General features: G+C 37.5%; 1 protein-coding gene across 4 annotated transcripts; it reads left to right on the top strand.

The window, feature by feature from the left end:
* Window positions 1-11,080: 11,080 nt before the first annotated feature.
* On the top strand, window positions 11,081-63,358 carry RNF2 (ring finger protein 2). Of its 4 annotated transcripts, XM_058539880.1 has the most exons (8): window positions 11,081-11,283; window positions 14,043-14,101; window positions 49,956-50,044; window positions 54,128-54,288; window positions 55,391-55,606; window positions 59,711-59,983; window positions 61,044-61,215; window positions 61,513-63,358. In XM_058539880.1, the coding sequence occupies exons 3-8, from the start codon at window positions 49,958-49,960 to the stop codon at window positions 61,612-61,614; spliced, it is 1,011 nt and encodes a 336-aa protein (XP_058395863.1). In that variant the 5' UTR covers window positions 11,081-11,283; window positions 14,043-14,101; window positions 49,956-49,957; the 3' UTR covers window positions 61,615-63,358. The 4 variants fall into 4 exon arrangements, with proteins under 4 accessions (XP_058395863.1, XP_058395861.1, XP_058395865.1 ...); XM_058539878.1 differs by lacking the exon at window positions 14,043-14,101; XM_058539882.1 differs by lacking the exons at window positions 11,081-11,283; window positions 14,043-14,101 and adding an exon at window positions 22,463-22,628.
* Window positions 63,359-66,937: the final 3,579 nt, after the last annotated feature.

The raw sequence follows: 66,937 nt of genomic DNA, 5'->3' as shown, positions 1-66,937 counted from the left end.
ATTGTCTTGGGTTATTCTCTTGTGATAGAAGCTGTCTAATGTGACTAATTACTTTAAAAAATTATCTTATTACATAAATGTATTGTAAAAATAAACTGAAAACTAAATCACAAGTACTTTTGAGAAAGACATCTTTGCTCAATTAATAATTTTCAAGATAATTTTCCCTCAAAAACAGAGGAATGGCTGCAAAGTTATTCCATATTGTGTATTTTTTGTTCCAAGGCTGTTTCCAAACTAAAGTATTTATTATGAGAAATATTTTCTCTACTAATAATTTTAAAGTTTTTTAAAAAATAAAACGATTATTTAACTATAGATAGATAACTCAGGTTAGGCTAATGTGGAAAAAAATCTTTTTTTCTTAGATGTACATCCTTAAAATGAAATCACTTTCAATACTTAAATGTGACTTGAAAGAATAGATTTTTTTAAAGCTTCAGTAAAAAAAAGCAGATGGCAGATGAAGATGTGTTATTGAATTCTAGCTATTAAAATGTGATGTCTAAGGGCCGGCCTGGTGGCGCAAGCGGTTAAGTGTGCACACTCCACTGCAGCGGCCCAGGGTTCACCGGTTCGAATCCTGGGCGCGCACTGATGCACTGCTTGTTGAGCCAGGCTGTGGCGGCATCCCATGTAAAGTAGATGAAGATGGGCACAGATGTTAGCTCAGGGCCAGTCTTCCTCAGAAAAAAGAGGTCGATTGGCATCAGATATTAGCTCAGGGCTGATCTTCCTCACACACAAAAAATTAAAAATTAAAAAAAAAATGTGATGTCTAAATCTCAGAAGAGTATGGAGCAAATGGGGATGTGTAAATGTTAATATTTACATATCAGAGCTGTATTTTTCAAGAATGTTTTGCTTTAGATTAAGTAAAAGTTACTCAGAAAATCTTAGGTCTTTCTCAAAATGAAAATAATTGCATTTCAAAAGCCAGAAGTTTCAACAACTTCCAGATTAAGAAATGAAGTCCCAGTTGATTTGAAAAGATGACTGGAGAACTTTTACTCTATTATATAACTGGCATAAAAGGAAACTTCTGAACCACCTACAAGTTCTGATTCTCTACTTTCAAGCTGAGGTCACATTCCTTTCCCCTGTCTGTCATGGGATGGCCTCCTCCATTAAGCATACATCTGGTTTAAATTCCTGCCATATGTGATAAATCAATGCATAACAGATAATAAATTTGGAAGTCTATATTCCTATAGGCTTTGGCTTCTATTCTCTTAGTCTTTGCAAGTCTGATGATTTTTCCATCTTTGCTTATCTATGTTATAGTCATAAGCAAAGACCCAAAATACAGAATGTACTTTAGAACTAAGAGCTTTTCTCCAAAGGCAATCAGTAGGAAACTTGAAATGACCAATCCTTCCTGCTGCTGTGTCTTTATGAGCTTTGAAAAGCTGAACCCACCATTTCACAGCTTCTTGTGCTATTGTCCTTTTTATCCAATTATGTTTAGTAATTGGAGATTATTACAAAAGTACAATGGATATTCACTATTTGGATTATTCATACATTTATTTTTTTATTTTAGTACAACTATTCAAAAACCCTAGCACTATTTTTATTAGCTAAAGCAAGGCTACCAATTGTGAGAAGGCAGTTTAGAATAGTGGTTAAGGATATGGATTTGTCCACTCTATCTCTTGAGATGACTTAGGCAAGTATTGAACTTCTTTAAATCTCTATTTTCTAATCCATAAAATGATAATAATGGTGGTAACTTCCTCATAGTATTGTTGTAAAGATTAAACAAAATGATACTTGTAAAATACTTAGCACGGTACCTGACACATACAGAGTTGATGAGGTTGTTGGCTATTAGCATAGTTGTCAATTTACCTACAACTCTTCTAATTCCCAGGATTAAAGGTAAAATTGCCAAGACTGGAGCCCTATGAGAGATGCTGTTCCATAGTGTGTAATTAATAATGAGCCTCAAGGGAGAGTTATTCCTATTGCCTTTCTCTTATCAACCTCACCACATTTGGTATGTGTCTGTCTCCCCTACTAGATGCTTTCTCCCCTACTAGATGCTGAGTTCTTTGAGAATAGGGTCAATGTCTTATGTCTCTTTGAATTACTGAGTCTGATTAATTGTAGACTCTTGCTAAGGGAATGTATAAATGAACATGTATGCAAATACACTTAAAACATTAATTTTACATTTGAGTTATTTATGTAGTTTTAAGTAATTATAAAGAATAATTTATTTTAATTCCCTCAGGTCTAGTAAAGCAATATAGATATTAAAGCCACAAATAAAAGAACAGTTAACAATCATATATTGTTCTCTTTTACGTTTCAAAGAGGAGGTCCAGTTTATGCATTTTATGTTTAAGATAACTATTAGACATCCAAGTGGAGGGGCTGAATAGAGTGTTGAACATAAGTTTGGAGAGGTCCTTAAGTTTCCAGAAACTTATAGAAGACCATACGTTTGGAGAAAATTAGGAGTTGTCAACATATGGGTAGTACTTAGAGCCATGTGACTGAATAGGATCACACAGGGAGAGGACATAAATTAAGAGGAAAAAAGGTCCTAAGACTAAACCCTGGGTCATTCCAAAACTTAAAAGTTTCGGGTGATGATGAGAAGCCACAAAAGAGACTAAGCTGGAGAGGGTCAGAGAAACTAGGAGAACCAAGAGAAAGCCAATCATCTTATGTTCAGCTCTCATTGTCCCTGGCTCTTTTAATCTCACTCTCTGATTCCTTCCATCTGTCTCAGGAGATTTTCCAATTTGTGCTATTTGGATCCACACCTCTAGTTATCCTAACTGACCCTCTGCTTCTCATGACCCTCACTCAATAATTCTCTGTTTTGCCTGTGTCTTCAGATTCGGCCCACTTCCAACTTTAGGACCTAGAGTTGAGGTCAGGGGTGTCCCTTTGCCAGCCTTAGCTCACATCAGCCATGTTGTACCTCGCCCTTATTCTTCATCTCTCTTGTCATCCTCTCCACTAGAGGAGAAAGAGACAGTTACTCTTGATGTTCTTGGCTTCAGACCACTCATTCAGCTTTCAAGTGGCTGCCTTGCACTGCCTTAAACTTGTCCTGACCCCTGCTGCCCTGGACTTCCTCCTCGCCTGTGTCATTGTATTCTTGCTCCAGCTCTGGGCATTTGTCCACTTTGGACAAACAACCTGTCCTTTTCAGCCAGTCCCTGAGTCCCTCTATCTCTGCACAACCCCACCACTCCTCTACCCAGACTCGAGTAGCTAGTGCTCTCACTGTGACCCCTCAGGTCATTTGAGCCACAATTGCAAGGAGGTCAAGTCTCCTGAACCCAGCCTAATATATTGCCTCAGCTTTTTACCATATGGTAATCTCAAAGAGTCTGGAAAATAAAAATTCCCTGGGATAGTGGTGTGTAAGATGAAAAATTCCAATATTTGATTCTCAACCTACAATTTGTGCTTACTTCCAGCAATCACATGCGAAATCAGTAGGAATTCCTTGAGGGAGTACTAAGGAGTCTAATTAGCAAACAACACCTGAAATTTCCCTTAGAGACTGTGGGATATAAATTAGTAGGAGGAGAATAGTATCCCAACGTAACTATAAAGGTCCTAGAACTCTCTTATAGGATTGCTATTTGAGGAATCCATAATCGTTGGTTGGTCCTTGTTTAGCCTAAATTCTTACTAGGTAGGGTTAGGAATGATTAGGGAAATGGAGATTGAAGTCTAGTAATAAGCCATTTGAATCCCTGAGTTTCAAGGCCACTACAAAACTAAATCTATAGAAACTGAGTAAAGAATTTCCAAGTTCTAGCTTTTCTATTTATTTTGGCTGATGATGCCTGACCTAGAACACCTGTTTTCTTTACATCAGTCCTTCAGTTAATAACAGGTAGATATATGCTGAAATTTTCACTCATTTTTATTAGATAAGTTTACTTTTTATATGTAATTGTACCTTTACTGCTTTTACGATAAAACACAATGTTTTATTCCATTGTGAAACATTCAAACAATACAGAAATTAAGAAATAATTTAGAAACTGAAAGTTCTCAGTCCTCCTTTCCTTAAATATAATCCCTCAATAGTTTAGTGTATATTCTTTTGAATGTTTTTGTATTACAGAAATGGAATATATGGCACATATTGCTGAGAAAGTTGATTTTTTACTTGATAATATATCTTTGACATCTTTCTACATCAGTACTGGTAGCTCTATCTCATTCTTTTTAACAGCTATATGATGTAGTACTGTATAAATATACCAACATTTAGTTAGCCAAAAAGTGGATTATATTCAGGTTTTTACAAACAGAAATTGCCCTCTTAAGAGGTTGTGTCATTTTTCATGCACAACAACGTGTGTGATATCTGTGTTCATAAACATGGACCAACAATGAGTACTACAATTGCATGAACATGGTAGGTAGAAAATTATATCTACTCAAATTCGCATTTTCTAAATGTTATTGTACTGATTAAACTAGATACTATTGTAAAATATATAAAGCCAGTATTTTTAGTGACTGCTTTTAAAAAATTGTAATTATTATCATTACTTGGCATACCAAATGTCTCTCAGGAGTAAGGCATATATATATACATACATACAGAAATATATATATATTTAATACATGTATATTACATTGTGTCAAGTGCTGCCCATATCAAGATGAGTCATAACTTGTGTTGAAAAATGAATAAGGACGTGGTGTCCTCATGCAACTTTCACTCTAGTGGGAGGGGGGATGTACTTGCACACTACTAATCTAAGCAAGTGAATGCGGGAGAGAGACAGATGCTAAATGTGGTTTGAGAACTAGTCAAATTTCAACTTCCAATTGGAATATTAGGATTAATGTATAGCATTTTTAATTTTTACTCTTGGTATGAAATGGTAGTGTGTTTTGACAGGACTCTTTAAAATCAACATCTAAATACATTTCTACTTGAAAGTCTACCAACAACAAACTTTCCTGTTGGTCATTATTTTTCTTTGGGTAGCTGCAACAATATCCCATGACATTCCTAACTCGGGTTTGCCTGACCCAAGATCATTCCTGGAGTATTCAATACCCAAGACAATAACCTCATTGCTTCTCTGTTCTTTTCCACTAAAGACCTCTATATTTTCTGCATTTGTTGATAGAGACAGTTCTTTTTCTATACCATAAATGGTATGGTGTCTACGGGTTATGTTTGTGACATCTTTTTGTAATGCATTTTGCATTCACTATGAGTCAAGCCCCAAGCTAAAGGCTGAGATGAGAATATGGCCAAGCCTAATTCAAGAGCCAAGTCAGGAAATGAATAGGTTGGCAAATAGCTAAGAACTGGATCATGTGGAAGAAGGGACAGCTGTGTTGAGGTCAGGCCCATAATAGTCTTTCAAATTTTAGGAAAGGGTCAAATCAGGGCAGCTAATGTGATGGGGTCCAAGAGTGAAGACTGGAGGCTAAGAATGTGTAAATGGCAAGAAGTGAAGGAACTGGAAATCCACTAACTATGAAAATCAATACTGTTCTAGAACAAGAACTAATTAGATCAGAGGAAGAGTGAGTGTTGGAGAGGGACACAATAAGGTGAGTTAGGCTACCCATATATCCCTAACAGGATACTATGATAAGAAGGTTCAGTTGCAGCTACCTTTATCCCATCTTACTCTATATGTAGCAGACTTCATTACTCTTAAGGAACCACAGTCAATTCTGATCTTACAAGCATGATCTATGAAATATGTTTATTTAAAAAATGATAAAAATTTTCTACAGACTAAAATCCTTATAAAATAACTCTTCCTGGATATAATACATAAAACCTCAGTATTCTTGGTTGACCAGAATGGTTTTCAGATTTATCTGAATTATAACCTACTTGAGTATGTTATTCAATGTATATCTAAATGGTTTGCTTTTGTGGAGTATAAAATGCTAATGACTCAGCAGATGGATACTGCAGGGGTTTCCTGATCTTGATGTAGTCTAAAATAAAATAAAAATTTGCTTTGTATGGGTGGGATTTGGCAGTTCTTTTAAATTCTTTACCAAAAAACATTTCCAAGAAATGTGTTAGATAAGGGATGTCTTTACCCTCCACTCTCTTACCCCACAAAAACTATTCTAGCACCACCCTTGTTTTAAGTGGGAAAAACTAAAATGTCCACAAAGGCAGTTTGAGTGAGTTCTAACTTGATTTAAATATTGTGCACTCTTCATCTGTATTTTCCCACGGGGATCTTCCAAACTTCTTTTCCAGAGAAATTTCCATTTTAGTTCTGAATTTTGATCTTAATTATCTATTCCATGTTAGTTTCCAGGATGATTCTTGGTGTTCCTAGATCATTGCCAAGGCACAAATCTCATCTCTTGCAGTAAACATTTTGAAAGGAAAAAAACTTACAAAGTTTGTTTGAATGGAATAAACTTTCTTCATATTAGAAAACTAAAGTCAGTAATTATGAAATCTTACTTTATATTTGAAGTTGTATATCACAATAATATCTCCCATTTATGCACTCCATTATTAAGTACAAAGAAACAGTTGGCTATTTGTGCTACATCAGAATGAAAACTTTTATTCATTCTTTTGACTTTTCAAACACATGCCAGTTCATTATTTCAATAAAATGCACTAACAGATGTTAGGCAGAATGTGGCCACATCTGGGACATATAAAATACCATTCCAAGTCTCCATACGAGGGAAATAGAAATATTGTTTAGTTCTCCCCAAAAGTCTAACTAGCCCATCTTATTTAATCTGTTTAACTCCTTTAAGTTGGACAGTTAAGAGTAGCAACAATTATTTTGGTTGTCTTGGGAATATAAAAAGGAACAATGAACTAAAACACCAAAGGAAGTATCACAAAAAAAATGCACTATGCTGAAACACAAATAAAACTTCACTAAAGCTTGTGGCTAGAGCTATATTTTTTCAGCTGAAGAGGCTGTAAATCTTGAGTTGCCTGCATCCTGAAGCCACCTTGAATTACAGCTCTCTTTAGGCCTTTCTACAACATCCCCACTTAATTTGACCCTTTCAATGAAAGCACAACACATCTAAAAGATGGCAAAAAAAGATTTGGTAGAAGATATATTTTGACAATAGTATATATATAGTGATTAAATCTCAAGCTATTCCAGTCTTCTAACCTACCTTTTAGTTTTAAAGATTTTATTTATTTATTTATTTTCCCCCCAAAGCTCCAGTAGATAGTTGTATGTCATAGCTGCACATCCTTCTAGTTGCTGTATGTGGGACCCGGCCTCAGCATGGCCGGAGAAGCGGTGCGTCGGTGTGTGCCCGGGATCCGAACCCGGGCCACCAGCAGCGGAGCGTGCGCACTTAACCACTAAGCCACAGGGCCGGCCCTACCTTTTAGTTTTAATTATGTTTTGTTTTCTTAAAGCAAGTTTTCTAAGAAAACAAAAAACCTCCTGGTTTTCTGTCAATGGATCAGGTTCATATACTATTATATTTAGCATCATCTCTAGCTTCTTGAAAATAGAGCACACTGAGGATTGGAGTAGATACTAGTACTGGCAGGAAGCTCTGGAGACATCTGTCTCATGCACTGCTCACCCATTAGAAAGAAGAAAAATGCTGGAGTTGTGTATACAGCACAGAGTGGGAAGGCATGTGTGGTATAATGGAAAGTATCCTGGACTTGGAGTCAGATGACCTAGGTTTGAGCCTCAGCTCTGCCACTTACAAGCTCAACGTTTGGGAGAGTTAGTTAATCACACATTTCCCTTGTCTGTAAAGTAGGAATAATACCTTGGAGGATTGTTCTGAAGATTCAATGAAATAATGGATATAAAAGTGCTCTATAAACTGTGATACACACATAGCTCATTATTAACAGGCTATTGGTGGCCTACAATCTTCACCTCAGATGAGTAGATAACAACTAGATATTTGAAGCATAGCTGAAAGGAAATCTATGTGGTGGGTATAGGATAGGCAGGTGTGAATTTCCATTTAAGACACCACCCAAATAGAGAAAGCCTCTGGGGGGACTAAATGCAATCTTGATAGAAATTTCTGCTCTTAAGTGATAAAAGTGAGGCAAATCAAGCTCATAGGTACTATTCTATTTCATATACACACTGGGATCAAAGTTTCCCAGTCTTTCATTCTCTTAACATGTATTTATTGAGTGTCTACTATATGTGCCAAGCATTGTGCTAGTTTCTAGGTATACACTAGTGGACAAGATTTCTGCTCTTAAGGAACTTATGTTCTACTCACAGTATTATTTTTATTCCAAGTGCTTGGCAAAGTATTGACACACAGAAGATGTTCAATAAAAGTTGGTTGAGCTGAACTAATTTTGTAGCAGAACCACACCAGAAAGCTAGTAAAGAGGTGATTTTTGTGATCAGAGATGCCTACTCAATTTACTGTATGATTAACAGGGGACTACTTCTGAAGTTTTGAGGGAAAAGAATCTTTTTAACTAGAGTTCGTCTAGTCATCCACCTACAATACGATACTTGTATTATGTAGTGTTAATTTGGTGTTTTCTTACCTAAAATATGATTATCACTTCCAATTAGAAAGTCTTAACATGGGGGCAGAGTGTTAGTAAAAACGTTTTTCAGGGTGGTATCCTTTATGTCAAGTCAAAAAATTAGCAAAAAGAATGTAGGCTGGATATGTCAAATCACTATCGATAGACTGTGGACTTGATATTGATTTAATCTACAGTTAAAACAAAGAGGTAGAAAATGGAAAGTCCATTCTATTTACATGACAGTCAGCTCCTAACAAGCACTGATAGTTTATTTTTGAAAGCATAACTTTCTTGAAGCCACTCAAGAAAGCCAGTGTTATAGAATAAAACTTCTTGGAGTTTTTTCACAATATCTAGGAGCTGACTGGTTGGGTCAGGGTGGTTGTCATTAGTATTGTTCACCAATACCCCCACTTCTCCTCCTGAACTCGGTTCAAGGACTCAGTTCAAGGACTCAGTCCCCTTGTAGATAGAGAAGGCTATGTAACTAGTTTGGGCCGATGAAATGTGATCAGTGATGTGTTTCCTTTCCAATCTAAGGCTGTGAAAAGTTCATGGTCACTGTCTTCCTCTGTCACACAGACTTAGTTGTTGTGTTCTAGGTCATACAGTTACAAGATGGTGGACCCTCCGTCAATCTGGTTCCTAGAATGACTGGAACAGAGTGAGTCTGATTCACATAAAGCATGAAGCATAAGCAAGCAATAAACTTTTGTTGTGGTAAGGCATGGAGATTTTGGAGATGTTTGTTACAATACCACAACATAGCACTAGTGTTATAGTATATAAACTTTCCTGATTAATATAGTCAGGGAAGGCCCATAGTACTCTCAGTGCCAAGTTTCTGAGTAAGAAATAAAATAGATAATACGAGTTCCATTAATTTGTCAGTACTGTCTTTCATATTAAGGATGCTAGCCTGAGGTCTAGTTTTTTAATCACATTTAATCCAGATATCCCATAAGTTTTCCATTTTTCCACTAATTCTCCTGTGAATCTTTTTTAAGTACTATATTTAACTTTCATCCATAAAGTTCCTGTGCTTTCTACAAATGATCACTTTTCTCAAAATCAATTGAATTTCTTAATCTAACCACACATCATTATTTTCATAAGCATTTTAACTAGAGCAAAAGGTTCTGAATTAATTGAACTACACATGCAGTTGTCATGAATAAAGTGCTTCTGCAACTGCACTGTCTAGACAGTGGACCCTTACAGGAAGAGAGAAGTAGAAGCATTCCCGATTATCTTGATTTTTTTTTTTCACATTGGAGGAACGACTTGTAGAGTCTTGAGAACTGTCATTTCTTATTTAAAGCTATAGACAGTAGGTGAAAGTTTTCAAGTCACTGAAAAAGAATAATGCTTTGTTCTTGTTTAATGGATTGTTAGGTAGGACACATACGTCGTCTTTAATATTTTAACGCCTGTCCTCCTCCTTTCTTCCTATCCAAAGCTCTCTGTCCATCCTACTCATAGCCTAACTCCACAGGAAATCATCTCTGAACACACCAGCTGGAACTGATCCTTTCCTTTTCCAAAATCCTATGTAATTTCATACCATTTATTTGGCATTGCTTGTAGAGAGTTTTAGAGAGTTCAAAACCTGGATAGGACCTAAGAATCATTCAACACAATCCTCTCATTTTGCAAATGAGGAAAATAAAGTCCAGAAGAGTTATGTAATTTACTTAGGTCACATAGAGACACTTTGGAGGCTATAAACCTAGTTTGTCCAGTTCCCAGCACAGTCCATTCCTCTACGCCACAGGTGCCTTCACATTTAGTGTCTGGTATTGTGCCTATCTTTTCAAGACAACATGGCATCTCACCACTAGTACATCTTGAGGTCAGGGAACTCTCATTTCTTTGTTACTTCTTCAGTTTACAGCTTAATTTATACGCATTTTATATAATTTTTTGTAGATTAATTGGTTGTATTTTAGGCAATGATTACATCTATTTAATCTATTACTTCTTATACTCTCAAGTTCAGCAGATAATACTGGAAGGGGCCAAGGAGGTAGGAATTAAACAGCAGCAAGGTAAATACTAAGAGCTCATGAGAACAATCAGAATGCTTACAGTCGTCCAAGAATATACTTTTAGAATTGAAGGTCATTTTCCCTGGAACAATTACATCTTGTAGGGTCACTCTGCAGGGATGGAAAGAGTGTGTGTGTTGAAGGAGAGTGGCAGGCTGCCGAAGTTCAAGTGAAGTTCTAGAGGTGAACGCCTCATGAGGCTTTCTACCGGGTGGGATGGGTGTGAGAACAGGAGACAGTCACACACTGCTCGGAGCCCACACCCCAGCTGCCGGCCAGGGAGGCGTAACGCGGTGCCGAGGCAGGGGAGAAAATGCCAAAAGAGAGCTCACCGAGAACGAGGGGCCACAGGCGTCACCCCGGCGGCGCCCGGGGTCTGCGTCGGCCTCGCGGAGGGCGCCGGGGGCGGGGCCGGGCGGCCCGGGGCGGGGCGGCGGCTCGGGCCCTCCCGGCCAGCACGCGGCGGCGCCCCCTCCCCTCGCGCCGCGGGCCTCCCCGCGCCGTGCACGTCCCCGTCCCGCGCCTCCGCCCCCTCGCTCGCTCCTTCCCGCCCTCCCCGCAGCGCCGGCCGAGCCGGCTTCCCCTCGGTCTCTCATGAATGTTGAGCGGCCCCTGTTGTATTTCCCGAGCTCCATTGCGGAAGCCGAGGCTCGCCATATTGTGCGGCGGCGCCGGCGGCCGCGGCGGCTTGTACCCGAGTCTCGCTCCGGCCGCGGCCAGAGGAGCCCCGGGCTGGGGCAGGAGCCGGTGAGAGGGGCGGGCAGTGAGCCGCAGGGCGCAGGAGCGGCGGGCCGGGACGCGCGGCGGCTCGGCTGCGGGCGGCTGACGGCAGCCCGGGCACCGGGGTGGGGGTGTGTGTGTCCGCGGGGGGTGTGAAGGGAGATGGCGTCGCCACCCCCGGCCGCTGTCGGGGCGGGGATGGCGGGGGGAGGTGGCTACTCATTGTTCCCGTTCCTTCGGGGGTCTTGGCGGGGCTGGTGAGTCGGGCTTGTGGAGCAGCCAGTGGGCGAAGCTCAGGGGTTCCTCCTTCGCCGCGAACCCTCGCTGTCCGCGCCTCAGCGCGGTGGCTGCGGCTCCCTCACCTCCCGGGGCTGGGGCCCCAGCCTCTCCGCGGCCCCTCTCCGGAGGCGAACGATGTGGAATGCGGGGTTTTCCTTTGGGCTCCCCCCCCTCCGCACCGTGGGGGTGGGGTAGGGGCGCTTTGTGCAAATAGTCCCCTTTGCCCTCGGGGTGCTGGAGTCGGGGTTCGCGGGTGGTGGCGCTACTCGGCGTCGGGGTGCCTTGTAGGCTGCGGGGAGACCCCTCCTGGTTAAAGCATTCCTGGAGTGCCGCCTGCCTGCCCGGGAGTATCTGTTGCTGCTTTCTAAAACCGCGAGGTCGCCCCGGAGGAGTCGTGGGGGGAGGGGGTGTCTTGGTCTGTTTCTGATGGAAGCTTCGCGTTTTGAACTCTGTCGTTTACGGTAAGATCTTTGGTGCCCGCTGTCGCCGGGGAACCCTCGTCCTCGTTGTCAGGATCGTTTCTCTCCTACAGAAATAGCCTTGCTCCCAGAGATACTGTTAGTAAAAATTTGGTCTGTGAAACTTCGAGGTTCCTTCCGATTATTTGCCCGCTTAGAGCAATTGTACGCTTATCTCCTTGAAGCCTTTTTCGGTAGCTACTGCATGGCTGTCACAAGTTTTAGAGAATGTGTGCCTTTCCGTGGTAAAATGGTTTGAAAATGTCAGGTTTCCTTGAGGTATGCAAAGAAATGTGTTTGCTGTGAAAAGGATAGGTTTGCATTCAGTATTTTGGTGATATGCTTTATTTCTTTTAAAAGTTAAAAAAAAATTGAGACATGGTTTCAGTGTTTTAAATTGAGAATTACGTTTAAAACGTATGAGTGATTTGTATTAAATCTGCTTTCAGTAGTTCCAAGATGATCAGCTGGAATAATTAGTGTAATTGGTAGATAATCTACTTTCCCCACTTGCATTAGGGTATAGTTGTTGAATATTTTAATAACTTAGATTGGTATTAGATCTTGGTTCCTAAAGTGAATATTTGATCCTTTGATTTATAAAGAATGTAAATGGCAGCAATATGATTCTTGGCTGTTCCTTTTTCCCCCTGAAATTTCTACTTGTCACAATCAACAGGTATCTTTTAAAATCTTGATTGTGCATTTAATGTACTTGTTAGTGAAGTAATGGGTAGTTATATAAGACTCCATTTTCCAGGGAAAGCACAGCAAATGTGGCCCCTCACTTTTTCTAAGGATTTGAGTTATTTCCTTCAGGTACCCTTGTGGAATGCACATTTGAGGTTAATTATAGTAGGTGTGAGAGTGAAATGGAGAATTTATGGAGGAAAACTGCCTGAGTAGGCTAGTCCGTTGGAGTATTTGAAAAATATGCTGATGGGTCCTCAAATGTGCTGCATAGAAAAATTTCACATTAGAACCACTAACATAATGTAGACAATGTAGACATTCAAAATACTGAGAATTTTGAGTTTTTCTCTGCCGTGTGGGGCTCTCAGACAGTTTAGCTCCTGGGTTTGTGTGGATAGAAATATAGAGCAGGTCAGCAAACATCTTTGGAATTTCATTTGTCTATTACTGACTTTCAGTGTGTGGTGTCAGGTCTCTCTCTTTAATCTGATTTATTCATGATTTGTATTTATATTATGCAGTCTTTGGAGTAAAGGTGATATATGTCTAATGAATAATATATAACCAGATGTTTCAGTGACAGTTTCATTTCTATACGTTAGCGAAGAAGCGTAATTCCTTCCAGCAAGAAAAGTGAGTTAACATTAAAATGCACTTTATTAAGATTACAGCAGCATTTCTGGTATGACTTAAAGCACCTCATAATTTTGTAGCAACTCATTTATTAAATCTGGAGAAACCGAACAATGCATCATAGTTCACAGTTTTTAAAAAAGGAAAAATACTGTGAGATTATGTACATTCTACACTCATACAGATCTACACTTGATTTTTAGTGTTTATTACACATGTGGAAGACAGACGTTGTCATCAGACACCAGTTATTTAATTTCCTGGGTTTTTTTCCATTTCTCTGAAATCTTAGTTATCATGGTAGCTTACTGAATGTTTATTTGCATTTAACTGAGTAGATCCCCATATAATTTGGGTACAAAGGTACAAAAACATTTACCCCGTCCATTCCCTGCAGGCCCAGATATCCTGTCTATTCCCCTCTAGCCTTTCACCTTTTCTACCTAATGTTTCAGATGGGTCCTCTGGTGTCTCTTGTTGTAAGGAGTACAGTTTGGTTGATTTTACATGGATATATTGACTGTGGTAATGGAACTCTTGGCACTTAAGTAGATGCTGGTGTTAGTATGTCCACAGGCAGAAGCTAGATGATGAGTCCCTGACTATAGATGCTAAGGGGTAGGTGGTCCATTATCCAATTTTATACTCTGTGGAGGAACTCCAGTGGAATTGGCCATTGACTTTCAAGTTTCAAATTCTTTTCCCTTCTCTTTTGTCTTACAGATGTTAGGCAGCTGACGTGGACTAGTGTGTCTGGGCCTACTGATACCTCTTGTTGGATGGTCAGCAGCTATATACCTTACTAAAAATTCCAAGAAAGATTTCTATTGCTTGAATTTGCTTTCTCCCATTTCGTTTAGAGAATGGATTAACAACATGTTTGCTGTTTCTATATATCTGCCATTTTGTCGTAATTTTAAAAAATCAGTTTATTAAGTACAATAATGAAAAATTATCTTTGAAATTAACCTCAGATTAAATTGATGAGGGCATCTTATTAAGTAAAGTAACAGACCATATGAAAAATATCAAAGCATTTTGGTCATTTGTTTTCAACAGATGTGTTGATTATGGACACTTCTGCAAGGGGGATTTCTTTGTGTTTCTATGCTGTAGAGTGGAGTTGTATTTTATGAAGAGCTTAGATTCTAAAGTCAATGTGTAAAATGAAAATCACATGTAGTAAAAAAAAAATAATGCTTGAAAATCCCTTAGGAAGGGAGAACAACATACCAATAAGTTCAGCTTAGCTTTAATGTTGGAACAGATCGCTGTTTCTTTTGTTGAACGCTAGATAAAGTAGTTAACTTGCATTTAGGGGCCATGTTGAACAACAGCAAAAAAAAAAGTCTTTAAATGTAAGAAGCACATTCAGCATGGCATAATGTTCACACTAGGAGAGGCTTGAGGGAACTGAGACCACTGAGGAACAGCAGATCAGCTCTACCATCTCAGATTTTTCTCTAGGATATGTGCTCTAGTAAGAGGAGATGGCTGTGTGTGCTTGGAAGAGCCTGCGCTATTTAAGTATTTCTCTTTGCCTCTCTTTTTTTTCTCTCCAAGCTGCATAGTTTAAATCACAAAAGCTAAATGATTTTTATGCTGTAACTTAACAGACACAAATTTAAAGGGTTTTGAGTTATTATTTATAAAATAGATTTTATCAATAGGAATAACTCCAGACTTTCTTTACTTTCCTCTTCAGTGAAGCAGCAGGTTATCTCAGAGGAGAGCAGTTGGAATTACTGTGTTTAACAATGTGTTGGTGTCCAGTAGAGAAAACAGAAATTTCAATAGGGACTGCAACAGGGGAGATTTAATATAAGGAGTTGGTTTAGATGGGTGTAAGAGCAAAAAGAGAACATCACAGTATCAACCTAAGAGCTCAGAGAAAAGGTTCCATTGGCCTGGTTCTGAACCTTTGAGGAGGTCAGTGTTGTTCAGCTGCTGATAAGGCTGGTTCTGGGAGTACCGAAAGAAACTGGAGGCTAAACTAATTGCTGCTGCCAGGAACTAGAAGAAAGTCCCGTCATCCTTCTTCTTGCTTTCCAATCTCCATTTACTACCTACATTGGCAAAGCCTAACTGGAAGCCTCCTGGCAGAAGAGTCAGTGAAGGGCCGGCCCGGTGGCTTAGCGGTTAAGTGTGCGCACTCCGCTACTGGCGGCCCGGGTTTGGATCCCGGGCGCGCACCAACGCACCGCTTCTCTGGCCATGCTGAGGCTGCGTCCCACATACGGCAACTAGAAGGATGTGCAACTGTGACATACATACAACTATCCACTGGGGCTTTGGGGAAAAAAAAGGAGGAGGATTGGCAATAGATGTTAGCTCAGAGCAGGTCTTCCTCAGCAAAAAGAGGAGGATTAGCATGGATGTTAGCTCAGGGCTGATCTTCCTCACAAAAAAAAAAAAAAAAGAAGAAGAGAGTGAAATATACTTGTACAGTCTCAACCACAGCACCATAGATCTGAGTCTAGAATGGTGGTTTTGAAGTTGAGAGACAATGAGTAAATGACCTACACAAATCGTATAGGTTAAAATACAATAAATAAGGAATTCTGTCCTTACCTTGCCTGTTCAAAAAACATTTATTGATTATCCTCTATGTGCCAGACCCCCTGCTAGAGATTAGGGATAGAAAAATGAATCGAACAAAGTCTCTGTCCTTGAGGAATTTACAATCTAAGTGGAGATGACAAATAAACTGTACAGTGTGTTCAATGCAATAACAGGTGACTGATGTGCTTTGGGAACCCGAAGGACATAGTGACCTCCTTGCCTCTTCTCTGCCTAACTAAACTTAATGACTACTATTTTTATTTTGTATCTTGATCAAATCCAACTTTATTCTCTAACTGCTGTGTTCAGTCCAACTCCTATGAAAGCCTCAATTTTGACGTGTAATCATAATCATTATTAGTTAAGCATTTCTCTGTGCTTTATTCATGACTAGATTGTAAAGACCATTACTTTCTCTGTACTTTTAGCTTAGCCTAGCACTGTGCACATAGAAGATATTTGAGAAATTTACTTTTGCAATGGATAATGGGAATTAAAATATTGATCATTACCTTTGCAGACATTGTTTCCTCCTTCTAAGATCGTTAGAAAATAGTTGGGTAGAGTGTTATTTGATTTTACAGATGTGATAAAATAATTGGTTAATTTAAACTGTGTAGAACCAATAGCTGATCTAGAAATAAGACTTTGGATTTCTAATGTGCTGTATTCTAGAGCCAGCAATTTTGGCAGGGATTCCATTTGATGGCTACCTAAAATCCTCTTCTACCTCTTTTATTATTTTATAGCCTAATGCTATAAAATCTCAGTTATTTATGGGGGGAAAGAAAAGACAAAGGTCCTTTATTTTATTTCCTAAAAATAAAAACGTGGTTTCTTTTTACATTGTTCTTTTTAACTGTCCACTCTTTGTCTTTTTTTCTACTCCCTGTATTGATTACCACTTCGTCTATTAACTATTGTAAAATGTGCAAATCTGCAGTACTTCATTTTGATTTCTTTTTAGAAGAATGTTCTACTTGTTTCCCCCACCATACACGCACTATATTGATTTAACCTAAAATCAGCTGATTCTTCACTTTTAGAAAGATGTATGCCTCCATGCCAGTAATTGCATTAAACCTTCACTATTTACGCTATTTACTATATAGAGTCTAAGTCAGTCTGGGACGACTGTCTTGGAATCCAGCCAAATATTTAATAGAAGGCTTCACTGTATTACAGAAGAGGTAGTGTTGTGTATAGTAGAGAAGCTTCAAAATTGAAGGCAGGAAACTTGGTTTTTAGGTCTGGTTCCAGTACTAGCAAGATTCTTGGCCTTTCTGTCTGTTTTCTTTTCTATATATATTAAAAAAAAAAAAAAAAAAATCACTCTCGCTGACCTTACAGGTTATTTGTAAAGACGTAAGAGGTAATATAGGTAAAAGGAGTTTTGTAAACAGCAAAGCACGTTGTAAATAAAAGGGGTGTATGTGAAGAAAGAGAGGTTGATTGACCTATGGCATAGATCTTAGGGATAGTTTTGTGTCTACTTTCAAGTTTTTGAGTTTCCATATTTAAAAGAAAGTTGTTAGGATGAAAATGGGGTGTGAGAGGAGTTGTGGATGTCCTGTAACCCTACTTGTCCCAAGTCTGGTAGGTAGTGTAGTATTACCTCCCCTTTACAGAATTGCCTTCTAAGGTTGCCGTGCCTCATTAATTTTTTTTCACCAGGTTTAAAGATCTTGCTTATTTCATGAGATAATACCCAACTTTGCTCATACAAATAGGAACAATGCTACCACTTTGCAGATTGTTTAAATGACAAGGCCCTGAGGGAGTAGGGGAAACAGATGCTATTACTATTTTGACTGGAAGTTACCTATTGTGCTTTTGTTTTATTTAAATGTTATTTTATAATATCAATTACAGGAAATCTCTTTGCTTTTAAAAATATGCTTAGCAAGATTGGAAATCATTTCTTGTTAAGGTTTAATAAATTTATCCTCTTATTCTTTTTTTTTTTTTTTTCTTTTGCTGAGGAAGATTTGCCCTGAGCTAACATCTATCTGTGCCAATCTGCCTCTATTTTGTCTGTGGGTCGCCACCATAGCATGGCTGCTGACGAGTGGTGTAGGTCTGCACCCAGGCACCAAACCTGGGCCCCTGAAGTGGAGCGTGCTGGACTTAACCACTAGGCCATGGGGCTGGCCCCCCATCCTCTTATTCTTGATCTTAAAAGTTTTAATTGGCATGTTTGTGAAGAAAACATACCTCATTGAATTAGTAAAGTAATGGAAATATGTGGTTAAAGGCTCTCAAATACTGATAGTTGAGTATTGTCTAAAATATTAAGATAAAGTTTCTCTGGTCTTAATATTATTATAGTCAGTTATGTTTGTATTCCAGAGTAGATCTCATTTACCAGTTTGGGTTAACCAGTGATAACTTATCAGTGTAGTCTCCTGAAATATTTTTTTTCCCAGAAGTCTCCATAACTTTTGAAAAACCAACGTTAGTTATGTATAATACAGATAACATGATTATTAATGCCAATTTAATTTATTCTGAAACTTTTTGGTAATCTGTTGGAATAACTGATTTATGAGAATTAAGACAATATTAGTGTGCCAGTGAGAAAAAAAAGTTTCACAGGAAAATAAGCTATCATTCATTTCTTAAATGGATTGTTTTTAGTTTTAATCCCCATGTTCAGTATGTTGCTTAGTCCTTTCAGAAGTAGGTTAAGAGCTAAGAATGGGGAAAAAAATCCAAAAATTATTAAATTGTCTTTTCATCAAATATTGTAATATTCAGTTGTCACTTTATTAATGTTTTAAAATCTGTTTTTTAATTTTGGAAGATTTAAGAAGTAGAAAGAAAAAATCATCCATGCTTTCAATACTCAATTTTAATTGCTCTTAAATTTTGGTGTATTTCCTTTTGGAAATAAATTTTAGCTTTTGGTTTTTGTTTTGTTTAAAGCATAGTTTTAACTGTATTTTATATGTAGACCTAAGTTTATATGTATTTTAATTTTGGAAGATTTAAGAAGTAGAAAGAAAAAATCATCCATGCTTTCAATACTCAATTTTAATTGCTCTTAAATTTTGGTGTATTTCCTTTTGGAAATAAATTTTAGCTTTTGGTTTTTGTTTTGTTTAAAGCATAGTTTTAACTGTATTTTATATGTAGACCTAAATTTATATGTATTTTTAAATCTAACTTTAGGTATCATAAATATTTTCTATGCCATAACCAATTTAGCAACAATAATATGGTACATCTACTAGAAATAATATTTCAAGTAGATGTACCATAGTGTGTTTACCCATTTCCTTATAGTTGGATCCTAAGGTTCCTTTTAGCTTTGTGTTTATGTTGATGATAGGGAGGTCCAACATTCATTGTGGCGGCCTGACAAAAGTAATTAACAAGCAGTGCGTATGTCTTCATAAGTTTACCCTTCCAAGAATGAATCTGTAATTATCTTTGATGGCAGTAGCTTGTTGTGCAGTACAGCTGAAGAAAAATGAGAAGGAATTATGTTTTCCTGTTAACATTTGGGATTCTTTTTTAGACAGTGTGGAGCAAGTCTTCTTGGCCTTCAGTCCAGGGATCTCTTAATGGTCCATGAATACTCTGAAATTTTGGTGTGTGTTCTTTTGTGTGGTATTCCCCCCACTGTCCCCCCGGGTGAGAGTTGCTAACCTTTATCAGATTCTCAAGGAGGGTGTGCTTTCAGAAAAGTTAGGAACCATAGATTTATAGATTTTGTTAAAAAGCAGAGGTAGAGGGAAAACTGTATAAAAAGTACTAGAAAACAGTATCTGTTGTATGGAATTAATGTCAGTTTTCCTTTCTGTTTATTGTTCAATAATATAGAATCAGTTTTGCCTAGGAGAGAATGGATTTTGCTCCTTTAGCTACTTAAGTTTTTTTTTTATTATGTTATTATAGTTTTCTCTTTTTAACGTTATTTGAAGAACTCACAGTAAGATTATCAAAGTCTGCTAATAAGTAGCTTTGCCCTAATAGACATTAAAGTATATATATACCTAAATATGTATTGCTGACCTTAAGCAAATAGACAGCTAGTTATTTCTCTAGCAAAAATGGGTTTATTCGAGATCAACAAAGAATTGCAATTCAGGATCCATGTTACCTGCCAGAACGTAACTGTTATATAGCTGTAATTGTAGCACAGATGCAAATTAGTGGCCTCTCTCATCACTTTCCTTTACAGTACTGTTGCATATGGTGTTAATAATTGTTATTTTTAATGATGGGAGGAATTTCCTGGTGTTGATGTTGCAGCGAATGTCTTCATGCTGATGGCATTGTTATCGTAGTGATAATAGTAATAATGGTATGTTTGGTGGGGTCGTTAAGGGCATGGCCACCTTAGTCAGACAGACCTGGGTTTGAGTTTTGCCTCTGACACTGAGACCTTTAAGCAAGTTGCTTGCTTGTTTGTTTATTTAGTTATTTATATTTTGGCTCGATTTCCTTATTTATTAAATGAAGGCAATACTAGTCCATACTTCATAGGTGTTATTAGAATTAAGCCAGATTTCATATAAAGTGGTAAACACTATAAATGTTACCTGTTATTACTGATAGCATTATTTCCTAGGACTGGGATTACTGGGTGAAAGAATGTGAATGTTTTTGTGTATCTCTGGAGATGAATTGCTAGCTGTTTTCTGAAAAGGTTATTTCAGTTGCTGTTAGGAGAATGTGGAGGCATCAGCCTTCAGCTTTTTCTCTTATTTTTCTTAATCTAATTATTTTCTTTTTTGTGTCACTGTCTCACCACAGATTTAATTTTTCATCAGATTATGCCCTTGACAGAAATGTAGACCCTGTTGGTATATTTTCAGTGACACAGCGAATGTTGCTGTACATCCTACACTGTTACTTGCTGAAGCTGATGTGTGTTCATCAGCACGTCTGCTGCTTCTGGCAGGAATCTGCACTTGATGGGCATTTCTCTTCCCAGGAAAAGATAACAACCTTGGTACTACTTTTCAAAAGACATTAGCTTCTATTCTGGCATATGAGGCTTTAGTCTAAAAGGCAGTGCTTACTAGACTTCCCTTTTTAGCTTTGTCATTAGTGATAAACTTATGTAAATCTTTGAGCTTTGCTTTATGCCTTAGTTGTGTTTCACACCTCCATCTCAAAGATAGAGATACAGATGTCTGTGCCATAAAATCTGCAGATATTTTTTGGGAGCCAGCCATGTGTGCTTATGGCATAGAGCAACAGTCCACAGCCACATAGTAAGCTGGTTACTGCTACCACATCAGTATGCTTGCTCCCTTGCTTACACATTCCTGTAATCTGGGTAGGGATGTGAAGTGAAGTTGGTATCCTCCCTTGCTCTGCTTAGGAACTCAGAATTTTTCTGCTCTGCTCAGGAAATTATCAATGTCCTTTGAGTCTCTTGGTCCTAGGGCACTGGGAGAATTAAAAATAGTCCCTCTCTAACTAAGAATGTGGTTAGTTTGTGGTATAGATAGAGTTGGTATGTTTTCAAGGCGAGAGCCTAGATTATGCCAACGTCTGAGGTGTAAACTACTAGTGTGTCAGTAGTTTGGCAGTAGGTCACTAGATAAAAAATAATTGGATGAAGCAGTACACTGGGAAACCCCTTAGGCAAGCAGAGGTTGAGACATTCTTAGAAGAGTTACAAAATCTAGACTAGCAGATGAGAACTGGGAGATAAAGTACCAGGGTTAGGAATGTCTGGTCAGAGGAACAAGGATTCAGGAAATCAACAAAAATGGAAGGTTCTGACCAAATGGGGCAAAAAATAACACAAGAGAAAGAAACAAATCAACCACCCCCCCCAAATGTACAACCTCTAGCACCAAGGATAACCAGTTCAGAGGAAAATCTATAGCCAGCTCATTGTTTAAAATATATATGCAACAAGCCAAACGGACGCGGAGAGGTGTGGTATCAGCTATTTTCTTTAAGACAAGGAAAAAAATGCAGAAAGCCTTGGCTATGACTTGGAAATGCTAGATGTATGAACTCTAATACACAATATGCCTCTTTTTAACCTGCTTTGAAAGGAAAAGATTGGAGGAAATGACTGGTTGTGGCTGGGTGAAGTATTCCAGTTGAAAAAAGTTGCTAAAGGTACAATAGTTTTTTAGTTCGAGAGGATAGGACTGTCTTTAGGCACTGTACTGTTATGGACATTTAAGCAAGCTTTTTTTTTTTTTTTGTGAGGAAGATCAGCCCTGTGCTAACATCTGCCAGTCCTCTTTTTTTTTTTTTTTGCTGAGAAAGACTGGCCCTGGGCTAACATCCGTGCCCATCTTCCTCCACTCTATATGGGACGCCGCCACAGCATGGCTCGCCAAGCGGTGCATTGGTGCACACCCGGGATTCAAACTGGCGAACCCCGGGCTGCCACAGTGGAGCACGTACACTTAACTGCTTGTGCCACCAGGCCGACCCCTTAAGCAAGCTTTTTGATCCACAAAATATTAGAGCTAAGAGGGCTCTTGATACTAGTTAATATAAATTTTTAAGTTTGCAAATAAGGAAATTGGATCCTCAGCTAAAGTGACTAGCCCTAGTTCACCCAAGGATTTAGAAGCAGAGTTTCTTTATCATTAGAGAATATTTGTAGAAAATTTGTGGCTACTCCTATTTCAGTAACTAACATTTCTATTATTAAATTGTCTCCACCTAGGGGCAACAAATATTTTGCAAGGCTGAGTACAAACATGGGAGAAAACTGCTAAGGGGGACTTGATTCATCACTGCTTTTGAGGAAGAGTCAGCCTGGTAACAGTTGTGTTAACTTTTGCAAGGGAAAAGGAGGCAGTATGCCTAATGCTTACTCTCTTATTTCATAACCATATTCAGGAATTTGTAAACTCTGTATACCTGAGTTAGGCAGCACATTTATTGTTGACGGTCTAAGAAGTTAGTATGTTAAGCTTATATTTTAGTTATCATATACACACTATATAAGCATATAATATATATATATTCACATGTATAAATTTTTTTTGTCTTTTCCCATCTTATGAGTTAAAAGATAGCATGGTAACTTCACCACTAGAGAAGAAATGAACTAAACAATAAATGATGTTGGGACAAATTGCCAGTTACATGGGCAGGAGCGGGACTGGGAGCCAGATCCCAACTTCATAAATGTAAAAAATGAACCTCTGAAAGTATTAGAAGAAAGTATGGGTGGATGGTGGATGTTTTAATAATTTTAGAATGTGCATAATCTTTCCAAAGAACCCATAGAGGAAAAGATAAATACGTTAAATATTATGTAAAAAATAGAATCTATGGCCTAAAGAAGTCAAAGACAAAAGACAGAACAGCAAACTGGGGAAAAATACTTTAACACTCATGACAGGCAAAAGGTCAATTTCCTTAACAGAAAAAGTTCTCACAAATTAGCTTTTTAAAAAATCTAATGGAAATGGATATGAATAAGTAATTGACAGACCAAAAAATGGCCAATAAAGCTGTGAAAAGATACTCAGCTTCACTCACAATTGGAAGCCTTGCAAATTAAAACAATGAAATATCATTTCCCACCTATCAGATTGAGCAGGCTTTAAAAAAATAGTTGCTATTCCTTAATTGGTAGAAGGTTAAATTGGGATAGCAATTTAGTAGTACTTGTCAGAGTAAAAAAATTTTGCTTGCCTTTTGATCCTTTAATTTTGCTTCTAGGAATTTGCCTAGGCAGCTTCTTACCTAGGATAACTTACTGTCAAAGGTGGAGTCAACAAAACGTACACTAAAGCAGTGAGTGAGTGAATGGGAAACCACATCTTTGTTGTGGGGCAATTTTCAGGAAATTCTAGTAGCATTTGGAAATGCTAGGAGTTTCCTTAGGTCACTAAAATACTAGTCTTTAGCTGGAACAGTGGGTTCTCAACCCTGGCTGCGCATAAAAACCATCTGGCCGCCTTTCTAACCATACGAGGAGCCCCGGAGAAAATGATTCAGTTGGTTTGAAATGGGACCTCGTTATCAGAATTATTTAAAAGCTCTCCAGGTGACTCCTGTATGCAGCCAAATTTAAGAACTGCTCTAGAAGACGACTGTTTTTCCTGTGGGTGCATTTAATTCTATTTTGGCAGAAGATAAGGCTCCATTGGGCACGTAAACTGAAGACCTTTTTTTTTTCACTTTCTCCCACTCTGCCATTGGCTTTCTTTTGATAATTTGGGTTCAACTGGTGTATTAGTGTCCTATTGCTGCTGTAACAAATTACCACAATATAGTGGCTTAAAAACAACACAAGTTTGTTATCTTACAGTTCTGGCAGAAGTCCAAAATAGATCTTAAGGGATTAGAATCAAGGTGTTGGCAGGCCTGTGTTCCTTCTGGAGGCTCTAGGGGAGAGTTCTTGTCCTTTCCTTTTCTAGCTTCCTCAGGCCTGCCTGCATCTTCTTGGCTTGTGAGTCCTTCCTCCATCTTCAAGGCAGCGTCATATTTTCAGATTTCTCTCTTTGACTGCTACCCCTGCCCCCTTCATCATATCACCTTCTCTCTTATAAGGATCCTTGTGATCACATTGGGCCAAACCCAGAAAATTTAGGATAATCTCCCCATCTCAAGATTCTTAATTTAATCATGTTGGCATGTGAATATGTGACCTTACATGTTTGCCATGTAAGGTTACATATTCACAAATTCTGGGCATGAGGATGTGGATACCTGGGGGGGGGGGTCTATTATTCAACCTACCACAGTTGGAGACTTAATTCATAAGGCCACTAAAAATTTACAAACAGAGTATTTTAGTGTATCTTAGATAGATACTAGCCCAAAGTAAATTGGCCTCTATATAGTAAGTTATGGTTGGTGTTTATTATCTCTCAGGAACAATCTGCAGTTTTTCTTTTATTGCTAGAAATGTAGATTGGATAGAGTAGGCTGACTTGTCTCGTTTTTGTGACAAGAATAATAGCTATCATATGTTCTTCACAGAATCCTGTGAAATAGGTACTTTATTTCAATCTTGGCAGGATTTCATACTGAGATTTTTGTAGGGTCTCTGAAGAGTAGTTTACGTAGCAGGGTTGAGGTTCACTAATAGGTTTCTTCCTGTCCAGTAGTATTGCTGATGAGTTGTTTTTGAACCAGATGCAGATAATCCATGACATTGATATATGATGGGACAGTTTTTTGAACAGTACTCATCCTACACCTGTGAGTTCAGTTAACAAGCTCAGAGTTTCCTTTGATCCTTATTCCGTTTTTTTCCCACTGCATGTTCTTTTCTCGTATAGTTTTGACTACTATATGCTGAAGTTTCTCACCGGAACCTTTCATGCTTCAGATGCGTTTATTCTCCTGGGTGACCTGTATGTATGTACATTATGTGCAACAAGTTCAAAACTGAATTCAGCTTCTCATCCCTTCCTAGAAATGCGTACCATTCCTGGTTTAAAAACATTAAAAATATTTTTTTATTTTGGTGAAATATATATAACATAAAATTTGCCATTTTTAAGTGTACAATTCAGTGGCATTAAGTGCATTCACATTGTTGTGTAACCGTCACCACTCTCTGTCTCCAGAACTTTTTCATCTTCCTAAACTGAAACTGTGTACTCAATAACAGTAATTCCTTATTACCTCCTCCTCCCCAGCCCTGGTAACCATCATTTTACTTTCTGTGAATTGGGCTATTCTGGGTACTTCACATAAGTGGATTAATACAATCTTTGTCCTTTTGTGTTAGGCTTATTTTATTTAGTATAATGTTTTAGAGTTTTTTGTGGAATCTTTAGAGTTTTCTCCGTATAAGATAATGTCATCTATAAACAGATACTTTTACTTCTACCTTTCCAATTTGGATGCCTTTTATTTCTTTTTCTTGCCTAGATGATCTGGCTAGTACTTGCAATAATATGTTGAATAGATATGGTGAAAATACCATTTCCTGTTTTGCTATCTCACTTTTTTAACATCAGCATCCAAACATCCACAAGCTTGGGAGCTTGTGGCTTTACTCTTCTCTCTTTCTCATTTCCTATATCCCGTGTATTTTACCTGCTAAGTATTTTTCAGTTCTGCCCTTCCTAATTCATCCTTATTATTAACAGCCCCATTGTAAGAATTTCTTATGTGGATTATTGCACAAGCTCTTTAATTAGTATTCTTGCCTCCTTCAAGTTCATCATCCACTATTGCCAGAGTTAATCTGTGTTTCAAATACACGTCTGACCTTGTCATTCCACCGTGGATCTTTCCTAACACCTTTGCATGGCGTATTAGGCCTCCCTGATCTGGTCCACAGTTGAATTCTTCAGCCTCACTCTCTGCTACTCCCCCCTACCTCACTCTTCTCACTCATTTAGTAGTGAACCACTTGGAGTTTCCCATACACACCATGCTGAGTTGTGCTTTTGCTTTTTATGTTGGTCCTTCTGGATTGCTTTCCTTTCCTCAGTTGGTTAACTTCTACTTAGCTTTAAACTCTCCTCCAAGGAGGAGTCTCTCTCTAGGAAACCAGTTCTGCTCCTCTATTTGACTGCTGCTTTGTGCTCTTGTAGCATTTACGATATTGTATTGAAAACATGTTCAGGGCTCACTAGCCAATAAACTCTTGGAGGGTCTCATTTTCTATCACATGGTAACTCTCAATAAATGTTTCCTAAACTGTTGAACTCAACGAACTCAACTTTTTTATTATGGGTCTGTTAGCGTCTAATATGGATAGGCAAAAGGATAGAAGGAAAGCAAGGCTGCTGCTGATGTAATTGGTGTTGACTAATATTAGACCTTGATAGGTGCATCCTGAAGCCTTGGGGAAAGACTGAATTGGGCCATTAAGAAAGTATATTTGTGTGTTGGGGGTGTCGGTGGAGAGGAGTGAAGGAGTGTTGGAGGAGATGAGTATGTGATGAGAAGTATGGTGGGAGGGCACAGATCACACTAAATTATCTAGAGCTGCATTTTAAATGGTGCTTTAAAAAATCTTAAAACATTTATTTTTCCTGTTACAATAGCTTAATTATATAGAGACTACAAAACATTTAAGTCTGTTACCAGTACTCAAAAACTTAATTAAGACTGGATAATGAAGATTTGGTAAATCACCTTTGAAAGATTCCTGTTCTGTGTTCCATGGTGTGGAAGAAATATAATCCAATTAGGAATTGATTATATTACCTTATAAAATAAAGAAGCTATTAGGTTACCAAAAGTAATTTAGGTGAATATTGCAGATGTTTAGCAAAATGACAACTTTTTCGATAAAGAACACTTTCTTTGTATCTTTAGAAGCTTGTAGAAATTAGTGTCTGTCTAACAGCTGTGGTTTTAGATTAAACTGCTGCAAGTGGTTTTTATGAGATAATACTTACTGCCGGCAATGTTATGATGGCAGTTGGATTTCTTACTCGGAATTTATTTCTCCCTGGTTTGCCTAGACTTGAGTAAATTTCTAAAATAACACCTGTGTCCTGTAAGCAGGCAGTGTTTTAAGGAAGAAATAGTTTGCTCATTCATGTGTTGTATAATACAATACAAGACAAAAAGAAAAATACTAAAGATTGGGAGAGTTAATTTGATGTGATTTTTATGTACTCTATGTTCAGAGCAGATAATAACTATGGAAGAGAAGATAAATTTCTTACTACAAAAAAAAATGAGAGAGAGTTTCTTAGTTTTTTTCTTAGTTTGTTTAGTGCTTAGGGAAGCAAATCTGAAACACAAATGAAGCAAAACGCTTTATAGGAAAATGGGATAATAAGTAATTTAAAAGTGATTGTATTTTCTGATATATATTCCACAGTTTAAAAAACAAATTAAGGAAATAAGTTATATACATTAAGACATAAGTGTTGTCTGTGAGGAGTTGGTTATATAGTTACGCTTAGCTTTGGTAAGTGTGGTAGGCTCAAAAGATATATCCACATTCTGGGGCTGGCCCCGTGGCGTAGCGGTTAAGATTGAGCACTCTGCTTTGGTGGCCCGGGGTTCGCAGGTTCGGATCCCAGATGCAGACCTGCGCACTGCTCGTCAGGTCATGCTGTGGCGGCATCCCATATACAAAATAGAGGAAGATAGGCAAACATGTTAGCTCAGGGCCAATCTTCCTCAGCAAAAAGAGGATTGGCAATAGACGTTAGTTCAGGGCCAATCTTCCTCACACAAAAAAAATAAAAAGCAAAAGATATCCACATTCTAAACCCTGGAATCTGTAATGTCACTTTATTTGAGGGAGAGGTCTTTGCAAATGTCATTAGATTAAAGATCTTGATATGAGGAGATTATCCTGGATTATCTGCATGGGCTCTAAGTGCCGTCACATGAGTCTTGTAAGAGAGAGGCAGAGGGAGATGACTCGCACAGAACGGGAGGCAGCAATGTGACTGCAGAGACAAAGATTGGAGTGATGTGGCCACAAGCCAAGGAACACCAGCAGTTACCTGAAGCTGGAAGAGGCAAGAAACAGTTTCCCATAAAACCTCTGGAGGGAGCGCAGCCCTGCCAACACCATGATTTTGGCCCGGTGATACTGATTTAGGACTTCTGGCCTCCAGATCTGTGAGAGAGAAATTTCTCTTGTTTTAAACCACCAGACTTGTGGTAATTTGTTACAGCAGTTGTAGGAAACTAATACAGCAATCATTCTTCAAGGTGTAAAGGGACATTTCTAAATAACCCCGTTTACCTACATTCTTTCTCCTTTTAGGGGAGTATAATTTATAGCTCACTCATATTATACTGTAGTTCTATTTCAAATACTCTGAATAGACCAGGCAATTTTTTTTATTGATGTTTTAATAGTTTATAACATTGTGAAATTTTGGGTTGTACATTTTTGGTTGTCCATCACCATATACATGTCTCCCTTCACCTCTTGTACCCACTTCCTACCCCCATTGCCCCTGGTAACCACAATACAGTTTTCTCTGTCCATGTGTTGGTTTATATTCCACATATGAGTGAGATCATGCAGTGTTTGTCTTCCTCTTTCTGGCTTATTTCACTTAACATAATACCCTCCAGGCCCATCCATGTTGTTGCAAATGGGACGATTTTGTGTTTTTTATGGCTGAGTAGTATTCCATTATATCTGTATACCACATCTTCTTGATCCAGTCATCAGTCGAGGGGCATTTAGGTTGCTTCCACTTCTTGGCTATAGTGAATAATGCTGCAATGAACATAGGGGTGCATAAGCCTCTTTGGATTGTTGATTTCAGGTTTGTTGGATAGATTCCCAGTAATGGGATAGCTGGATCATAGGGTATTTCTATTTTTAATTCTTTGAGGAATGTCCATACCACTTTCCATAGAGGCTACACCAGTTTGCATTCCCACCAGCTGTGTATGAGGGTTCCTGTTTCTCCACATCCTCTCCAACATTTGTTGTTTTTTGTCTTGGTGATTATAGCCTTTCTAACGGGCATGAGGTGGTATCTTAGTGTTGTTTTGATTTGCATTTCCCTGATGATTAGTGATGTTGAACATCTTTTCATGTGCCTATTGGCCATCTGTATATCTTCTTTGGAGAAGTGTCTGTTCATTTCCTCTGCCCATTTTTTGATCGAGTTGTTTGTTTTTCAGTTGTGTAAGTTCTTTATATATTATGGAGATTAACCCCTTGTCAGATATATGTTTTGCAGATATCTTCTCCCAGCTGGTGGGTTGTCTGTTCATCTTGATTCTGGTTTCGTTTGTCTTGTAGAAGCTCTTTAATCTGATAAAGTCCCACTCGCTTATTTTTTCTTTAGTTTCCCTAGTCTGGGTAGGCATGTCACCCAAAAAGATTCCTTTATGACCGGTGTCAAATAGTGTGTTGCCTAGGGCCGGCCCCATGGCTTAGCGGTTAGGTGCATGTGCTCCGCTGCTGGCGGACCTGGTTCAGATCCCAGGCGTGAACTGACGCACCACTTCTCCGGCCGTGCTGAGGCCGCGTCCCACATACAGCAACTAGAAGGATGTGCAGCTATGACATACAACTATCTACTGGAGCTTTGGGGGAAAAAATAAATGAATAAAATTTTAAAAAAATAGTGTGTTGCCTATATTTTCTTCTATGAGTTTTATAGTTTCAGGTCTCACCTTTAGGTCTTTGATCCATTTTAAGTTGTGAATGGCAATAGCAGATCGTCCACTTTCATTCTTTTGCATGTGGCTGTCCAGTTTCCCAACACCATTTATTGAAGAGACTTTCCTTTCTCCATTGTATGTTCTTAGCTCCTTTGTTGAAAATTAGCTGTCTATATACGTGTGGTTTTACTTCTGGGCTTTCAGTTCTATTCTATTGATCTGTGTGTCTGTTTTTGTACCAGTACCATGCTGTTTTGATTACTATTGCTTTGTAGTATGTTTTGAAGTCAGGGATTGTGATGCCTCCAGCTTTGTTCTTTTTTCTCAAGAATGCTGTAGCTATTTGGGGTCTTTTGTTGCCCCACATGAATTTTAGGATTCTTTGTTCTATTTCTGTGAAGAATGTCGTTGGGATTCTGATTGGGATTGCATTGAATCTGTAGATTGCTTTAGGTAATATAGACATTTTAACTATGTTTATTCTTCCAATCCTTGTGCATGGGATGTCTTTCCATTTCTTCATGTCATCATTGATTTCTTTCAATAACGTCTTGTAGTTTTCGTTGTATAGGTCTTTCACCTCCTTGGCAAGATTTATTCCTAGATATTTTATTCTTTTTGATGCAAATGTAAATGGTGTTATCTTTTTGAGCTCTCTTTCTGGCGTCTATTGAGATGACCATGTGGTTTTTATTCTTGGTTTTGTTGATGTGGTGTATCACGTTGATTGATTTGCGGATGTTGAACCACCCCTGCGTCCCTTAGACCAGGAAATTTTTATGTTTAAAGCAACTGGCAAACATTTTTAGGCACAGAACTCTGAGGTTTTAGCTCAAAATAAGTTATATTTAAAGCTCCCTTTTTTGGGTAAAATGTTTCATCCAATCTGGAAGGTCCCTCATGGCCTTTTTCTTATAGCTACACTCTGGTAAGAGTACAGTTTAGACTCCTAAAATTTTACATCACAGTGTCAGCCCTTTTGTCTGCACATCTGCTATTTAATATGAATTTTTCTTTCACTCATACTGTAGAAAATGTACATTTGAGGTTCTTATTGAGAATTGAGTTATAAATTCACTATGACCCAGCATGTGCCAGGATCTCACTAGAGATAACCGAACATTATGTTCCTTTCTAAAATAATTTAATTATTTTTTGAAAGGGCATTAATGTAAAATATTTAATAAGTTAAGAAGTGGCTAAGTAATATTTTCCCTAGTCTTTTACATATGGGGGGGGGAAGCTGAGAAATAAGAATGCTTATTTATTGAAATAAATAAAGGAAATTATATCCTCTCAATTTTATGGCTGTCATTCATAGAATGCACCAGGCATTTATATGGATATCTCATTCAACTTTGCCAATGACCCTGAAAATTTTTGTCACTTTGCAGATTTAAAAAAAGAAAAAGTAGGGGCCAGCCCGGTGTCGCAAGTTGTTAAGTGCGCACGCTCTGCTGCGGTGGCCTGGGGTTTGCCAGTTCAGATCCCGGGCACGCACCAACGCACTGCTTGTAGAGCCATCCTGTGGCGGCGTCCCATATAAAGTAGAGGAAGATGGGCACGATGTTAGCTCAGGGCCAGTCTTCCTCAGCAAAACGAGGAGGATTGGCATCGGATGTTAGCTCAGTGCTGATATTCCTCACAAAAAAAAAAAAAGCCTTGAGAAATTGAGAAATTTGCTTGTGGATCCATAGCCAGTAACAGCCAGTGCTAGGATGCAAGCTCAAGCTGATCCAGTTCCAAAAATCATTTACTGTGCTTTCTAGTTGTCTCATTGGTTGTACCATAACGTAAGGACGTTCCTAAAATGTGAAGTTCTCTACCCTTATTCTTGAGGAATTTATGGTTTAGTGGATCTATTTTTCCTTCTAGGGGAGCTAGAGAATAGTCTTGGGAGCAATGTATGGCCCAGTCACAGGATTTGAGAGTCTTGGGGATCTCAAAGAGTTGAATGGGAATCTGGCAACCTGTTCTTTGCTTCTGTAGACTCAACCACAGTTTTTTATACTCCCTCAAGCAGTTTAAGGATTGTAGGTTAGGTGTGGGATAAAAATGGCACTTTCGGGGAGCCTCTACATTACTTTATCTGCCATAAATAAATATTTATGCAGAAACAATGTTATAGTTAGTGGTTAGGTCCTTGACTAGTATTCAGAAGACTAATCCATAATGTAATTGAACTGGTATACAAATACAAATTTTCTAATAGTTCAGATGCGTTACTTAGGTATAATATGTTTTTACTGGAAAAACTTAGAATGAAAATTTTAATTTCTAAGTTAGGGACTTAATGTACTTTTGTCCTCAAAAAGTAATTTTTATATTCATTTTCAAAAACACATTATTCTTTTTAAAGCCTGAATTAGAAGATAAGTTTTAGGAACCAAATTCTGTATGTTAGAATGATAAATTTTTAATAGCTATATTTATTTTTATTATCCTGGAAGTAGACACAAAATTTCTGGAGCAGGGATAGATTATTACAGCAGTAACCATGTCAGTTCGTCTTTGCCCCATTTCTTCCCCCCACAGCGATGCAGTGAGAGCCAAATGTTCGTTTGGTTAGGAGAGGAACCCAAAAAATATGAATCTAGGAGCTTGTATACATGTTGCCTACCTCTTATCCTGAGAGAGGGAAAGAGACCTTTGTTCCCTAATATAAACAAATTCTTCTTGGTTACAGAAGGGGAGGATCCTAGGTTCTTAATCTTTGAAATGTAAATAAATATTTTTAGGGGGGGAAGATTAGACAAGTCTCAGAATTTACAACCCCTGGAATGTCTCCATAGTCTCATCATCTCATCCCCCCTGAAATATAAACACATACTTCTAGAGAAGTAAATCTCTTACTTACCTATTCAATTATCTTTAAGTTTTCAAGACTTGCCCTTTGAAGGATGGATTTCTCTGGTCAGAAAGCCCTAACCACGCAAAGATAAAACTGTTTTCTCTACACACAGAAAATAGACCAACTGATAAATCTTCCTTTTGTCTTAACCCTTTCGCCTGTTAATTTGAAGTGACTTTTTTTTTAGTCATGAAAATGTGAAATGTTAAGGTTGCCTAATTTGAGCTTCTTTATTTAGTTATTGCTGCTGTTGAGTTCTTCAGCAAATATTTCTTGAATAACTGCTATATGCCATGCACAGTGCAAAGTACTGGGGGTATTGTGATGAATAAGATAGATAACTAGCCTGCTTTCAAGGAGCTTAGAGACCATAAAAGTGCTGTGGTAGAAAAAAAAGGGGAAGACATGAGAGAATGACAAAGTTAGAATTTTGTTATAATGCTTGGAACTAGCTATGGGAAAATCTTGGGAGAAGAGGGCATTCTGTTCCAGGTAGAAGGATGGGCTAGTGAAAAGATTCTAAAATGAGAATGAGCTTGGCTAGAATGAGCTTGGCTAGACTGATGAAGAGAAAGATGGCATATGTGATGAAACATGGTGAACAGGATTTAAAACCACAAACATCTATTTAGGTGTTTGGATTTCTTTTTAATTGCTAAAATAGGATATTATACATTTTGCTCTAAAACTTGCTTTTTTTTTTTAATTTAATGTATGTTGTATACATATGTTAAATTCCATGTCAGTATGTACAGCTATATAGTATTCTGTACTGTGGATGTATCCTAATTAGCCATATTCCTGTTGACAGGATATATAGACTTTTATGATCTTTTGCTATAGCAAACAATGCTGTGATGACCATCGTTGTATATATATTTATTGCATACCTTTACGAGAATTTTTTTTGGGTAGATTTCCTAAGAGAACCATCATGAGTTCAAAACTTCAGCTCATTAAAAATTTTGGCAGATGCAAGCTGCTCTGAGAGGTGAAGATTCAGCCAGTACAGTACAGTGAGTGTTATTTTTTTTATTTGGCCAAAGAGCAGAGACAGTTCTTTTAGTGTATTCTCTTTCATTGGTATCTATTTTTCAGATACTGTCTTTTGATTCTCAACAGTTAATTTTATTGAATTTTTTAAAGGATAAATAAATGGGATTATTTTAGAGTTTAAGGTACCTGTGTGTTAAAATACATGTTATACTGAAGTTCTAAGAGCTGATGTGCCTACTATTAATTTCTAAAGAATGTGGATAAAATAATGACATCAGCCAGTAAGTTCTTAATTGTATGTTGATCAGAGACAATAAATTAAAAAATGGGGAATGAATTTCTGTAGAGATTTCTATAGTAGTCCTATATAGCTTGATTCAACCAGTTTCCATTTCAAGTACATTGCTAATGTCAAATATAGTCACACATCGCTTAACAACGGGGATATGTTCTAAGAAATGCATTGTTAGGCGATTTCGTTGTTGTGTGAACATCAGAGTGCACTTACACAAACCTAGATGTTATAGGCTACTACACACCTAGGCTATATGGTATTAATCTTATTAGACTACCATTGTATATGTAGTCTATTGTTGACCGAAACATTGTTATGTGGCGCATGACTGTATTGTAATTATGCCTTAAATGCCAAATTGCTCTGGCCACAAAACCATGCCACTGTACACCTCCAAAGATTTGAGCATTCCTATTTCTGCACACCCTTTCTAACCACTGAATATTATCAGTCATCTTAATTTTTGTCAGTATCACAGACAAAAACCAGAGCATATTTAGTTAGCATTGTTTTGATTCGCAATTTAGTAATTATTGATGAAGTGAAGCACAATTTAATTTTATTGGCCACTTGTATTCTTCTGTTAATTACCCATTCATCATTTTGCCTATATTGAGTTGTCTTTTAAATTGACTTGGGGGAAGGTTCAGTATATATTATGGATATTGGCCTTTGTTTCTTATGTATGTTGCAAATATTTTCTCCCTGTCTATTGCTTATCTTTTAAATTTGCTTATAATGTCTTTTGTTGTTTTTGTATTGAAGTTTTAAAACTTTATAAGGTGAAATGTGAACCATTTTTAAAGTCTTCTGGGTATTGCATCTTGCATAGGCTGCCTTCCTAATAATCCCAACAGTATGAAGACGTTCTACCCTCTTTTCTTCTAGATCTTTTATAGTTTTTTAAAAAAATGCTTAATCCTTCTGGAGTTTTTTATTTGTTTAGATACATCTGATTTAATGGCAAAAAATTTTTTAGTTTTTGTTATCCCTTTGATTTAAAATATCCAAAATTAGAGAAATTCTCATCTGTTTTTGAACCCTTTGTTTTGTTGCATTAATCCGTTCGTCTTTTCTTCAGACTCTGTAGTGTTGCTTTCCTTAAGTTTTAATTTGATATAAGGTAAGCCTCCCTAATTATTATTCTTTTTCAGAATATCATGGGTTTTCCTGTGCCTCCTCCAGGTGAACCTTAGAATCACTTTGTCTATTGATATTTTGATTGGGATTGCATTGCATTGGGTTTGTATGTTTTATCCAATTCAAATCCTCTTTAATGTCCTTCAGTTAAGTTGTAGAGTTTTGTTTTGTCAGTATTTTGTGCAATTTTCTCCTAAATATTTTACAACTTTTGTTGATGTTGTGAATGGTTGTGAATGGGATCTTTTTAAAGAAACATTTCTAAATGATTATTCCTCGTTTATATGAAATCTGTGGCTTTTTTTGGCATGTTTTTTTCTCTTCAAGCCACTGTGTTACTGCTTTTTTTTTTTTTTTTAGTTCTAATAGTTTTCCATGTGATTCTACTGGATTTTCTAGGTGGTTTTCATATTATCTGCACTGATAACTTTTGTCACTTCCTTTTCCAATATTTCTTTCTTTCTCTTTTTTTTTTTGGTGGCGTTATTTAGGACTTCCAGCAGAATGTTGTAGGGCAGTCTTGTTTTGCTCCTGACTTTTTCTAATAGGAATCCTCAACAGTTTTAACATTGGAGTTCTGGTCTGTCTTCATAAAACTAAGGATGTTTCCATCTATTTCTAACTCACTAAGACTTTTAATTAGGAATAGTTGAATTTATTTATTGGTATAAAGTTGAATATAACATACTTTGATAATCTAATTTTAAAAATCTATTTCATTTCTTAACTTTTTTTCCTTTGGGTTTTGTCAGAAATTTAGCTATAGTATTAGCTGTATTAAATAACTAAATTTTGCTTTCATGAACAAGTCCTTTTTTTGTTTTTGTTTTTTAGCTATTGTTTTTGATTTATGCTTTTATAATGATCATTTTTCCCTTTTACTTCAGATTCATATTCTAATTTCTAAGCTTGGTTTATTTTTTTCTCAGTCTTTATGGTTTTATTATTTAAAAATTGAAGGTTATAAATATTTCTGAGGGAGATTTCTCTCATTACACATCCCATGCATTTGGATAAGGTAGTGTTTTCATTTTATTCATTTATAAAGAACATATAGTTTCAATTTTGATTTCCATTTTAAGTCAGTTTTTCTTTTCTTTTTTTTTTTTTTTTTTTTTTTATTGATATTTTAATGGTTTCTAACATTGTGAGATTTTGGGTTGTACATTTTTGTTTGTCCTTCACCCCATATATGACTCCCTTCACCCCTTGTGCCCACCCCCCACCCCCCACCCCCACTTCCCGGGTAACCACAGTCCAGTTTTCTCTGTCCATGTGTTGGTTTATATTCCACATATGAGTGAGATCATACAGTGTTTGTCTTTCTCTTTCTGGCTTATTTCACTTAACATAATACGCTCCAGGCCCATCCATGTTGTTGCAAATGGGACGATTTTGTCTTTTTTTATGGCTGAGTAGTATTCCATTGTATATATATACCACATTTTCTTAATCCAATCGTCAGTCGAGGGACACTTAGGTTGCTTCCACTTCTTGGCTATGGTGAATAATGCTGCAATGAACATAGGGGTGCATAAGCCTCTTTGGATTGTTGATTTCAGGTGCGTTGGATAGATTCCCAGTAGTGGGATGGCTGGATCATAGGGCATCTCTATTTTTAATTCTTTGAGGAATCTCCATACCGTTTTCCATAGAGGCTGCACCAATTTGCATTCCCACCAGCTGTGTATGAGGGTTCCTGTTTCTCCACATCCTCTCCAACATTTGTTGTTTTTTGTCTTGGTGATTATAGCCATTCTAACGGGCGTGAGGTGGTATCTTAGTGTTGTTTTGATTTGCATTTCCCTGATGATTAGTGATGTTGAGCATCTTTTCATGTGCCTATTGGCCATCTGTATATCTTCCTTGGAGAAGTGTCTGTTCATTTCCTCTGCCCATTTTTTGATCGGGTTGTTTGTTTTTTTGTTGTACAATTGTGTGAGTTCTTTATATATTATGGAGATCAACCCCTTGTCAGATGTATGTTTTGCAAATATTCTCTCCCAGCTGGTTGGTTGTTTGTTCATCTTGATTCTGATTTCATTTGTCTTATAAAAGCTCTTTAGTCTGATAAAGTCCCACTTGTTTATTTTTTCTTTAGTTTCCCTAGTCTGGGTAGGCATGTCATCCGAAAAGATTCCTTTAAACCCAATGTCAAATAGTGTGTTGCCTATATTTTCTTCTATGAGTTTTATAGTTTCAGGTCTCACCTTCAGGTCTTTGATCCATTTTGAGTTAATTTTTGTGTATGGCGATAGCACATGGTCCACTTTCATTCTTTTGCATGTGGATGTCCAGTTTTCCCAACACCATTTATTGAAGAGACTTTCCTTTCTCCATTGCATGTCCTTAGCACCTTTGTCGAAAATTAGCTGTCCGTATATGTGTGGTTTTATTTCTGGGCTTTCAATTCTGTTCCATTGATCTGTGTGTCTGTTTTTGTACCAGTACCATGCTGTTTTGATTACTATTGCTTTGTAGTATGTTTTGAAGTCAGGAATTGTGATGCCTCCTGCTTTGTTCTTTTTCTTTAGGATTTCTTTAGCTATTCGGGGTCTTTTGTTGCCCCATATAAATTTTAGTATTCTTTTTTCTATTTCTGTGAAGAATGTCATTGGGATTCTGATTGGGATTGCATTGAATCTGTAGATTGCTTTAGGTAAAATAGACATTTTAACTATGTTTATTCTTCCAGTCCACGTGCATGGGATATCTTTCCATTTCTTTATGTCATCGTAGATTTCCCTCAATAATGTCTTGTAGTTCTCATTGTATAGGTCCTTCACCTCCTTGGTAAGATTTATTCCTAGGTATTTTATTCTTTTTGGTGCAATTGTAAATGGTATTATCTTTTTGAGCTCTCTTTCTGTTAGCTCATTATTAGCATATAGAAATGCAACTGATTTTTGTAGATTGATTTTGTACCCTGCAACTTTGCTGTAGTTGTTGATTGTTTCTAACAGTTTTCCAACAGATTCTTTAGGGTTTTCTATATATACAATCATGTCATCTGCAAATAGTGAGAGTTTCACTTCTTCGTTACCTATTTGGATTCCTTTTATTCCTTTTTCTTGCCTAATTGCTCTGGCCAAAACCTCCAGTACTATGTTGAACAGGAGTGGTGAGAGTGGGCAGCCCTGCCTCGTTCCTGTTCTCAGAGGAATGGCTTTCAGTCTTTCCCCGTTGAGTATGATGTTAGCTGTGGGTTTGTCATATATGGCCTTTATTATGTTGAGGTACTTTCCTTCTATTCCCAATTTATTGAGAGTTTTTATCATAAATGGATGTTGTATCTTGTCAAATGCCTTCTCTGCGTCTATTGAGATGATCATGTGGTTTTTATTCTTTGTTTTGTTGATGTGATGTATCACGTTGATTGATTTGCGGATGTTGAACCATCCCTGCGTCTCTGGTATAAATCCCACTTGATCATGGTGTATGATCTTTTTAATATATTGTTGTATTCGGTTTGCCAATATTTTGTTGAGGATTTTTGCATCAATGTTCATCAGCGATATTGGCCTGTAATTTTCTTTCTTTGTATTGTCTTTGTCTGGTTTCGGTATCAGGGTGATGTTGGCCTCGTAGAATGATTCAGGAAGTGTTCCATCTTCCTCTATTTTTTGGAATAGTTTGAGGAGGATGGGTATTAAATCTTCTTTGAATGTTTGGTAAAATTCACTGGAGAAGCCATCTGGTCCTGGACTTTTATTTTTTGGGAGGTTTTTGATTACTATTTCAATCTCTTTACTTGTGATTGGTCTATTCAGATTCTTTTTTTTTTTTGAGGAAGATTGGCCCTGAGTTAACATCTGTTGCCAGTCTTCCTCCTTTTTTCCTTTTTTTTTTTTCCCCAAAGCCCCAGTAGATAGTTGTATGTCATGGTTGTATGTCCTTCTAGTTGCTCTATGTGCGACGCCACCTCAGCATGGCTTGACAAGCGGGGCGGAATCAGTGCCCAGGATCCGAACCGGCGAGCCCTGGGCCGCCAAAGCAGAGCTCGAGAACTTAACCACGGTGCCACCAGGCCTGCCCCGTGATTTCCTTTTTAACCCATTCCGGTGAGGCTCTTGTCCCTCCACTTAACCCCATTTGATTCCTGACAAGATCACCATCGTGGCCTCCCTTTAGTTCTGTAACCTCTTCTTGTATATTTTCCGCTTTACTTACCAGCCACCCTGACTTTTCTTTCTTTCTAACATGTCTGTTCCTTTGAAAGTCCTTCTTTGATTGCCCTATGTTAAGTAGCTCCTTTTCTCTCCTTGATATCCAACCCAATGCCCTTTTTTGTATCTTTTATACAGCACTTAAGAATTTTTAATATATTGAATGCATATTTATTTTGTTTACTGCTGTTATTCCTAGCACCTTGTACAGTGCATGGGGTGCAGTAGATAATCAGTATTTGAATGAGTGAATGAATGGTATGAAATCTTATGAAAGAATTGGGGCGAGGAGAGGGACCTACACAGATATATAGGCCTTTTCTCAGGCAGATCAGTTTTGGTAAAAATACTCAGGAAAATTGATACTTTAGAAATAAATTCTTTTAAAACTACCCAAGCCCCGTATTGCCCCCGGAAGGCTTTTGTGTCGTTCAGGAGTACACATGCATATCCAGTTTGGAAGATCCCTGCTTAGATTATATAAGATCGGCATTAGTAAGCGGTACTTCTTTCCCTTCATGTATCATTTAGGGTTTATTTTTTCCTTTCTAAATGCTGTCCCTCACTCATTTATTTAACTTTTCTTGAAAAGCAGACTCATTAAAAAGTAGGCTCACGTCTAGATATAGGAGAAAATATTAAACTATATTAAGTTATTTAAGTCAGTGGGGTAGACTTTGTAAGCAGCATAATGCAATGCAAGTTAAGTCCAAAGCACAGGACATACTTTGTACTTTGCATCTATTTTTTTCTGCTCAAGCAAGTATAACCTTTTTCCTCTGGCTTCTTTCAGGATTTTTTTCTTTATCTTTGAATTTCTATGATTTGAAAATTATATGCTGAGGTGTAGTTTTTTGGGCATTTATTCTGCTTGGTGTTCTCTGAGCTTCCTGGAGCTGTGGTTTGGTGTCTGGTATTAATTTGTGGAAAGTCTTAGTCATTGTTTCAAATATGTCTTCTGTTCCTTTCTCTTTTTCTTCTCCTCTTGGTGTTCTCATTACATGTATGTTACATCTTTTGTAGTTATCTCAGAGTCCTTGGATATTTAGTTCTGTTTTTTTCAGTCTTTGTTCTTTTTGCTTTTTGGTTTGTGGGGATTCTACTGATATATTCTCTAGCTCAGAGATTCTTTCCACAGCTGTATCTACTAATAAGCCCAAAAGGCATTCTTCATGTCTGTTACAGTGTTTTTGATCACTAGCATTTCTTTTGGTTCTTAGGATTTCCATCTCTGCCTGCATTGCTCATCTGTTATTGTATGCTGTTCATTTTATCCATAAGGGCCCTTAGCATATTTCTTATAGTTGTTTTAAATTCCTGGTCTGATAATTCCAACATCCATGCCATGTCTGGTTCTGAAGCTTGCTTTGTCTCTTCAAATTGTGTTTTTTGCCTTTTGCTGTGCTTTGTAATTTTTTCTAGGTAACCGGACATGATGTACTGGGGTAAGGGGAACTGCTGTTAATGGGCCTTTAGTAATGTGTTGGCAAGGTGTGGGGGAAGGGAAGGGGTTCTGTAGTCCTATGATTAGGTTTGAATATTTCAGTGAGCCTATGCCTCTGCCTTGTGAACTTCACAAGTGGTTCTCAGTTTTTTTCTCCCCCCTTAGGTGGGACAGGATGGCTAGAATGGGCTGGAGCTGAGTCTTTTCCCTTCCCCAGGACAGTTAGGTTCTGATAATATCCCAGCAGGTTAGGTTCTGGCTAACTAGTTTTCCCTGAAGGCAGCCCTTGTTAAGAAGGACAGAGTGCTCTAGCATATTTAAAAATAGTTCCTTTTCCCCTCACTCTGCTGGATTTACTGTGGGAATCTGGTGGAGCTCCTGGACATAAATTTCACAATATTGTGGGGACTCCCCTATGACTGGGTCGTCTTGGAGTTTTTAACTCTCAGACTTGTCCACACTGAGCCTCCAACAAGTTTTCAATTATAGTTCAGATTTGCCTACCTGACACTGGTTCTTACTACGGTTTCTGCTCCTTAGTCTGCTCTGGTAAGCTGAGATTCCCTGTATTCTGTCTCTCCAATTTTGGGGGCACTGGTTTGCCTTGTGTCCTCCCCTCACTCATGGATGCAAGAAGAGTTGTTGATTTTTCAGTCTGTTCAGCTTTTACTTGTTGTTTGGATGGAGAGGCAACTTATATGTGGAACCAGAAACCAGAAGTGTGACCTTTTTCTTGTTTTAAAAAACATAAACAATATTTCTTTGTAGAATGCATAGGAAGTTTTCATCTCTTTTGCCTATTCTGCTCTTTGCTCTATGGTTAGTCACTTTTTGGGGGCGCTGTATTGAAAAAGCTTTTGAGACCGCATTGAGTTCTGCAAAAGAACTGTGATCTGCCATAAATGTGAAGATGTGGCAAGTCAGCATGAATGCCAGGTATTGCAGTCCCTAGAAGAGCATTCTGAATGTTCTATTGATATTTCTTCTTTGCTTATTGAAGCTGCAAGCTTTCAAAATTTACCTGTGACTAGATCTTTTCTCAGATTTATTTTCTGTTTCTGCTACTGCTACTAAAGTTATCTTGTCCAAACTAATGCTGACTTGTCTTTTATACATTCTCCGCAAATTTAAGTGCCTACGTTGTGTAAGAAACATTTCTGTTTGTTGAGTATCTTTTATTCAGAAGTATAATTTAAATGTTGTAACTGGGGATTGGGCCCCAGGTAGACCTAGATCTTCTCTTGTGCTGCAAGGATCTTTAGACAGTAGTCATCTGGGAAGCACATTCCAGTTGCTGGAAAGAATCTCTAAAATTCCTTTGTCTGACACCTCATTTCCCATCTTCACTTGCTTCAGCTGTACGTGCCAGCCTTGCAGATTGTAAATATTACCTAGGCCATCCATTCCTGTTCCTTTCCTCTTTCTTTGCTCTGTCTGTATATTAGTAGTATCTATACATAGATGGCTCCAAATACTACTCATCAAAATCACAATTCATTGCCATCTGAAAGTCAGAAGCTAAATGTGTTTCACATTCTTGGCTTGGGCAAGGGGGAGCCACAGGCAGAAATGCTGTTTCTTTCTAATGGAAAGAAGAGGAAAGGTTATATATGATATCAGGGAATGGTAGAATTTAGGTTAAGTTTAAGTGAAACAGTGTATTGACCTAAAGCAAAGAAGAACTAATTCTGGAGAGCTTATCTGTTCAGTGACTGCCAAAAGTGGAAATTCGAGCTTCCCATCTGCATGTGGGTCATGTCCTTCAGGCCACAATAGCTTCCTCTGTGTATGTGGATTGTGTCCTGAGGCGAAAAATGGAGTTTTTCGTTCTCAGATCCCCTTTTGACCCTCCTTGGCCAGGTCACAGGAGAGGCCGGTAAATATTGTTCAGATCTACCATCCTGATATGTTCTTAGAAACTGAGATAGTGGTTTTGGCAAACAGCAAGATTGTGTCCTTTTTTTGGTTTTAGGATTACCTGCTGTATCATCTGGTAAAATAGCATTCATGCAGTAGCATTTAAGACTCCACCATGATCAAGTGAGATTTATTCCAGGTATGCAGGGATGGTTTAACATTCGCAAATCAATCAACGTAATACACCACATTAATAAAATGAAGAACAAAAATCACATGATCATCTCAATAGATGCAGAGAAAGCATTTGACAAGATACAGCATCCATTTATGATAAAAACTCTGAATAAAATGGGGATAGAAGGAAAGTACCTCAACATAATAAAGACCATATATGAGAAACCCACAGCTAATATCATCCTCAATGGTGAAAAACTGAAAGCTGTCCCTCTAAGAACAGGAACCAGACAAGGATGCCCACTCTCACCACTCCTATTTAACGTAGTACTGGAAGTCCTAGCCAGAGCAATCAGGCAAGAGAAAGAACTAAAAGGGATCCAAATTGGAAAGGAAGAAGTGAAACTGTCACTATTTGCAGATGACATGATTTTATATATAGAAAACCCTAAAGAATCCACCAGAAAACTTTTAGAAGTAATAAACGAATATGGTAAAGTTGCAGGATACAAAATCAACATACAAAAATCAGTTGCATTTCTGTACACTAACAACGAAGTAGCAGAAAGAGAAATTAAGAATACCATCCCATTTACAATTGCAACAAAAAGAATAAAATACCTAGGAATAAACTTAACCAAAGAGGTGAAAGATCTGTACACCGAAAACTATAAAACATTTATGAAAGAAATTGAAGAAGACATAAAGAAATGGAAAGATATTCCGTGCTCTTGGATTGGAAGAATTAACATAGTTAAGATGTCCATACTTCCTAAGGCCATCTATAGATTCAATGCAATCCCTATCAAAGTTCCAACAACATTTTTCACAGAAATAGAACAAAGAATCCTAAAATTTATATGGAACAACAAAAGACCCCGAATAGCTAAAGGAATCCTGAGAAAAAAGAACAAAGTTGGAGGTATCACACTCCCTGATTTCAAAATATACTACAAAGCTATAGTAACCAAAACAGCATGGTACTGGCACAAAAACAGACACACAGATCAATGGAATAGAATCGAAAGCCCAGAAATAAACCTACACGTCTGTGGACAGCTAATCTTTGACAAAAAAGCCAAGAACATACAATGGGGAAAAGAAAGTCTCTTCAACAAATGGTGTTGGGAAAACTGGATAGCCACATGCAAAAAAATGAAAGTAGACCCTTACCTTACACCATACACAAAAATTAACTCCAAATGGATTAAAGACTTGAATGTAAGACCTGAAACTATGAAACTTCTAGAAGAAAACATAGGCAGTACGCTCTTCGACATCGGTCTTAGCAACATCTTTTCAAACACCACATCTGACCGGGCAAGAGAAACAATAGAAAAAATAAACAAATGGGACTACATCAAACTAAAAAGCTTCTGCACAGCAAAGGAAACCAACAACAAAACGAAAAGACAACCTAACAATTGGGAGATGATATTTGCAAACCATACATCTGATAAGGGTTTAATCTCCAAAATATATAAAGAACTCATGCATCTCAACAACAAAAAAACTACCAACCCAATTAAAAAATGGGCAAAAGACCTGAACAGACATTTCTCCAAAGAAGATATACAGATGGCCAACAGACACATGAAAAGATGTTCAAAATCACTATCAGGGAAATGCAAATCAAAACTACAATGAGATATCACCTCACGCCTGTCAGAATGGCTATAATTAACAAGACAGGAAACAACATGTGTTGGAGAGGATGTGGAGAGAAGGGAACTCTCATACACTGCTGGTGGGAGTACAAACTGGTCCAGCCACTATGGAAAACAGTATGGAGATTCCTCAAAAAATCAAGGATAGAACTACCATATGATCCAGCTATTCCACTGTTGGGTATTTATCCAAAGAACTTGAAAACACCAATTTGCAAAGGTACATGCACCCCTGTGTTCATTGCAGCGTTATTCACAATAGCCAAGACTTGGAAACAACCTAAGTGCCCATCAAGGGACGAATGGATAAAGAAGATGTGGTATATATACACAATGGAATACTACTCAGCCATAAGAAACGATGAAATCCAGCCATTTGTGACAACATGGATGGACATTGAGGGTATAATGCAAAGTGAAATAAGTCAGAAGGAGAAGGTCAAATACCGTATGATTTCCTTCATTAAGTAGTAGATGATAACAACAATAAACAAACACATAGGGACAGAGATTGGATTGGTGGTTACCAGAGGGGAAGGGGGGAGGGAGGAGGGTGAAAGGGATAATTTGGTACATGTGTGTGGTGATGGGTTGTAATTAGTATTTTGGTGGTGAACATGATGTAATCTATGCAGAAATAGAAGTACAGTGATGTACACCTGAAACTTTTACAATGTTATAAACCAATGTTACTGCAATAAACAAAAAATTAAAAAAAAAAAAAAGAAATATTAAAAAAAAAAAAAAAGACTCTAGATACCAGGGAACATATGATTGTAATACAGATAGAAACAGAGAGACTGGAAAACTTTTCAAAGCCATGGAGCTTCTCCAAATGATACCAGGAAATTCTGGAACTACAACTAAATTGTGAATTACTTCCTGAATTTTATTTGCCACAGGAATACAAATATCCGAATCAGGTATAATTTGGTTATGTGTCGGTGAACTAGTGTCTCTAGAAACAAGCCTTCAGCAGAATAGTTTATTTGACAGTTCCTATTAATTTGCTGTAGGAGCTTTCTAGAGACAGAAGAAAGGAATATTCTGTTTATAGTTGGCCCCAGGGTAACAGTTACAGGTTGGGACATGGGTTAGGATTTTGAATTCTTAGAAATTCCTATCTGAGCAGTTTTAGTTCTCTGAGAGATTGATTTTGTTGTTGTAGGATTCATGGTAGAAATAATGGCACGTGTATCTACACGGATGCAGACTGTCTGTATTTATAGGTAATTCACCTTGAATTCAACAACAGGAATTAAGATTCCAGTCTTCAGAGGAGAATCATTGGGTAGGTTTGGGGCCATTGTTCGTTAGACACACACACACACCCACCCACCCACCCACCCTTTATTTGCTAATATGGAACAATGCCTCTTCCCGTTATGTTTCTGATCGCTGTATCTGCCAGTATCTTTATGAATAGGTCCTTAATACTTAGAGGCCGAAGGATCTTTTGATTTTGTTTTTATTTTGAGAGCTTTATCTGAAGGATTGTATGTTTATCTTAGTTCATAGTTTGTCAATTTTCTAAAGCTCTTCTAACATTTTCAGCCCCATGTTGGAGATTATCCAAATTCGCAATTTTCCATTCCAATTTTTTTTTTAAGTCCTGTATTTAGGTCTTAGCCTGTTAACAAGAAGAAAGGGCGAGTTCTTTTTACATTGCCTCTTGGATCTATCCCACAGCATAGGTTGACCGCTTTGAAGCTAATTTCTCATGTCTCCTATTTATTGTTCCATCGCTTGTCTACAGCCTTGAATTTTACTCTAACTTTGAAAGGAAAGGCCCCAGGGCCGGCCCCGTGGCTTGGTGGTTAGGTGCACGCGCTCCGATGCTGGTTGCCCGGGTTCGGATCCCGGGCGCGCACCGAGGCACCACTTCTCCGTCCATCCTGAGGCCGAGTCCCACATACAGCAGCTAGAGGGATGTGCAGCTATGACATACAGCTATCTACTGGGGCTTTGGGGGGAAAAAATAAATAAAATAAAATCTTTAAAGGAAAGGCCCCAGAAAAGGCCTTAGGTAAAGGTGTTAGGTAAGTGTCATCCTACTTTTCTTGCTCTCTGTAGTCTCTGTTGAATGTTTTGCACATTTTTTTTTTAATTTTTTTCCAGCCGTTTGTCAGCTTTCAACCATTTTTATCGATCTGAGGGGCTACAAGTAAATGGATTCATTAGTATAAGCCTGGGATTCCTGGACAGTTGATGTCTAATAAAATGTGAAATTCAGTAGCAAATCATTAGTCTGTCTGCTGTATGGTTTTAGAAGGTCTTTTCTTATGACTGTTAGCTCAACCCTAAACTGTGCCTTAATTTAGTTTCCATTGGCTTACTCACCATTGTAGCAATTTTAAATGGGTATTGGGTCACTGGTTGTTTTCTTGGGGAAGACCTTGAGGAAAGGATAGTTCATTTAGTATTTTAGGGGAGGGCAGTAGAGGGGAGCAGAGGGATACTAAAACACAATAATGTTAGATGCATAAGGACGGCAGGTTTCTGATCATTTGAGTGCTTTCTTTTCTTTGGCTTTTGCTAGAGAATCTTTAAAGGGATGCTATTTTAAAGTCAGAGTTCCATTTTGAGGCCTCAGCATACCAGTCAAAAAGGCTGGCATTGTTTATTTGGTTACTTCTTTCTTTTCTAGAACTTCTCTTAGTTGTATTATCTTTGACATGTCCAAAATTCCCAGTAATAGCTCAGGTAATTATAAATCATCCTTGGAGAAATTATGCCTTCTAGCCTAGTAAGCACAATAATTAGGATTATACCAAGAGTGTATATAAGGGGCAGGAATTCTGCCAGAATTTTGCAGCTTAGACACAGAGAAACCCACTTCGGTACAAAAACTATGATAGGATCAAGTGATGCTTATAAAATGGTGGCTAGGGCCCATGATTTAATAGTCTGTTAACCTTTAGCCCCAGAGCTTAGAAATGAAGGAGAAAGGCCTCCTACATTAAAGTGATCTCTCTCTTCGAGAATCTCTTCATGAAGGTTTTTAGAGGGACTCACAGCAAAGTTTGTTGCTCCAGAGAACAGATACTGGTCTAATGAGACTCTTGTATCCGTTAGCCTCTAAGGGTTGACTAGATAGCAATATGTAGAGTCTGTGCCATCATTTGATCCTCATGAAGACTGAATGATACAGAAAAGACAGTATTTCACCAAGGAGAAAAAATTTTTCTATTTATCTATCACAAAAATTTTTTCTATTTATGATTCTCAGAGAGTGGAGTCAAAGCACTCAGGGATGCTCAAAGCACTAAAGGCTAGTAATCCTAGGATTAACAAATAAATGCAGCTAGATTAGTGGCCAGAGATCTGTGAAAAATTGCTCAGATTTCAGATTACTGTTGGGGACACTGATCAGGCATCATGATGGAGCTGAAAGAGAATTGTATTTCAAGCACAGAGGGCTCAAGCAATGTTTGCTTGTTTGGGATTCCGCTAATTTTGATAAGCAAAATGAATGAGAGTCCTTAAGGTAGACTCAGTGGACAGCCTCAAAATTGTAAACAAAAACCACGATTCACTCAAATCTGAAAAGTTTGGACATATTTGTTTAAATTTTTGCTTAGGCAAGGGAGAAACTTCATGTGGAAATGTAGCTTTTGGTTAAAGGAGGAGACAAGATATATAGAATTTTAGATGGCACTAGAATTTAGGTTAAATTTCAATGAAGTGCTTTTACTTATCAAGTAAAGTAGAGCTAATTGCTGATTGGGTGGGTTCTTGGGAGCAGGTCTGTTTAAATGGTATCTGCTCAAAGTGAGGAATTCCATTTCCTGGATACAAATAGATCGTGTCCTTCGTTGTCTACGTGCTAGTGTAGAATATATGACTTAGTGTGCTTGTGCAGGTTGTGTCTTAAGGCAAGTGTGGGATTTTTCTTTCTCACTGTCTACTGGACCACTCTACCTGAGTGGTGCATAAGTAACTGGAACTCAGGTTGTCTAGCAACTCCACTTCTCTTCTAACCCACACCTTCTATTTGTGTTCTCTATCTCAGTAAAGGATGGTTGCTTTCCCAAAGTCATATTTGACCCTTCTGTCTTATACTAGTGTCGTATATATCACTTAATGGTCTATCTGTCTAATTCTCTCTCTTTGTCCATGCTTAACTGCTTTGGTTCTGATAGTTAATATCACTCAGATGGTCTCCTCATTGGTCATGCTTACTTACATCTATTCTTCTACCTTCTACACTACTGCTTGAGTTTCTGTGAAACTATTTGATCATGTCGCTCTCTTGTTTAAAACATCCAGTAGCTTCCAAACACAAGCATACTTGGTTTTCATGCCTGTCTTCATACATGCTGCTCTACTTTGCCTAGAACCCATCCCAGTGTAGTATTCTCTTATTTTTTAAGGCTTACTTCATCTCTGCTGAAGCCTTCCCTAACTCCTCAAATTCCTTAATCCTCCTCTGAAATTCCATATTGTTTTTTCCATACTGCTGCTTGGAATTTATTTTGTCAGACTATAGTTTAGCTATTTACCTGTATTTCTCTTTTTTTAGGCTATGAATTCTGAGGCAAGGACCTAGAACAGTTTTGCTTGGCTAATAATAGATACCTGCTAAATATTTGAATGACTGGAGGCCCCTTTTTTTTTCCTATGCCGTAGAGGAGTTAGTTTTCTGAGACCGTCTTCCTCACACGTGTACTAGATTCCATCCCCCTAGTCAAAGACCAGCAGAGAAGTTGGCCTTACGTTGTTCAGTTCATTTGTAACAAGAAGAAAGGCAGAACTAATGAGTCAGGGTGGTGAGGAGACCTTGAAATTGTGTCGAATAGCGAGAAATAGGAGGAGCTAGGATATATAGCCAAAAGGAAAGAAAAATCACGTGGGATATGATAACATTGTCCAAATATTTGACAGGCTGTCATGTTCAAAATTATTAGACGTGATCAGTTTGCCTCCACAGAGCAACTATAGGATGAATAGGTAGCCGTTTGGGGCTCGCTCAGCATTGGGAAGAGCTTTCTGAACATTATAAGCTGACTTATTAGGTAGGGGATTTTTCAGAAGTGGAGCTGTGCAAGTAGAAGCAGAATGACCAGCAGTTTAAAGTGCTCTAAAGTTCATTTTATATCTTTGGCAAAGGTTGGACTAGATGGCCGTGCTGAAGAGTCTGAAATTTTCCTGACTTAGTTCTAAGTTCCATGACCATGAATTTCAGAAACACATTATTTTGGGTTAAGGCAGTTTTCTATACATGCGGTAATAATTAAGCGCTTTCTGTGTGGCAGCTGTTGGGCATTCAGAGATCAGTGATAGTCTCTTGCTCTGAAGTAGCTCATATTTATAAATGGAAAGATTCTTGAGCTTTTCTTCTTTTTCATTTTTGAGGAACCTGTGTATAAGTTCTATTTTTATTATTCTCAGGATTCATAATTCCTAAAAATCAGTTTTGAGATTTACTTCCTTTTCAGATACTAAAATTATTTTTCTCTCCTTTTTATTCCCAGCAATGTCTCAGGCTGTGCAGACAAACGGAACTCAACCTTTAAGCAAAACATGGGAACTCAGTTTATATGAATTACAACGAACACCTCAGGTAATGTGGACTAAGATAACTTAGGGGACATGTGAGACATATGTAAACTGGGATACATTTTTTAGAAAAGGAAAACTTGAAAGAACATGACAGTAGTAAATTATATACAAGCAGTCCTGATTTGTGTATGTTTGGTTAACAATTTATTGATTCAACAAATAATTTGAGTGCATAATCTATACTAGGTCCTAAGCCACGCAGTAGGTGAAGTGGTGAATAAAACAGATGTGGCACCAGCCCCTGGAGTATATAGCCATCAAACAAGTAAATATCCACAGAATTACACATTTGAGATGTTGTGTAAAGGGAGAGTCGTCGGTACTGTAATAAATAATAACGGGGCAAGGTGAGGGGCAGGAGGGAAGACTGCTTTGAGAAGGTGAAGATGGGAGGGATGGGGAGGAACAGGTTTGAAGGAGATAAACATGCTTAAAACTGAACTCACTTTAAGTTTGACATGCCTATGAGACAGGCAGGCAGAGTTGCTAACTAGGAGTCTGGGCTAAATATAAAATTTTAGGAGTTGTCAGCACATTTTTTTAAGCAATGAGAATGGATAAGATCACCTAGAGAGAGATGAGCAGAGGAACTTCATCCAGAGGAGCTTCAACATTTAGAAATTAAGTGGTGGAAAAGGAGCCACAATGGAGACTGAGAAGGAATAGCCAAAGAAAAGTAAGGAAAAATTGGAGATGGAGAGAGGAGATCAAATCTAAGAGGAAATGTTTCAGGAAGAAGGATGCAGTTATTGTGTTCAACGCTACTGAGAGGATGAGTAAGATGAATGCAAAAGTGTTTGTTAGGTTTGGCAATATATCCATGATGACCTTGATAAGAGTACATTCACTTGAGTAGATTGTGCTATGTTGAAGGGGGGAAAAAGTGAAAATGTATAGGCAATTCTTCAGAGGAGTTTGGCTGTGCAGAGAAGTAGAGTAAAAACTGGAGAGGATCATGGAATCAGGGAGTTTTAAATTTTGTTTTGTTTATAAGATGGGAGATAGAGCTGTGTGTCCCCCCCCACCCCCCATCATTCACATTTCACTATGCAGTAACCCTGTGGAGATACTAATCTAGGCTGATTTAGTGGAGAGGGAGAGATTGCTTGATGTCTGAGAGCAAAGAGAATATTCAAAAGAGAGATATGCTTGAGAAGAATGTACCTTTGAAAGGAACAGGCATACTTTCTCCTTGTTAACAAGAAGGTAGAAGACGATTTATAAAGATTTGGTAGAGAGAGAATGAGAGAGCTCTCTTTTAATGAAATTTGAGGTAAGGTAATCTGTTGAACGTTCAGGTGGAAGAAGGTCTGCAGATAGAAGAAAGGGTGTAAAATACTGTAGTGAAAGGAAGAACGAGTTTGTTAGAGAAACCAATTGCTGAGCAGTGTTCAACATCCATTTGAGACTGATGACGTTTTCAGTGATACCATTCTGGTTGTGATTGCCCGCTCTGTTCCCCCACAGTGCTACACACCTGCATAGGTACAGGCATGGAGAACATGGATGGTTGAGTTTATACAGGGTTAGGATTTTGTTAGGCAAGTTCTAAAGAGGAAGAGGAGGACAGATTTGATTACCAGCTGCGTCATCATCATACTCTTTATGTGTTAGTTTCCTCATCTATAAAATGGAAGTTATAATTCCTAAATCAAAAGTTTGTATACATATTAAACTAGTAAAATAAAATACAGAAAGTGCTTTATAGAGAGAGGTTGAAACATAATAGACACTCGATAATAGTGGTAGTTATTATTGTAAATGTAAATATATTTTTCTTGAGTCCATTATGGGCAATATCTATAGTTTCTATGTCTTTCCTTGTGGAGTCATCAATCTTCGACTTTAAAGAGAAAACGCAAGTATGACGGAGAGCCAGTGGAAGCAGGAAGTGTCACTAACATATGGGAACCCACTTATTTCTACCTGCATCCTCCTTTACTTTTTTTTGAATTGAAGTATAGTTGACATACAATATTATATTGGTTTCAGGTGTACAACATAGTGATTTGACATATTTATATACATTATGAAATGATCACTGTGGCAAGACTAGTAACCATCTGTCACCATGCAAAGTTATTACAATATTATTGACTGTATTCCCTATGTTGTACATTACATCCTTGTGTCTTATTTATTTTATAACTGGAAGTTTGTACCTCTTAATCCACTTCACCTGTTTTGCCCATCCCCCCCACCCCCCCTCCTCTGGTGACCACCAGTTTGTTCTCTGTATCTATGAGTCTGTGTCTGTTTTGTTTGTTCATTTGTTTTGTTTTTTGGTTCCACATATAAGTGAAATCATAGGTATTTGTCTTCCTCTGTCTAATTTCTGTTACTTAGCATAATACCCTCTAGGTCCATCCATGTTGTCACAAATGGCAAGATTTCATTCTTTTTCTTTTTTATGGCTGAGTAGTATTCCATTGTGTGTGTCTTCGTGTGCGTGTGTCTATGTTTATATATATATCTCACATCTTTTTATCCACTCATCTATCAGTAGACACTTAGGTTGCTTCCATAGCCTGGCTATTGTAAATAATGCTGCGATGAATACAGGGGTGCATCTATCTTTTCTAATTAGTGTTTTTGTTTTCTTCGGATAAATACCCAGAAGTGGAATTGCTGGATCCTATGGTAGTTCTATTTTTAATTTTTTGAGGAACCTCCGTACTGTTTTCCATAGTGGCTGTACCAGTTTACATTCCCACCAAGAGTGTATGAAGGTTCTCTTTCTCCACATCCTCACCAACACTCGTTGTTTCCTTTTGAGAATAGCTATTCTGGCAGGTGTAAGATGACATCTCATTGTGGTTTTGATTTGCATTTCCCTGATAATTAGTGATGCTGAGCATCTTTTCATGTTCCATCTTCCTTTTCAGTAGCTACCTACTAGACCTCTTTCCTCAATCCATAGGAGCCAGTAGCAGTGGCTGTAGAGTTTAGGTAATTTTTGTTCTCAGTGCCACCTTGTGGGAAGAGTGGGTAGTGGTGGTGGTGAAGACAGTAGGAGTTAGGAGACACTTATCTCTCTGCAGGTAGGAGAGGTGTCCTGGAATTCTGCATTGGAATTGCAAATGCATTTTCACACTGAAACATTTTTAGACGTGACAGAAATACTAATACTTGTTATACTTCAGATGTACTGTGGTTTAAATCAGTTTGTAGGTTAGCCTGAGAACCTGACCAGTTTGTATACAACTGCTTCTGTGGACTAAGACTTTTTAAGGTTCTTAAGTGATTTTAAAATGAAATCATGTTAAACTGTATATAAATTAGAGAATACTTGTATTGGAATCTTAAAATCTTTTAATGGATGGCATGAAATATGTAATTTATTATCAAAATGGTGCAATTTTTGAAGACAAAAGAATTCTTAGGGTTCATTTAGCCTTAACTTCCTCATTTTGCATGTAAGAAAACAATGTTAAATAATTAGTTAGAGTTACATAGCTAGTTAATATGGGTAGAACTAGAAACTGAATGTAATTTGAAATTAGATTCCAAATTAGGTATCTGATTCCAAATTCAGTGCGTTTTATGCTGGCAAAGATTCGTTCTGAGCTAACGTCTGTTGCCAATCTTCCTCTCTCTTTTTTTTTCCCTCCCCAAACCCCAGTACCTAGTTGTATATTCTTGTTGTAGGTCCATCTAGTTCTTCTATGTGAGCTGCCACCACAGCATGGCTAATGACAGACGAGTGGTGTGGTTCCGTGCTCAGAAACCGAGCCTGAACTGCCAAAGCGGAGCTTGCGGATCTTTAACTGCTAGGCCATCAGGGCTGGCTCAATGCTTTTTTTATTATACTAGGCTAATTTACCATTAGTAATCTTTTACATACATTAATATGTTATCTTTAGCATTAAAATAAAAGCAATTATGTAAGGCATTGGTGGTGGGGCTGAGGGGAGTTGGGGGAGATTATAGCTAAAACAAGATTGGCTGTGGGTTGACGGTGGTGGTGGCTGGGTGATGGGTACATAGATGTTCATTTTTATCATTTTTAATACTTTCATGTGTTTGAACTTGTCCATAATAAAAAAATTGGATAGCATTTAATTTTAAAGTGACTCTTTTACAGGAGGCAATAACAGATGGCTTGGAAATTGTGGTTTCACCTCGAAGTCTCCACAGTGAATTAATGTGCCCAATTTGTTTGGATATGTTGAAGAACACCATGACTACAAAGGAGTGTCTACATCGTTTTTGTGCCGACTGCATTATCACAGCCCTCAGAAGTGGGTATGTTGAAATATTGTACTAGGTGCTTAAATTGTACCAGGACAGTGCTGTATGGGTTTTAAGAAATAGATTCCCTGTAAGTATTCATTTAAGAACTGGAAATTTTTCTGAACTCTAGGTTTTAATTATTGGAGAATTTTTGTTTTGAAACAGTTAATTTTATACAATTTAGGAAGCTTTTTAGGATGAGTATTTGTTTTGAGGAAATTACAAAGCATGAAACCATGGTTTTCCCTTTTCTTTTTTAAAGCCTTTTTTTTTTTTTTTAAAGATTTTATTTATTTATTTATTTTTCCCCCCAAAGCCCCAGCAGCAGATTGTTGTATGTCATAGCTGCACATCCTTCTAGTTGCTGTATGTGGGACGCGGCCTCAGCATGGCCAGAGAAGCTGTGCGTCCGTGTGCGCCCGGGATCCGAACCCAGGCCGCCAGCAGCGGAGCACGCGCACTTAACCGCTGAGCCATGGGGCCGGCCCTCCCTTTTCTTAAGTACATAAAATTATATCCTTATGAATGCTATTTTAATAAAAGAATTGATAACATATAAATTAATATATATTAGTGGGTAGTTTTTCCTTGTATGGCATGGATATCAGAGAGGGAAGACTTACATTAGGAAAGAATAGATTTTTATTTCTAAAATGGTTTTATATAGGGGCCGGCCCCGTGGCTTAGCGGTTAAGTTCTCGCACTCCGCTGCTGGCGGCCTGGGTTCGGATCCCGGGTGCGCACTGATGCACTGCTTCTTCAGCCATGCTCAGGCCGCGTCCCACATGCAGCAACTAGAAGGATGTGCAGCTATGACATACAACTATCTACTGGGGCTTTGGGGGAAAAATAAATAAATAAAAATTTTTAAAAAATGGTTTTATATAAATTATCATTGGGAAGTATTCAGATTTTTCTCTATTGGCAAGTAATATAGAGTATCTAAGGTTTCCAGAATCTTGCTTACCCATTAGTCAAATTTTCAAGGAAATGCAGGTTAATCAGTTTAAATTTCTGTAACTTAGTAAAGGTATTAGAATAAAGATGATAATTATCAAGAAGCCCAAAGATACTAGCATTGTTGTATGTTCTTTCCCCTCTTTTTTTTTTTTAGCAATAAAGAATGTCCTACCTGTCGGAAAAAGCTGGTTTCCAAAAGATCACTAAGGCCAGACCCAAACTTTGATGCACTCATCAGCAAAATTTATCCAAGTCGTGATGAGTATGAAGCTCATCAAGAGAGAGTATTAGCCAGGATCAATAAGCACAATAATCAGCAAGCACTCAGTCACAGCATTGAGGAAGGACTAAAGATACAGGCCATGAACAGGTATATGGGAAAGAAGCCCAGAGAGGTTGGCCATTTTTCTGACTACTTTATTAAGTATTTTACTCAACAGCCTCCATTTTGAAAAAGATAAAATGCAGTAAAAAAAATACCATAGTAGTTCCGTATGGTTATCTTTTCATGCAGGTATAGTATATGCCTCCAGGCATAATGAGGTATTCCATTTAAAATACTAGAATCTTGCAAAACCCTCTCCTGTATCTACTTCTCCCTTCCCTTACCATTCTATTTCTCCTCTTCTTTTTATAGCAAAACTCCTTGAAAGAGTAGTATATGCTCACTATCTTCAGTTCTTCTCCCATTCCATTTGAACCCCCTCTAATCAGACTTTCATCCCCACCCCCACATCACCCTTATCAAAGTTACCAGTGACCTCCATATTGGGAAATCTCATCGCTGATTCTCAGACTCCATCCTCCTTAGCAGCATTTTACACAATTAATTCCTCTTTTCTGTTTGAATAGTTTGCTTCACCTGGCTTTCAAGAGATCATATTCTCCTGGTTTCCTTTGTATATCATTAGCTGTTCCTTATCTCAAACTTAACATGTCCAGTACTGAACTTTTTATTCTTACCCCTCACTTCTCTTCATTCTTACTCATTTCATTTGATGGCAACTCCATCATTCCACTTGCTTTAGCCAAAAACTGTGGAGTCACCTTTAACCTCTCTCTTTTTTCTCACTCTGTATTCCAATCTGTGAATAAATATATTCTTAGCTTTCTTCATAATATATCCAGATTGGTCTAGGTCACTACCATCTTTCATTTGAAGTATTGAAATAGCCTCCTAATTGGTTCTTTCTGCTTTCCATGCTTATCTTCACATAGTCAGTTCTCAGCACAGCAGCCGGAGTGATTTTGTTAAATTGCAAGTCAGACCATGGTTCTCCTTTGCTCCGAAGCCTCTAATAGCTTCTGTTCACATTCAGATTAGAAGACCTTCATGATGGCTGTCAAGACCCCACATAAGCTGGGCACTTTCCTCACCCCCATTCTCTTTTCCTCTTTGACATCTCCTAATATACTCAGGCCTCAGGGAGAGTCGTCATTCTCCAAAGTAGGGGATGCCAATAAAGCCCCATCCCAGTTTAGTGGTTCTCACCTTGGCTGAACGTCAGAATCCCTTGGAATGCTTTTAAATCCCAGGGCCTCAGATATCACCCCAGACCAGGTAAGTCAGAATCTTTGATTGGGGTCCCGGCCTTGGTATTTTTAAGGTTCCAGAAGTGGTTTCGAAGTGCAGCCTTTAACCACTGGCTTAAAGGTTAAAAGATGTGCTCCATTCTAACTTCAGCCATGCATCACTTCACGACGGGCACACGTTTTGAGAAATGCATCGGTAGGTGATTTCGTCATTGTGCAAACATCATAGAGTGCACTTACACAAACCCAGATGTATAGCTTACTACATACCTAGGCTTGAGGGTACTAATCTTATGGGACCACTGCCATATATGCAGTCCATTGTTGACCGAAAAGTTGTTATGCGGTGCATGACAGTTTATTAAACTGACCTACAACTCTATTTAGCAATGTAAAAGTATTAAATGTTGGGTGTATTTATTTTAAAAGAGTCATACATTCCTAAAAGTTAGAGGGACTTTCATGGTTGTTAAATTTAGTCTTTTACCAGGAAAAAGAATCCCCTTTGCAAAATCCTTTACAGATAGTCCTTGGGTTTTGCTTGAACATTTCTAATGGTGAGAGTACATGATAGGAGCTCCTTTCATTGACTGACAACTTTATTACAGCTTCCTTACTATTCTTCAAACTCACCAAGGATGCTTCTGCCTCAGGGCCTTTGTACTTACTGTTCTTTCTTTCAAGAACCCTCTTCTTCCAGATAATCCACATGGCACACTCTCACTTGCTTCAGATGTCTGCTAAGTTCCCATCTTCTACTCCAGGACTCCATAGTTTCTTACCCTCTCTGCCTCATCTTTGTCCACAGAACTTATCATTCTCTGAACATGCATGTGTTATCTGCTGCACTAGAATAATATAAGCCCTAAGAGGGTAGAGACTGTGTCAGCAATATTGATTCTTTTAATACCAGTACATAGAACCATGCTTGGCTTAAAGTAGCTGCTCAGTAAATATTTTTGTATGCATGATTTTTTTAAAAAAGTTGTTCCTTTATATTGAATTAAAGTTTGTCTCTTGTGTATAGCAGTCTTGGTCTGTGTTTGTTAAAATACTTATGTTGGACTCTACACTTATTTCGAATTCTACTTCTGTCTATTCTTCTAATAATTTCATATAGATACGCCTTCTTATATGCTCTTCTAAAGGCTAAATATTTGCATTCTTAATTTCTTTTATTGTCCTCATGCGATGTTCAAGTTTGTTGGTGCAGTCCTACCTCTAGAACAGTATGTAGTATTATAGATATGATTTGATAAATTCAGAATATAATAGGCTACTGATCTCCATTATCTGAACATTATTCTTTGACTGCTGCCTGAAATTACATTAATCTAGCTCAGTCACCTCAAACCAAAAGGAAAGATGTGTGAGATAAAAGTAAATACATCAAGACAAGTAACCCTGTTAGATTACTTTATAGTCAACTGAAACAACTTTTTTTTTGCTTTATTTGTGGATTTTAGGAAATATTTAAGTATAGTTCTTATATTTGCACTGTTAAGTTTTATTTGTTTCATTATTTTGGCTTTTTCATATCTTTTTTAATTGTGATGAAAAAACACATAACATAAAATTTATCTTGATCATTTGTAAGTATACAGTTCAGTAGTGTAAGTACATTCACATTGTTGTGCAGCCAGTTTCCAGAACTCTTTTCATTTTATAAAACTGAAACTCTGTACCCATTAAATAATAATTCCTCATTTCCTCCCCTTGGCTCCTGGTAACCATCATTCTACTTTCTGTTTCTGTGTATTTGATGACTTTAAATAGCTTATGTAAGCAGAATCATACCTGTTTGTCTTTTTTGTGACTGGCTTAATTCATTGTCTTCGAAGTTTATCCCTGTTTAGCATGTGTCGGATTTCCTTCCTTTTTAAAACAATAATATTTCATTATGTGTGTTCATATCTTTTTGGATCATAGTTTTGTCATTTAACATATTAGTTATTCCCTCAGTTTTGAAATGCTCTATAGATTTCATAAGTAGTATTTTGTTTCTTTGAAAGAAAGCAAAAGAGTTCTTGAGCATCTTTCCTAAACAGTGGGCTGTTGTTTCCTTGTTCTGGTAGTAAACTTGTAATGATGACACTGTTCTTAGAAATGCATGTCATTCTTGCATATTTCTTATTCATCATATATCACTCCTTTTTTCTTGTTTATACAGGTAGTGAGAGAGGCAGTGTGGTAGAAAGAATGTATATCATGTCCTAGGTCTAGTTCTGGTGCTTACTAGCTTATAACCATGGGCCTTGAATCCCAGTTTCTTTGGTTTTCTCAATTATAAAATGATGGTAATGTTAACTGCCTTGATGGTTGTTTTGACAAGTAAATAAGATATATACACAGTGTGCCTTGCCCAGTTATTGGTTGTTGATATTTGAGCTTGTTAGAGAGCTGCTTCTGTATCCATGCTGCTTACTTAGGTACCATCTCAATTTCCTCATTAGAATAATTCTGCATTGCATTAGCAGACTGTGGGTGAGGTCGGCAGGGGGGCAGTACTTAACTGTTTCTCTTAAATGTTGTTTCCTTAAGGATTTCTAATTAAAGACGCATGAATATCTTCCCTCAGAACTTTAAAATTTTCATATCTGAATCATGTCTTTCTTTAGATTTAAAATCTCATGACAAAGAAAATTATCAAAATATAAATAAAGATTTGCCAATAATTCCTATAATCAATAAAGAAAAGTATTATGTGAATATTAACATTTGTTTCAGTCATGCCGATGTTTGCCTGTCTGTGAGTAAGGTTCTCTAGACCTTTCAGGGACATGTGGGAAATGAGTGCTGTTATCCAACTGGGAGCAAATTCAATTATCAAGATTTTTTTTAGAATTTTAAAGTTCAATAAATGTTTCAAAATTGGTGCATTGAAAAGGCCTAAATGTAGATTTTATGCAACCGCCGTGGCCCCTTTTTTCCCTTTAACTAGATTACAGCGAGGCAAGAAGCAACAGATTGAAAATGGTAGTGGAGCAGAAGACAATGGTGACAGTTCTCACTGTAGTAATGCATCCACACACAGCAATCAGGAAGCAGGACCCAGTAACAAACGGACCAAAACCTCTGATGATTCCGGGCTTGAGCTTGATAATAACAATGCAGCAGTGGCAATTGATCCAGTAATGGATGGTGCTAGTGAAATTGAATTAGTATTCAGGCCTCATCCCACACTTATGGAAAAAGATGACAGTGCACAGACAAGGTAAGTGTGCGGGTTAGTTTCAGATTATCTGACTTTCAGAATGTTTAATTTGGACTTAAAAGGCAATTTTGCATAAGAAATAAGGGCAATATTTGTCATCCAATTGATTGCCAGGGTTCATTTGGATATTTTGGCTGCCTAGGGCTGGCCCCGTGGCTTAGCGGTTGGGTGCGCGCACTCCGCTGCTGGTGGCCCGGGTGAGCACCGACGTACCGCTTCTCTGGCCATGCTGAGGCCGCGTCCCACATACAGCAACTAGAAGGATGTGCAACTATGACATACAACTATCTACTGGGGCTTTGGGGGGGAAAATAAATAAATAAATAAAATTATATTTTGGCTGCCTAGATTGTTGTTTTCTGGTCCTCATGTGCTTCCCACCCACAGTTGCATAACTGAAAGGAATGACCCTCCTAGAGGAGGAAAAAAGGATCATTTAAATTCCTTAACAGTGAAACTGGGGTGCCAGTAGGCTCTAAAATCCATGCTGGCAAGCATGGCTGCTTTACCACTGTATCTCCAGCATGGGGTCTGCCATTGTGTGCAGATAAGCATCAAAGATTTGCTCACTGAGTGACTGAATTACCGGTATACTATGCTTTGAAAAAATCCCAAGGTTAGCACTTCTATGCTCAGGCTTAAAAATCAGAAAATTGTTTAATTCTTAGACAATAAAAAATTTGCTTATATTCTTATATTCTCCTTGCTGCTGTTGACAGCAGAACTCTGATCATTGGGGTTGAAAGGTATGTTCTTTTTTCCCCCCTCTCAGTACTGTATGTGTTTGTTTGATTTTTGTCATTTTATGTCATGTGTTATGGATGGTAAGGTAGGTAGAGCTTTCGTGGCCTGGTATACAAGACAGGGATCTGTATACTTTCCCATCTTCTGTACCTTTCAATAAGAAATTTTTAGATAGTAGAGGAATAAATTTCTGATATTATTTTGTCAATAATTGAGACATTTACATTTTATATAGCTTTTTAGGAGTGTATTCTATAATTTAAGTACATTGTTATCATTAATCTAGAAATTAAATTTTATTTATTTATTTTTCCAGATACATAAAGACTTCAGGTAATGCCACTGTTGATCACTTATCGAAGTATCTGGCTGTGAGGTTAGCTTTAGAAGAACTTCGAAGCAAAGGAGAATCAAACCAGATGAACCTTGATACAGCCAGTGAGAAGCAGTATACCATTTACATAGCAACAGCCAGTGGCCAGTTCACTGTGAGTATTTAAAATAATAGGGTGTTGAAACTGGGAGCACATTGACCATCTGAGAGTGGCAAGTGGTGGGGTGGGGCCTAATAAAATTGTATAGGACCCTGAGACCCTGAGAGAAAGAGAAAGTGCCATAGGGGGGTTAACGTTTTGATATCCTTTGTTTATTTATGAATAGTATAAGTGACAAGAGGTTTATCCTAAGATTTTTTTTTAAAGAGATGGACTTTTATGTTTGTTCCATGTCACTATTGTTGTGCTTTGACCAGTTTTCATAATTCATTCTTTCTTTTTTCGTTTTAGGTATTAAATGGCTCTTTTTCTTTGGAATTGGTCAGTGAGAAATACTGGAAAGTGAACAAACCCATGGAACTTTATTATGCACCCACAAAGGAGCACAAATGAGCTTTTACTAAAACCAATTCTGAGAATGAACTTTTTTATAGCCTATTTCTTTAATATTAAAGATGTACCATCATTACTTTTATGGACAGAATCTTGGATATGTTGTTCAGTTTTCTTTCTGAGCCAGACTCGTTTACACTATTAGAATCTTTTTCCCTTAATTTAAGATTTCCTTTTTGGAAGGGACTGCAATTATTTAGTACTTTTTCTTTCCTGTTAAAAATATATCTAAGTTGTATGTTTTCACAAAGTATGGTGGTTCCAATTTGGAGCACCTTAGAGCTTTTGACCCAGGAATTTTTCATAGTTCTGTATTCTTAAGTGAAGATTCAGTTGGCCATCCTTTGTCCTCCCCTCAAAAGTTTTTTAGGCCTACAGAATGTTAAATAATGTGTATTTTGACTTTTTTTCCTGGAGTCTTGTATATTTATAGTTTTCTATATAAGCTGTAGTATCTTCCTGAAGACCAAGGCTCAAATTTACTGTGCTTAAAAAACAATTCTCATAGGATTATTATTTTCATGGTATTTTCTTCCATAATATCTCATTTTAAAAAAAGAATGTTCTTTATGAACTTAGTGTCCATTGTCATGCAATGTTATTTTTTTCCATTTTTTTCCCCTCTAATTTTAGAATTTCTGATCCTGGGAAAGAGAATCAAACAAGATCTTAACTTCTGTGAGAACTTGGTTCATTTAAAGATTTCACTGAAGAAAGAAAAATTAATTTGGTCTTATGTAGTCTTCAAGTGTATATTTAAAGAAGTCTTTTTTTTGTATTAGTTTTGCTGTCACTTCAGTTCCTTTATTATGTGTGATGTTTTTTCCTATTAAAATACCAGAGATGTGGAGATATTTTGCACTTTAGCCTTGATGAAAAGTACAAGATATGTTCAAAGCTTCCCTATTCTTTTCTTATTGGTAGCCACGTAAGTTTCAAGAATAACATGGCACATAGAACTAACAATGGGGAGAAAGTTTGCTTCTGTTTGAAAAGTGTTTAGCATTTTGGGTTACCATATCAGTTCATAAATTTGGTGCTCTGCTGATTACACTCTAGAGAAGCAAGTTAATGGAGCTTGAGCCCTGCCTTGATATGTAGTGAAAGATAGTTCTGTAGAAGAGTGTCAGCCAGTACGGTAAAGTCATTCTACTCTTCTTAATTTAGTTTTATATTGAGGGACAGTGTTGGGCGTTTGGAGCCAGAAGGCTTTATGATGACAGGTCAGAAGTAAGATTGTGTTATTTTTCATCCCTGTCCTGAATCCAGGTATGTTTCCAAGTTTATATTATCACAGTATTTACAAAGACATGTTTGCATTGAGAAATTAACCCTGACGGGTTTTTGCCAGGGAGTAGTAGTCAGTCCTCCAAGTCCCGTTGTAACTAAAGCCTGCCTAGTCATTGTAAATATTTATCTGTCATTTTTGACAGATTGGGGCCAGCTTGATGTTTTAAATACTTCAGCCCATTATGAAAACTTAAAGGTTTATTCGATTTTTTACCATTTTATTGAAAATATTTAAAATCTGTTTTTATAGTTTTTTTGGTAATCTGTGCCATGAAATTTGAAAACCACCAAAAATCAAGGGAAATTTTGTATTCAATTCATTTTCTGGTATAATGTTAAGTTGTATAGATTATTAATGCATGTCCACTGAATATAACCCTGGTTTTGTGATATAACTGCTTAGATTTTATTGGTGACATTAGATTAGTGGTTGCATTAAATAACTAAATTCCCATTGTGATTATTAATTGAAATTTTGTCTTTAAGCAAACAGTTATTTGTGAATATAAGCTTTATGCTTAGAGAATGTATGTGTTTTTATCTGTCAGTATGGGAGGATGTAAACTCTTTGCATCATTAGTAAATTCATTGGATGTGCAATCCTTTGCAAAATATAATTATAGGTATTTGATAGAGCATTGAGTGTAGTGTTGTGTGTGTGTTATGTGTGTGTGTGTGTGTGTGTGTTTAGGGGTGGGTACTGTTTACCATCACTACCAACCAAGTTTTCATAAAGTATTATCTAAGTAACTTCTATAACCACCACCTCAACTGAGGAACCAAAGGCTCACTAAATGTGGTGAGGGCCTTCAGACACACTATCATTTTAAAATTTGTTATGGTAAATATTTCATAACCAAATTTACCATTTTTAACCATTTTTAAGTGTACAATTCAGTTGCATTAAGTACGTTACAGTGTTGTGTAACTATCAACACTATTTCCAAAACTTTTTCATCATCCCAAACAGAAACTCTGTACTCATTAAACAATAACTCCCCATTTTCTCCCCCCACTCCAAGCTCTTAGTAACCTCTATTCTACTTTCTCTCTTTGAATTTGACTATTTTAGGTACCTTATATAAGTGGAATCATACAATATTTTTGCCCTTGGTGTCTGATTTCATATAGCATAACATTTTCAAGGTTCATCTGTGTTGTAGCACGTATCAGAATTTCATTCCTTTTTATGGCTGAATAATATTCCATTGTATGTATATACCACGTTTTGTTTATCCACTCATCTGTTGATGGACAGGTAGATTGATGGACACTTTTTGCTATTGTGAATAATGCTGCTATGAACATTTTTGTACAAGTATCTATATGAGTCCCTGCTTTAAATTCTTTTGGGTATATACCTAGGAGTGAAGTTGCTGGATCATATGGTAATTCTTTGTTTAATTTTTTGAGAAATCTCAAACTTTCCACAATGGCATTCCCACTAGCAATGTGCAAGGATTTCAATTTCTCCACATCTTCACCAACACTTGTTTTTTGTTTTTGTTTTTAATAGCTCTCCTCATGGGTATAAAGTTATTTCATTGTGGTTTTGATTTGCATTTCCCTCATGGCTCATGATGCTAAGTATCTTTTCATGTGTTTATCGGCCAGTTGTGTATCTTCTGTGGAGAAATGTCTAATTCAAGTCTTTTGCCCATTTTTAATTGGATGGTTTTTTTGTTGAGTTGTAGGAGTTTTTTATATATTCTAGATATTAATCCATTATCAGATATGTTTTGAAAATATTTTCTTTCATTGTGTCGTTTGCCTTTTCACTCTCTTGATAGTGTCCTTTAATGCACAAAAGTTTTTAATTTTGATGAAGTTCAATTTGTTTTTTTCTTTTTGTTGGCCTATGCTTTTGGTGCCATATCCAAGAAGGCATTGCCAAATCCAGTGTCGTGAAGATTTTCCTCTGTGTTTTATTCTAAGAGTTTTATAGTTTTAGCTCTTACATTTAGGTCTTTGATCCATTTTGAGTTTTGTATATGGTAAAAGGTAAGGAATCAGCTTTGTTCGTTTGCATTTGGATATCCAGTTTTCCCATCACCACTTGTTGAAAAGACTGCCCTTTCTTCATGGAGTTGTCTTGGTAGCCATATTCTAATTGACTATATATGTGAGGATTTATTTCTAGGTTCTGTATTCCATTGGTCTATATGACTGTCCTTTGGCCAGCACCACACTATTTTGATTAGTGTAGCTTTGTAATCAGTTTTACATTATCATTTTAAATCCTCTGAACCTGTGAGGAAGACAATATTTTCCTTACACATTTGAGAAAACTGAGGCTCGCCATTCTGACTTGGATAACTAAACATGAAATAATTGAAATGTCAGATGAGAAAAGACATCTCTTTCAAATTCCCATCACATTTTTGCTTAGAAATATTTGCTTTTCTAAATCTTAGAAACATAATTATAAGAAAGGAATATTAATTCGTGTTCAGTTTTAAGTATAAAAGTGACATTCTTGAAAACTCTTCTGAATTAACAGAGAAGGACTTCTGAAAATCTACTTTTCCATAAAAGCAATGAGAACACTGTAAAAGTTGTCAAAATCAACTTTTTCAGAACTCTAAAAATTAAAGGCTTCCAACAATCTAAAAAGCATTTATTCAATAAAAACTTTAAGTTTTGTAGCGTTTTAAATTGCCCTATTCCTTTTTCCCCAGTTCCAGGGTAGCCTTGAAAACGAATAGCTTTGCAAGTATAGTAGCCATGAAAACCAGCAGCCTAGTATCCATTGGAAGGAGCTTGAAGCTCCCCAAAAAGCCCACCCCCAGAGAATTGTCACTACAGTCATGCATCTTTTAAGGATGAGTCTATGTCCTGAGAAGTGCGTTGTTAGGCAATTTCGTCATTGGGTGAACATGATAGAGTGTACCTATGCAAACCTAGACGGTATAGCCACCTACACAACTAGGCTATATGGCACTAATCTTACGAGACCACCATTGTATATGTGGTCTGTTGTTGACTGAGATGTGGTTATGCAGCACATGACTATTTGACCTCTGGTACTTCACTGTTTTAAAGGCTTTGAGAGCTTGTTTTTATTTGACCTGACTCTGCTCATTCTGTGCCAACAGCCCTATCTTCAGCCTATTTGTCAAAAACAGCTGCAACTGTTTAATATAGTAGCTGCCTATATTGCCAGTGGGGCAAAAAAGGCTGACTGAAAAACAAAAGGAAAAGCTGAGGAATGACATGTCTGTAGGAAGCTTTGAAAAGCTCCAACATATTCCTGGGAATATAGAAGGCCACATGCATGTGCAAGGCTGTATGCATGCCCAAGAGAAAACGAAGAAGGCACTAATCTTAACCTGTGGCAGAACTTGTGGCTCTGCAAGCAGGAAGTCAAGGCTAAGGCAGAGTTGTAAAGTGGATGTTGGAGTGTTGAAGGCATATCTCAACACATTCACAGAGCACTTCATCATGGCTGGGAGACTTATTGTCTCAAGGCATCTAAGGAAATTTCTGTCCAATCATTAGCTGACCTCTAAGCTAACAAAGCAGAATATAGTGGTCACACAGCAGAAGGCAAACTTTACGGAGTTAGTCCAAGAATGTTATTAAACAGCAAACACAACAAACCCTGAGGAGGTGAAGGGATCCTGTTGCCCAGAATTGCCACATTATATTATTTTAAATGTCTAGTTTTCAACAAAAATTTATAAGACATGCAAAGAAATAGGAAAATGTCTGTGAAGAAGCCCAGATGTTGGCTTCTTAAAGACTTATTAAACAAAAAGTCAGCTTTTAAAAATGTGTTTAAAGAACTAAAACCATATCTTAAAAACGAAATGTGAGAACAATCTTTCACCAAATAGAGAATAACAAGAGATAGAAATTATGATTAAAGAACCAAATAGAAATTCTGGATTGAAAAAAGCAGTGAATGAAATAAAAATTCAATAGAGGGCTCAACAGAAGATTCAAACTGGTAGAAGTATTCACAAGACTTGAACACAGGCCAATTGAGAGTATCCTATCAGAAAAAAAGGAATGAAGAAAAAAGCTGTAGAGA

This window comes from Diceros bicornis, chromosome 4 (assembly GCF_020826845.1).
Source record: "Diceros bicornis minor isolate mBicDic1 chromosome 4, mDicBic1.mat.cur, whole genome shotgun sequence".
Lineage (NCBI taxonomy): Eukaryota > Metazoa > Chordata > Mammalia > Perissodactyla > Rhinocerotidae > Diceros > Diceros bicornis.
The sequence above is the reverse complement of the archived record's forward strand: the minus strand, read 5'-3'. Positions and strand labels throughout refer to the sequence as shown.

What these genes read in the sequence shown, in the direction of transcription:
- RNF2 (XM_058539878.1), top strand. Translation starts at nt 49,958, where the DNA reads ATGTCTCAGGCTGTGCAGACAAACGGAACTCAACCTTTAAGCAAAACA. An exon ending in GATGACAGTGCACAGACAAG is followed by an intron (nt 59,984 to 61,043) that starts GTAAGTGTGCGG and finishes TTATTTTTCCAG; the next exon opens with ATACATAAAGACTTCAGGTA. An exon ending in CAGCCAGTGGCCAGTTCACT is followed by an intron (nt 61,216 to 61,512) that starts GTGAGTATTTAA and finishes TTTTCGTTTTAG; the next exon opens with GTATTAAATGGCTCTTTTTC.